Source organism: Xyrauchen texanus, chromosome 41, assembly GCF_025860055.1.
Source record: "Xyrauchen texanus isolate HMW12.3.18 chromosome 41, RBS_HiC_50CHRs, whole genome shotgun sequence".
NCBI classification, from domain to species: domain Eukaryota; kingdom Metazoa; phylum Chordata; class Actinopteri; order Cypriniformes; family Catostomidae; genus Xyrauchen; species Xyrauchen texanus.
In genome coordinates, this window is record NC_068316.1 from 11,246,400 (window position 1) to 11,316,437 (window position 70,038).

The following is a 70,038-nucleotide window of genomic DNA, read 5'->3' on the forward strand; positions in this document are numbered from 1 at the left end:
TTCATCCAAATCAATTCTTTAGCATTTGGTCTCAACATAATTTCATTGTGTACAATCCAACTATGTTTACTTAATCCAATTGTGTTGGACTATGTGAAAACGATTTGTTGCATCAAAGTATTTCTGAAATGGGACAGGAGATTTACATTTCCTAGCATGCTTTGCATAAGATCTGGATTGGGAGAGTACATTTTTAAATTAAGTGTTATTTTAATGTATTTCTACACGAAATGAAAGAAGTAAAAGACTTGTTAGTGTTTAATGTTCTGTTATGTTATGTTGGGATTTAGAGACGTGTCTGACATGGTGGCAATTTTCAACATTGTTCTTCTCTGAACAATGTATATATTGATGAAGCAAAGACTGAAGGATTATCAGCTAACAGATTGATTGGGAATCATTCATTCTTAATCTCATTCATCCTTATAAAACTGAACAAAATATATTTATTCTATGTGAATGTATATTGTTGCTAGTTGGTAGCACTCCAGTTGAGTGGAGTGATTTGTACAGATCTAATTTAAGTGAGGTTAACTAAATTAATTTAGGTTTATGCAACACAAAACATTAAACAAGTAGAGCCTACATTATAATTTCATATTAAGGAAACTCTCATTATGTGGAACCAATGTCCATAACTGAATTATGTAAAACCATTATTTATTTTTTTCAGTGAAAGAAGAAAATTCAAATGGCTGTCTGAAGGTATTATTACACAACATCTAAACAGAAAGTTAATTAAAAACGCTAAAAAATATATACTGAGGCGAACTGTGGGACATGAATAGTATGTCCATTCACAATATCTTTGTGAAAACAAAACTTTTTCCAAGGGAAATCAAGAATTTTGCCTTCAGGCCACATTGTAAATAATCTAAAACCCCTCATAAAGTTGGTAGTAGTAAAAGTTATAGTATATAAAGGGATACAAGCTGGAGAGTGTTTTCATTATTGCATAATTCCCCTACTTCTGTGAAATAAACCATGATTTATATTAAACTAAGGCCAAAGGATGAATAAGCAAGTCACTTGTAATTTATTTAAATGACTTGTAATTAATAAAAACACATTTAGGAATTTTCAGTGACTAGTTTATAATACGAAAAAAAATACATTTTATTTGAAATCTGCATTTCTTATTAATCGTCAATCAGGCTATTAACAAACTTTTTTAAAAAACCTGGGCTCTCAGAAACGTTTATACACCCTTCACCACGGTTTACATTTATAAGCTTCTCTCATGTTAGCCATAGATTGTTAAACAAACTTCCTACTCTTGTCATTGTTGCTATGGCTATGATTGGTTGGTTATTTCTTCAGGCAATCAGCAATTGGATAGTTAAGAAGTCGCTCAAATTGCCGCACCAATCATAACAAAGAGTTGAAAAGGGCGGGACTTGTCGGAATGCGGGTAACGCCCCCAGATCGCGAGACAGACTTCCTTCGTTCTAAATCACGCCGTCTAGCCGTGGCTCTCTAAACAGGCAGCCCGTCGGGTGACGTAGGTTGTTGGGTTGTGGATTGACGTTGAGAGTCTATCAGCATGAAGCTGCTCGGCTGTTGAGTGTGTGAGGGCTACGGGCGCACTGTCGGTCGGTGAACTCAGAGTCGAAATATATATATATACATATATATATATATATATACATATATATATATATATATATACATACTTATTAGAATATAAGTATTTTACGCGCTCTCCTTATCTTCTCGCCAAAGAATCGAGGAATTGACATTTTATTTTTAAAGGTAAGCTTGAATATGCTGGGGGTTTTCCACAGTTTAAAATTGTATACAACTGGAGGCCTTATATATTTGTTCATTTCATATTTGAAATGCTTATTCTTCTATGCTGTCAGTTTTTTATTGTCTTGTTATTATTTAATATCTTGTGCCATTACTCTACGTGCATCCTTTAGTTTATTATCGCATTGTTTTCGTCTCTTTTGACTGCTTCGGTGCTGTTTTACATATGACGTTTTCATAAATTGCTTTTAGAGACTGTCCACAAGCCAAATATGCCTTTTGAGAATCCACAGTAATCAGCAGGGATTGTAGGATAAAATAATAAATCTATATGTATTTCATGAATCATCTTGTTAGTCGTATTTCACCGGGGAGAACTCAAATATTTTGAATACCACAGAATTCAAGTTAAATCTTCTCGAGGTGTTGCCTTCACAGTTTGTTGTGAAATGTGAAAGTGTCATTGGTGTGGGAACATATGGGGGGTAGTCCCGCAGAGGTCTCTGGCAGAACTGAATGTCATTACCAAAGGGGCAGAGGCGGAGTTCTGACCGTGAGTAAAATCTGTGGGAGGGAGGAGGGGCGTGGCCTCTGGCAGTGAGTGATCGGACATGTGGGAGGGAGGTGGAAAGTCTATCACTTGCAGCAGCCACAACACATTATAAGATGATTCATTTCATTGTGACAAGATTGCGATATCGCTGACGAAACACCAACCTGGCCGGCCTCTTAAACAATGAGACTAATAACCTTCCTGGAAACAAATAGATTTTAATATTAAATTCATATTAAAACTATTAATTATTAAATGAAAATAATTGTGAAGAATTAGGATTTCCAAGTCTTTTAGATACCTTGCTAAAAAAAAAAAACTCAGCCAAAACCATCCTAAGATGGCTGATTAGCTGGTTTAAGTTGGTCTCCCTGCCTGATCAGCTAAAAAGTGTTCAAAAGCCCTCTAAAACCTGCCAACTGTCCAGCCTGACCATGTTGGGGACCAGCTAAGACAGCCAACCAGCCTGATGTTTTGATTTGTTTTTTGTTTTGTTTTTGAGCAGGGTTTTCTAATTTAGGGCTAGCACTAAGCACAACACTATGCCATAAGTCCTACATGCTGTCAATGGGCATGGCCTGGAAGTTTAGTATTTTCGTACAATCGTGCTAAATCTAGGCACATGTGGTTTTGGCGAAATTGTGCTAAGCGCTAATGGGCTGGGTCAAGAGCAATTTATTCCGAGGTTCATCTGCGTCCTATTAAATAGTCCAATCCCTGTCAAGCACTAGCGATATAAACAAAATGTTTATAATGTAATTGGACTGTATGCAATGAATTAGAACAGGGATCGGCAACCTATGGCACGTGTGCCAGCATTGGCACGCGGAGGGGTAATCACTGGCATGTTAGTCACCAAGAGAGGAGTCTATTATTTTATTTATATAAATTCCTCACCTGCATTCCAATCTACATCTTGATATAATCCTTCCTCGTGATTACGCAGCGTGTTTTCATCAGTTGGGAGTGGGAAGCTAAACACTATTAAAGTGTGATGAGACTCGCGCTGCGCGTGCAAGCCGTTTGCACATCACGAGCTGGCAGCGCTTCACTTTCTGTTAATCGCACGAGTATACGCGCCCACTTTGTTTCGGTCAGACTGCGCAGATAACAGCCTGCATTCCGTGTTTCATTGGTTTCTTTTTGCTTTCAGAAAAACACGTCATGTAATTAGGAAAACATCACTATTAATCCTTCAGATTTCCATTACCGAGCTCTGTGTGATTTTGAAAAATGTATGACATAATATAAGAAATATTTAAGATTCCACACTTTTTATGATCAGTAATCAAATAAGAACATTCGTGACATTAACTGTAACTCATGTTGTACAAAAGGACAGGTTTTCTTTCATTAAAGCACTAACAAAAATGCTTTGTGAATCATCGGGTTTAGCACACATTTTTCACTAAAACTGTTATGCTGATAACATAACAAGGAAAATATTGACCAGGAAAATAAAATAAAATAAAAAATGGCACTCCATGTCAAAAAGGTTGCTGATCCCTGAATTAGAAGAATAGAAATATGGACTTGTGTTCTTTTGTACATTTACTGCATCCTTGTTGAAAGTGACACGCTTATTTTATACATATGAAAAATCATGGCTAGAATTAACAGTGATTGTATCGAACGCACTTTTATTCTACCGGTCAATTCAATTTTGAAAAATTTTATTCATATATTGAAAATATAATCCAAATAATTAAGTGGATAAAAAAATCATACCAAGTCCAAACATTTGACTCTTTCCAAATTCTTCCCCCACCCCACATTGCAGTGACTTAAAAATCACTCTACACTGGCACAAAGCTATATGCTGGCACAAAAATTGCACTTAGAATTAAGTCTCTCACGAAAATTGGAAAAGACGTTGCACACAGTACTGCAGCGGGTTATACAATCATGAAAATAGAGTCCTTTATGTTAATGTCTTGGGAGTGAGAGCAAACATTTCAGGTATTTTATGTTGGGGAATAAATAGGATCTTCTATGTTGTTAAAATTACTGTGAGTGCTAATAATACAGTGTTCCCAATACAAACCAATTGTTTGACAATGGTGACTCGACAACACTTGGGCTTTTTATATTAAATCAAGCTATGACACTTGTTCTGACTTTTCACAGAGTCATCTGAGAAGTGTCTTTGACTCCTTCACCATGATCCACATTTAAGATCCCTGCATTCCTGAGACTTCCTCTGTGTATCTGAAGACCTCTTACCAATATCCATAAACAGCATTATGGCATCCACTGAGAATAACCACCAAGGCCTTCCCAAGGACCAGGCACTTCTTAAAGTCCCAATAAAGAGGTTGATGAGAGGCAATGGCATAGACGGTACACCCATAAAGAAACGTGTGATGGCTGCTTTAAATCTTTCCTGTAAAAAAATCCCAGAAACCTCTCTCGGCTCAAACAGTGCTTGTGAGTATCAGGTCTCCAAGGCAACGAACACGATGGATCCCGATCTGGATCTCAGCCCTGGTTTGAAACACACCCTAGCACAGTTCTCTCTGAGCAGCCAGTGTTCTCTTGGCGGTCCAGCTGCATTTTCTGGTCATCATGTTCAGCATAAGTTGGCACCCCCTCAGGCCCAGGGAGGTGGGGCAGGGGGGCCCCTTCTAGTCCCTCCTGACAGCTCCACAGATCTTGGCCTCTGCAGTCTGGAGGGTGAGTCCATCTCTTGCTTCTCTGTGGGAGGTGAACTGCGACTTTGTCTGCCCCAGTTGCTGAACACCATTCTCCGGGACTTCTCCTTGCAACAGATCAACTCAGTGTGTGACCAGCTGTATTTGTACTGTTCCCGTTGTGATAACACACAGTTGCATATCCTCAAAGTTCTGGGCATCCTTCCTCCAGGGACTCCATCCTGTGGCCTCATCACGTTGACTGATGCCCAGCGCCTTTGCAACACATTGCTCCATCCAGGTGAGGATCTCTTTCATGAGTCGCACAAAGGTTATGTTGCTGGGGAGGAGAAAGAGAAAGATTCAGAGGAATCTGGAGGATTTTGGGTGGAACACCAATGTCTGGGGAAGTGTCAAGGCCTGTTTGTTCCCCAGCTTTACTCCAGTCCAGATGCACCTTGTATCCATTGCTCCCAGTGCCGAAAGCTCTTCTGCCCAGAGCGGTTTGTCATGCACTCCCACCGACAGCCAGACAAACGCACATGCCACTGGGGCTTTGACTCAGCCAAATGGGCCTGCTATCTACAGCTAGCTCACAGACACCTGGGAACAGCAGATGAAGAGAAGCTGCAGCAGACTCTGGAGAATATGAAGGAAAAATACCAGCAGGAGAAGAGGGAGCCACCTCAGGTAAGCATCTCTAACTGTGTATATTTATTAGAAAGCAGTAGTTAACTTAGAATATGAATGCAGAAAGTATTATGTCATTGCCACAATCTTCTACATGTGTTAAGATTTAACACTATATTGAGCTGTTCATCTTGTAGACTAAAAACCCGGAAGGTTTTTCGCCATGGGTTTTTTATAATGGGGTTTTTAAACTCGAAAAATAAAGCCTGTGGTCAATATTACTTGATGATAAATTGACATTTTGTTCTACAACATCTATTATACACCGTGGATGGCATCAGCGAGGATTCTGTGACAGCTAGATGAAATAGATCCCTCGTCCCTCCCAGGTTTTAACAGTTCATGGACGGGCAAGGAGTAGGTGGGAACTGGCTGAAGAGTAAACATAAACAATGATTTAAATTAACTTAAAACAACATAAAACATTAGGACACAGACACACATGCAACGCGGCACATGTGTCTCGCTCTCTCGAACCGGCATCTCCAGCTGCTCTCTCTCTCTCTCTCTCTCTCTCTCTCTCTCTCTCTCTCTCTCTCTCTCTCTCTCTCTCTCATATATATATATATATATTAGGTCTGTCGATTTAACGCGTTAATAACGTGTGATTAATTTACAAAAAATAATGCGTAAAAAAAATGTACGCATTTAATCGCAATGCTTTCCTAAGAGATTCAAGCTTGTAGTACCACCTGTTTACTCCGGAGGGCAGTAAGTGAAATTTCAGCTGTGTGAGCAACACACAGTTTATTACAGTGAACAAAACATTAACAACACTTCAGCGGACACACAACATAAACGTGCGAACCAAGGGATCTCAAGATGTGTTTAAAAATTGAGTATTAAACTATATTTAACTTGACACAGTGACCTAAACATTTTACTTTTATGACGCAACACACCCGAGACGCGACACAAGCATGTCTGACGCAGGTCGTACGGTCTTTACCTCACAAATATTGAATTACCAACAAGGTTAAAGAGGTGTCCTTTAAACTGTTACACTGTTTTTACCCAGTCAATCTTTATTTAAGAAACATGCTCCCTGAAATAGATCCACTTTGCTCCTTCTGTAATGCTGTAGATGAATCTGCCACTCACATTTTTTGGGAATGTGTCCACGCTGTAGTATTTTGGAGAAAATTTGGTTTGTGTGTACGTACCTCTATTTGAACTAGTTTTTCTTTGCTTTATAAAGACGTTTTATTTGGTTTTCACAGTTTTGATAACTTAAGTTAATATTTTCTGATTAATCTGCTTATTTTTTAATAAAGTCTTCCTAAGGAATATGATAGGTGTGGGTGAGAAACAGATCAATATTTAAGTCCAGACTTTCCAATGTAATTTTCACTTTCACATTATGAAAGTGATTTTGAAAAAAAATAAAAAATGCATATATATATATATAAATATATGTGACATTTTTTCCTAACAATTTATCACATAATTACAGTAATGAGAACACATTTTCTTTGTATTACTGTAATGAAAATATTGTTACACTGCAAGTCTTAAAAGAATAGTTCACCCCAAAATCAAAATACTCTTATATGACTTCTTTTCTTCTGTAGAACACAAATACAAATATTTTCAAGGATATACTCTATATGCTCCAAAAAGGATTCTTAAAGGTAATCCATACGACTCAAGTGGTCTTCTGAAATATTACGATTGTATTCTCCATAAAATATACTCCAGGTTTTGGCAGGGGCGTGCTGTGCATAAAAGTCCAGGCCTTCAGTGTGATTCATGCCATTAAGAAAACACTGTTTCACAATGAATAAGAGACCCTATTCCATTGGGCATCATACATTATGTCGCAGCTAACTAATAATACCAATTTACATTTTAAAAACATTTCCACGCTTGAAAGCCAGAACTTGAAACGACACTTAATGCTCACACAAGCCTAATTTTAACTGCAGCATGACTGTTTTGTGAAATGAACATCTCTCGAACAGACATCCAAAAATCATAATTTGTTCATATGAATCTGCCGAGGAGGTCTATAATACCTGGAACAATCTAATAATATTTAAATGTTGCTTGCAATAAATTTAGTTTCGTCAGGGTACACGGTTATGCTGCGTTCCATTCAAGTTGGATGTGGGATATTCCTACTTGAAATTTCTTAACATAAATGCATTCCATTCCCCGATATTCTCATTTGAGATGTCTCCTAGCAACCCAACTGATAAACAATGCTGCAGCGCTAGCATTTGTGCTTCAGGTGTACGATTATCAAAAGAGATTATAATTTACCATGTTTTATACACCTGTTTCTGCAGGCGTTTGTTAAACAAGCTTTAATACCAACACAGGTGATGACAGCCGACTCCTCAGACAGCTTGATCTTAATCTTGATCTTGAATTACATACATCACTTAAAGTGTGATTGCGTCACTCAAGGCCAGCTAGAAGGCCTTGCCCATTCATTTGCACTGTTGAGGGATTCTGTGGAAATTCTGATGGCCTGAGGGGGTGGAGCTAAAACTCACGTGCTGCATCATCTAACGAGCTTGGCTTTGGGCATGTTATTTGTGAAACAGTTGTCAGGCTTTGCTTGTAAGCATCAAGGAATACATGTATAACTCAATATGTAACACATTTTTCTTGGTAAATCTTGACATCTGCAGTCTCCTTGGCGTGTTCATGAGAGAAGCTCGATTACACTTCAGGCATGTGCAAATATTTACATATACCTTTGAAAATATCTTTGTTTGTGTTCCAGAGAAGAAAGTCGTACAAGTTTAAGAATGATCATTTTTGGGGTGAAATATGGAAAGAAATATGAAAGATTCTCAGCAGATTTCATATTTTCACTATAAGCAAGTTGTCATAAGACAGAGAGAGCCAGAGCATTGCATAAGAGGCAACATTTGTCTCGGTACTCACGTCTTTGTAAAAGTTTTGAGTGGAAAGTAAACAGTAAATCTAATGTTGGGTCAGATGAATTCAGCTCTCATGCTGCACCAGATGTTTCCCTCCAAAGGAAATGGATGAACGTGGTTCAAACTGGGTCACAAGACTCTCAAACTCCTAGAGTCTGTACAAACAGCAGGATCCATGGCAACAGTGGAGAGAAACAGAGGGGAGTGTGAGCGGGAGGGATGAAAAAAGAGAGATGAGGAAAGAATGATCAAAAAGGAAAAAAAGAGTGAAAGAGAGTAGCTGGGACATTCTGTTACATGTGCATGCTGAGTATTGCTCCCCCCTTTGCAGGCCCAGCATTAACCCTGCAGGAACTCTGTTCCAACCAATCAGAATGCAGACCTCAGGCCCCAGCCTCCCTCTTAGCCAATGAATGTTCAGAGCAGTCAGTGAATTCCCATCTCATTGTATAATGCTTAGTGAATAACTCAACAACATCCCCAGCAACCGCTGTTCTCAGAAAACCCCTCTCTCTGGATGCTGATGAGATTTTCTGTTTGACAGAAACATTTCATATGCAATATACAAGATATGTCTGTGTGAACTTGACCAAAAATAGCTTTTGTGCAAATAAGTCTGTCTGTCTGTCTGTCTTTCCTAGCACTTCTGCTTGACTCACCTTTTAATTATTGATATCTATTTTTCTATAGAGATAATACATAGATTTATATTTGTCCTCTGTAAAGTCACAATTCTTGAATATGTATGCAGACAAATATACAGAAACACCATTATATGTGCTCTTCAGTAACAAGGTTAAAGGAATATTCCAGGTTCAACACAAGTTAAGCTTGTATAATTTCAACTCGTCCCTCCTTTACTTAAAAAAAAATTATTATTTATTTTTTTTTACAGTGAGACACTTACAATGGAAGTGAATGGGGCCAATTAGTAAATGTAATACTCACTGTTTCAAAACGGCGTAAACTCTAAACGACTATAAAAATGACTTGAACAACCTTATAGCTCAAATAATACAAGTAATACATTTAAAAAGAAGAACTAATGTAAGTGATTTTATAAAATTACAATTCACATTTCTGCCTTTAAACCCTCCAAAAATTGTCCCCATTCACTTCCATTGTTAGTGCTTCACTAAGCTCGATTTGTGCTTTTTTTTTTTTTTTTTTTAAGAAAAGGAACACAAGTAAACAGTATGCCACAAATGCTGTCAACTGAGTTGACTTCTATTGAACCCAAAATATTCCTTTATGGCAAGATCAAGTCTAAATGATCTAGTTCACAGGCTGATCTGGTGTATTAGAGCTATTCCACGAGGTCACCAATTCCTGATGTCATTATTGTAGTGCATTAGGAGTGTCTGTCCTGCTTATGTTGTAAATAGCTGTGTAGATTAGAGTCCTCGTGCACTGAGCCCCACGTGACGGCCCCCAGACAGCCCACTCCTCCCCCACCCCGAGTTTGGAGTTTACGCACATGACTTCACATGTAAATGTATGGAAGCTTTTGTGTGTGTGTGTGTGTGTGTGTGTGTGTGTGTGTGTGTGTGTGTGTGTGTGTGTGTGTGTGTGTGATTTAAATAAACCTGCAATGCATGTTTTGTTTCTAGGCGACATAAACAAAACCATTCTTAACTCCAGTATATAGTTACAATCATATGCTTAGAAAGGCTCTAATTCCTTAAAAGAACTTCACATGTATCAAGTAAAGCTCTTTTACGAAGAATTGTTTCAAGAACGTGCTCCGAAACCACAGTGGTGGGACTTTTGAGTATGTGTGAATTGTTACGCTATGACCATGAAGGAAATTTTTGTCTCTGCAACGTGTGGGTGTGTGGTTTGTTTTTATAGGTTCACACTGCTACTGGCGCAGCATGTGTGGCGTGCGAGCTGGCTGTTGAGGCTTTATGATGGGTCAGATGGCTGATTTACATTAAAGCAGCTTACCTTACTGACTGCTGATAGAAGACGCATCCTTATTTGCTGCATTCAAATGCAGGTTCTTGTCTGTATTAGGGAGTGAAACACAGTCTAGACATTCAGGCCTATTAAAACATGTCAGAATGAGAGTGTGTTAATCCAGGATCAGCATTCAATACATTCACAAGGATAGAAAAGTCTATTTGAGTTTAAGTCTAACTTATTGATTGAATGAATCATGAGAGCTAACTTTGTCTTTGCACACTCAGGAGGCTGTCTAGCATGTGAAGGGATTAGATTTATGTTCTCAAAGTGAGAAACCGATAAAGAGTAATCTGCATTAACACATAATGGGTTAATCAATCACGCTTTGTTTGAAAAACTGGGCTAACAAGTTCTTTTAATCTGTCTCTTGCAGGGAGAATCATCACCTGATTTTGTATTTGACTCCCATTTAATTGCCAGTCTGAAGGAGGACCCCAATCATGATGACTTGATGTGGCAAAGGTTCTTTTCTTTCACAATAATCTCTTAAAAAGTAACTTGTTTGAATCTCACAAAGAACACATTTGGTTCATATTTCACCCCACCAAAGAAATAAATAAATGTAATACAATAGTAATAAAATTATTATTATTATTGATAATACAGTTGAAGTCAGAAGTTTGCATATTTTCTTTCCTTTTATTTCTTTCATCACATTCCCAGTGGATCAGAATTTACATACACTTTGTTAGTATTTAGTAGCATTGCCTTTAAATTGTTGAACTTGAGTCAAATGGTTTGGGTAACCTTCCACAAGCATCTCACAATAAGTTGCTGTATTTGTGTCTCATTCTTCCCGACAGAACTGGAGTAACTGAGTCAGGTTTGTAGGCCTCTTTGCTCGCACAAGCCTTTTCAGTTCTGCCCATGAATTTTCTATGGGATTGAGGTCAGGGCTTTGTGATGGCCACTCCAATGCCTTGACTTTGTTGTCCTTAAGCCATTTTGCCACAACTTTCGAGGCATGCTTGGGGTCATTATCCATTTGGAAGACCCATTTGTGACTGATTCCTGGCTGATGTCTTGAGATGTTGCTTCAATATATCACATTGCATAGTCCTGGTTGTTCCAAACTTCTTCCATTTAAGAATTATGGAGGCCAATGTGCTCTTGGAAACCTACAATGCTGCCGAATCTTTAATAATTTTTAGCCTTCCCCAGATCTGTGCCTCGACACAATCCTGTCTCTGAGCTCTGCAGGCAGTTCCTTTGACCTCATGGCTTGGTTTTTGCTCTGATATGCATTTTCAGCTGTGAGACCTTATATAGACAGGTGTGTCCCTTTCCATATCATGTCCAGTAAATTGAATTTGCCACAGGTGTACTCCAGTCAAAGTGCAGAAACATCTCAAAGACGATCTAGTGAAATAAGATGCACCTGAGCTAAATTCCAAGTCATAGCAAAGGATCTGAATACTTATGTCAATGTGATATTTCAGTTTTGTATTTTTTTATAAATTTGCAAAGTTATCAAAAATCTGTTTTTTTGCTTTGTCATTATGGGGTATAGCGTGTAGATTGATGTGATTTAATTTTTTTTAAGCATTTTAGCATAAAGCTGCTCCAAAACAAAATGTGAAAAAAAAAATGAAGGGATCTGCATGCTCTCTGAATGCACTGCATTAAATATATACATATACAGATATAGTACTGTGCAAAAGTTTTAGGCACTTGGGAAAAATGTTGCATAGTGAGGATTACTTCAAAAATAATGCCATAAATAGTTTTAATTTATCAATTAACGTCATACAATGTCCAGTAAACAAAAAAACGTGAACGTGCCTTAGGCATGCTGCATGGAGGCATGAGGACTGCAGATGTGGCCAGGGCAATAAATTGCAATGGCTGTAGTGTGAGATGCCTAAAACAGTGCTACAGTGAGACAGGAAGGACAGCTGATCATCCTCACAGAGGCAGACCACCTGTAACAACGCCTGCACAGGATCAGTACATCTGAATATCACACCTGCTGGACAGGTACAGGATGGCAACAACTGCCTGAGTTACACCAGGAACACACAATCCCTCCATCAGTGCTCAGACTGTCCACAATAGGCTGAGAGAGGCTGGACTGAGGGCTTGTAGGCCTGTTGTAAGGCAGGTCCTTACCAGACATCACTGGCAACAATGTCACCTATGGGCACAATCCCACCTTCAGACAGGAGACAGGACTGGCAAAAAAGTGCTTGCGTTTATCGTCGAAGGAATGAGAGTTACACCAAGCCCTGTACTCTGGAGCGGGATCGATTTGGAGGTGGAGGGTCCATTGTGGTCTGGGGCGGTGTGTCACTACATCGTCAGACTGAGATTATTGTCATTGCAGGCAATCTCAATGATGTGCGTTACAGGGAAAACATCCTCCTCCCTCATGTGCTACCCTTCCTGCAGGCTCATCCTGACATGACCCTCAAGCATGACAATGCCACCAGCCATACTGCTCTTTCTGTGTGTGATTTCCTGCAACACAGGAATGTCAGAGCCCGGATCTCAATCCCATTGAGCACGTCTGGGACCTGTTGGATCAGAGTGTGAGGGCTAGGTCCATTACCCCCAGAAATGTCCGGGAACTTGCAAGTGCTTTGGTGGAAGAGTGGGGTAACATCTCACAGCAAGAACTGGCAAATCTGGTGCAGTCCATGAGGAGTACTTAATGCAGCAGGTGGCCACATCAGATACTGACCGTTACATTTGATTTTGACCCCCCCACTATTATTGTATTTGTTTTAGTATTTTTTTTACATTGCAGTGATGTAATTGAAATTTACATATAAAATGGTAAAAAAAAAAAATTACATATACAAATTGGTCCTAAAGTAAGCCTCCTGTCTTTATACCGATATCATTTATTTATTTCCTTTGGTTTTGGGGCGCAATTTGTCCCACAGGCTTAATTATTGCCCTTTTAAATATCTTGTGGCTTTATTGGAGTTACACATTCAGATCTATATGTTTATAATATTAATCCTATTTGCTATTAGTTTAAAATTTGTATGCAATTGTAAGAACATTTTAAACAAAACATAACAATTCTCAATTATGCACTTAAGTAATTCCTCCTCTAGTAGCAGTTGTAGTAAACAAAAGTAACTTCCATTATTTTCCTTTTCCCCAGTTGGTACCAGTGCATGCCTGACAAGCTGGCAGGTAACCGCTTGGCACAACACCCTGGGTGTGTGCCTGAAAAGGAAATGGGGTCTCCAAGAATAGAGACACTGGGCGGTCCAGACAAACATGGAGAATCTCAGGGTAACAAGAGACAGGATGTAGACAACTCTTACCCTAAGACGCCCATCTTTTCAGGTTTGTTGGTTTGCATCCACCATCAGTGACATTGCACAGATGAATGTACAGTACATGTTCCTTAATGAAAGATCCCTTTACTGAATAATACAGGGCAGAAAATGGCCTGTAACACAAATGGCCATTCAGATGATGTCAGTTCAGATTGTAATTGGTCTGTTGGTGTTAATGCAGAACACGATCAGGACGGCATGGTGATGGAACTCCTTCAGATGTACAGTACTCAACATGAGAAACTTCAGTCAACGCTATGCAGACAGAAACAGCTTGAAAAGGTTTTTACCCCAACAAGCCTGTGTTTAAAACCTAGTGAACTGCCTGCCTTAAAATGTAGCTGCCTACACTGGCAGTAGGCAGTAAGGCAGATCATAGGTTTTGGAACAAAGCTATAGTGTCTGTATTAACATCTCCTTTTCCATTTTCAGTATGTGCTTTTAAGAGAGTTTCTGATGTCTCTTTTTGCCTCTTTTCTCCGTTACTAAAAAAACAGGAGCTGCAGGCTCTGCATCAAGGAGAAGCCATAGACCAGAGAACGGAGATGGTGCAGACTGAGCATGCTCAGAGGCTGGGAGAGGTCCAGCAGGAACAGAGAAAGCTGAAGTCTCGACTCAACCAGCTGAGGCAGCAAGGCTGCAGATGCAAAGAGCTGGGTACTGAGCAACACCAAGAAACCATCTATGCCAAACAGGTATCAACCAATCATGCACACCAAAATCTGACATTTGAAGCTAGCATCCATCTGTCCTGATAAAATAAATATATTTCCAGTCCAAGTTCCATGGATTATCATCCTCTTTGTACTATTTAATATTTTATTTTTTTAAAAGAGATATTAGGATGGTCACCATCTGTTTTGGGTTAAGTTATTTAAGTGCTTCAGCTTCACTGTAGCTGACCAATTACCTCATGCACATTTGTAGTTATCAGAACTGCGTCAGAGACTGGACCGCGCTGAGGAAGACCGCGAGGAGCTGCAGGAGGAGCTACGCAGGGAGAGGGATGCCAGATATAGGCTGGAGCGTACTATCTCTGAGCTCAAACAACAGATGAGGGAGCCCGCCCCCCATGCTTCAGTGGACAGTCTCATGTCTTCAGCCTCTAGTGACACATTTATGTCCCTGACGCCTTAAGAGTGATCTACGGATCAGTCTCCAATGTGCAACCTGAATTCTGTGCTTATCTGAAATTTTCAGAATTCCTGAAGTCTGTGATCAAGAGTTTGTTGGAATGGTGTCGTTGTTATTGCAGTTCTATGGACAAATTAAGGGGCTGTTGTGAGTAACTGGTTTTATTCTGTGAATTAATTGAAAAAGAATAACTCTCGGGTGGAATTTCTGAGACACGTGAATATGGATTGTTGGAGTTTTGATACAAATGTAGTGGACATTATGCAAATGACTAATCCTGCTAGCGTACAATCAACACTATTTTGGTCTATCAGTGCAAAGACAACTGATGATTTTATGAAAATCTAACATTTTTATTTAATCACAAATGATATATTGTTTTTAAAGGTATTTGTTGTTTATGGATAAATGTTATGTGAATAATCTCATGTCAAATAACACATATTTAACATTCTTTTTGTCAAATACATTTATATTTTATGGAGACTATGCTCAGTAAGAATGTACAAAATATATGCATGTGTACTTAAAAATGTTTTACATATACAGTATATATATATATATATGTGTGTGTGTGTGTGTGTGTGTATGTATATGTTTACACTGTGGTATACCTTTAAATGTTCAAATACTGTATATAACAGAAAATGTTTTCTGAGACATTTCCAGTGAATTTTACCTCCTTTAATGACCACCAAAATTGTTTCTCTCATTTCTAAATTATCAAAACATTTAAACTTTAAAGGTAATTAATATCAAGAAATGGTCTTATCCCTGTACTTTACATTCTATAAAACATCTAGACAAACCAGGTCTACTTGTTTCACTTTTAATTGAATAAATCACCGTTCCTGTGGGTCAGAAGTTTACATAAGTGAACTGTGCCTTTAAGCAGCTTGGAAAATTCCAGAAAATGATGTTAAGCCTTTAGGCAATTAGCTTCTAATAGTTTGGAGGTGTACCTGTGGATGTATTTTAAGGCCTAACCTCAAACTACATGCCTCTTTGCTTGACATCATGGGGAAATCTAAAGAAATCGTGGACCTGCATAAGTCTGGTTCATCCTTGTGAGCAATTTCCAAACACCTGAAGGACCCATGTTCACCTGTACAAACATTAGTACACATGTATAAACACCATGGGACCACACAGCCATCATACCGCTCAGGAAGGATACGCATATGGAGGGACTGGTGCACTTTACAAAATAGATGACATCATGAGGGAGGAAAATGATGTGGGTATATTGAAGCAACATCTCAAGACATCAGCCAGGAAGATAAAGCTCTGTAGGAAATGGGTCTTCCAAATGGACAATGACTCCAAGCATACCTCCAAAGTTGTGGCAAAATGGCTTAAGGACAACAAAGTCAAGGTATTGGAGTGGCCATCACAAAGCCCTGACCTCAATCTGACAGTACATTTGTGAGCAGAACTGATAAAGTGTGTGCGAGCAAGGAGGACTACAAACCTGACTCAGTTACTCCAGTTCTGTCTGGAGGAATGGGCCAAAATTCCAGCAACTTATTGTGAGAAGCTTGTGGAAGGCTACTCAAATAATTTTGACACAAGTTCAACAATTTAAAGGCAATGCTACCAAATATTTACAAAGTGTATGTAAACTTCTGATCCACTGGGAATGTGATGAAAGAAATAAAAGCTGAAATAAATAATTCCCTCTTCTATTATTATGACATTCACATTATCATTAAAATTAATTAGTGATTCTAACTGACCCAAGACAGCAAAAGTTTTCTATGATTAAATGTCAGGAATTGTGAAAAACTAAGTATAATGTATTTTGCTAAGATGTATGTAAACTTCTGACTTCAACTGTAATATATATATATATATATATATATATATATATATATATATATATATATATATATATATATATATATATATATACACACATACACACACACACAAATGCATAATCCAAGTTGTGTATTTGCAGCTTGGTTATTGTGTAGAGGAATGGAGTAGTCAGTTGATATTGATAAATACCTCTGTGCTGCTTTGACGTTTCTTCTAATGCTTTTCTTTATTTCTTTATTTCTTTTTCAAGATGACTAAAAGATGCACGTGACATTTAGGAAATAAACATATAAATTATACATATATATGAAAATACAGATAGGCTTAGTATTATTCCCTAACCTTTAAGCCAAACATGTTTATTTCACAACAATATTCTCACATATTTCACATAGAGGGTTTAGGGATTCAAAAAGGGGGTGCTCACACTGTGGATTGTGTAGGTCCTAATGTACCAGTATAGTGATGGGAACACTATGAAAAGGCACTATCCTCCCGATGAGACGTTAAACCAATGTCCTGACTCTGTGTGGTCATTAAATATCCCAGGGCATTTCTCGAAAAGAGCAGGGATGTAACCCCAGTGTTCTGGCCAAATTCCCCCATTGGTCCTTATCAATCATGACTTCCTAATAATCCCCATCCATTAACTGGCTCTATAAATCTTCTCACTAGCTGGTGTGTTGAAAGCATACTGGCGCAATATGGCTGCCATCGCATCATCCACGTGGGTGCTACACACTGGTGGTAGTTGAGGAGAGTCCCCTGTTCACTGTGTAAAGCGCTATATAAATGTAACGTTCATTCATTCATATTTTTTTAATTATCATCTTTGCAAGTGCCATCTTAAGGGATAGAATGTAAAGTTTGTACAGTATAAAAACTATGGCTATAGAAAGTCCCCATAAAACATGGAAACCCAACATGTGTGTGTGTGTGTGTGTGTGTGTGTGTGTGTGTGTGTGTGTGTGTGTGTGTGAGCGTGTATTTATCACTTTGTGGGGACCAAATGTCCCCATAAGGATAGTAAAACCCGAAAGTTTTGACCTTGTGGGGACATTTTGTCGGTCCCCATGAGGAAAACAGCTTATAAATCATACTAAATTATGTTTTTTGAAAATGTAAAAATGCAGAAAGTTTTCTGTGAGGGTTAGGTTTAGGGGTAGGGTTAGGTTTAGGGGATAGCATATAAAGTTTGTACAGTATAAAAACCATTATGTCTATGGAAAGTCCCCATAAAACATGGAAACACAACATGTGTGTGTGTGTGTGTGTGTGTGTGTGTGTGTGTATAACATGACAGTTTTTGTCCTACCGCCACCTGTGATCGAGACACTTTGTATCACCCACCAACTTATAGTGCGGTAAAGTTAGTTTTATATTTGACATTTGTTTATAAACTCTCAATGCCTTTCATGACACAAGGCCGTTTGTGGAATTTACATTCTATATGTTTTCAAATAAATATAGTGTGTACATGTTTGTAATATTCTAATTCCATTAAACTCAGTGACCGTTTGACCTAGAGACATGAAACCAACTGTAAAACAGTCAGGATATTATTCTTTATATAGCACAAGACTTGTTTTTGGGAGTAAATATTCAGTACTTTTTATACAGATATTATAATTCTGTAGTCACTGAATTTAATAGATTTATAGGGATAATTGAATCTGTATAAAAAGTACATTTCAGTTTTGTTGTGATGTCATAATATCAAATGTTTCATTGTTTAATTGATTTATAGGGCTAATAAAATTTATATGAAGAAAAAAAAAAATATATATATATATATATATATATATATATATATATATATATATATATATATATATATATATATATATATATAAAATAAATAAATAAAAGCCCAAAATGTACTTTTTGCAAGAGATGTAAATAGGTTAAGTTAACCATCTTCAGGTCCACTTAACAGATTACTGGGTTTGGAGGATTTTTACAAAATAAATGAACAACTAAGATTTTCCTTTTAAAGCCAGCAAGTTCATGTGACAGCTCTTTGTTTACAGGGTTTATGCGAAAGCCAGTCTGCCAAAGTTCAGCCTGCCAACACTTCCGGGATCCGGGATGGGTGAATGTAAGAGGTTATTAGAGAAACGAATGCGGACTGAATCTACTTGAGCTGTAAGTTGTAAGAACCACTTCAAGGTAGGAACGACAACAGTTAAGGAAATAAACAACACATTTGCTTTCAAATAGATCGATCCGTTCCACCGATGAACAAGATATGGCAACGTAAAAAAAGAAAATAAATCGACATTTGACTGATCCGTACAAAGCATAACAGCATATCCCTTGAAATGATTCATGTACTTTCAGACACGCTCCGAGAACTCAGAAATCCAGTTGTCTTCTTTAAAAAAAAAGAGAAAGCAATGGATACAACAGGTACGTAATCCAGAAGGGTGAATCTCACGAATCCTGTCAAGAACATGCCGAGCTCATATTTCACCCCATAATCTAAATAAAAAATACAAATGTATTTTGCTTAAAGAAAATGAACCCTATTTTTGTATTATACTGGACCATTGTATCATACCATTACTGAAATACGAAATATACAATGTACAAAAATATTTAATATATTTAAATTCATTTATATTTTATAAACATATACAATATAAATGATTCATGGTTGCTGTTTATTTTACAGTATGTGTACTTTCAGTATACTTACAGTGTATTTACCTAAGAAAGTACAGAGTAATATGAGGTAACTACATGTTAAGGTTAGGTTTAGGGTTAGTACCTAATAACTACTGTAGCTGTTGTAATTATATAGTACGTAAATGTAGAACAGTACTGTAAAATAAAGTGCTCCTCATTTATACATCATAGAATAATTTTTTTTACAGCCTTTTTGCTGGTGTTAATAAAATTAATGGGATACAGAACGGTATAATGAATCTTATAAAGTCATGAGAATATAATGAGAATCTTTGAGAATATTTCAAACAAAATCAAAAGGACATATTTAAATATATAATGAAAATAATGTCACAAAGCACGAGTGTCAGAAAGTAATTTTTACCTCATAGGGCATTATTTGCCCCATTTATGTTATTTTCAGGGGCATTTTGTTTCTAACCATATAAAATAAACTTGTTTATTCAAATATGTAAATGTGATCAGTTCTTGAATACAAATCCTCAGATTGAGCATTTATTTACTTGTACCTTTTAAATCAAATCAACAACATCTTCGCAATAATACCCAAAAATGTAAATTCTCTCATAATTCTACTTCATTCCAGCCCAGATGTGTATGACTTTCTTTCTTCTGCTGAACACAAACAAAGATTTTTAGAAGAGTATCTCAGCTCTGTAGGTCCATACAATGCAAGTGAATGGTGGTCAGAACTTTGAAGCTACAAAAAGAATATAAAGACAGCATAAACATAATCCATAAGACTCCAGTGGTTAAATCCATATATTCAGAAGTGATATGATACTTGTGGGTGAGAAACAGATCAACTATCCCTTTAAGAACTATATCAGATGTTACATTTAAAAACCAAATAATTCGTTACAGAGGAATATTTTTGCCACTACATTTGTAATTACTCTGGCATTTTTGTCCCTTTTTGTGGCATTTTGCCTCGAGCCACTTTAATTTCTGACCCTGCAATGCACAAAATCTTAATGGTAACAATAGGAATATATACTGTCTTATTTTCTATTGATTTTGGGGTGACAAATGACCTCTACACATGTTTTTGTGATATTCACCCATGTATCATCATCACACTTCAGGGTCTGCCAAAGGGAAAGATAGTGTTCAGAAAAGATCTCCTCTGGATCTGATTATGAACCAGCTTAGAAGGAAAACCTCTTTCACCGAGAAAAAGAAACCAGCTGTGGGCCGCTTCTTCCGCCCATCCGAGAGCAGTGAAAAGAAAAATGCGGGTATACCTGAAATGAAAGAACCAGAGGCCGGTGAGGGCAAAGACAGCACTGAACCTGGGACAGGTGAGAAACAGACATAAGATGCATTTAGAAAGTGCATCATAATGCAAATATAGGTTTACATGTGCTTTTTGCCCTAAGACACCAATGACATGGATGATGAGACTGGCTCTGTCGTGGGCTGGGGTCGGGTGAAGCAGTTTGTGCAGAAGCTGGGGAAGACACCAAACAGTCAGAATTTGAGCCTTAGCCACTGTGACCTGACAGCCACAGATGTGGTGGAACTGGGTGGGTGTTTGTGACTTCCTTTAAAGTACAATAACAGGCACAAGACCGTACATGTGTATGGATCTAATTATTGTTTTGACATTCCCTAAGCCACCTTACTGCTTTTCCTGACTCAGCTGGAGATGATGGACCTCTCATGGAATGATCTAGTTGGAGGCTCCCTAAAGGCTCTCACTGCCCACTTGCAGCATATAGGGAAACTGAGAGTGCTAAAACTGTGTAGCTGCAGGTTAACAGCCCAAGACCTCACTGCTCTTGGTACAGGAAGTATTCATTTATCATTATGATTTAACACCCCAGCCTCGTAAAAAGTTACAAATTAACTCCCAAGCCCAATCACCATTAAGCACACTAACAAAAAAGTACCATGGTACAATCATATTTTTTGGACATGCTATTTACTTGGTACTTATGGAACATGTAATTGCAGTAACATGGTACATGAGTAGTGGCTTTTCAAAAGTATCATAAAAAGTCATTATATTTTTAATTGTCTCATTTTCTCCTGTAGTTACACATGAATAGGAAGGAAAATCTGTTCGTTTTAAACTTTGAAAACAACTGTTTCTATGAGTGTTAACTTTTCGGTACACTTAAAACCATAATAAGTTTACTACTTATTTGATTGAGTAAACTCATTCCCTCAATTGAATTGAGTAATGGCATCTGCAAAACTCATGTAATTAAGTTCAATTAACTTGGTGTTCATATAAAATTAACCTATCTATTTTGTTTAGGTTAACTGTATATATATATATTGTATATGTACACACTTCTGTTCAAATGTTTGGGGTCACATGCCTGACATGTGTCTCTTGATCTTAAAAACCTTTTGATCTAAAGGCAAATGCTTAAATGTTTTAAATTAGTTTTGTAGACAATATTATAACTGTGCCAACATATGAATTTATTTATTTACAAAAATAAATTTTATTTAAAAAACATATATTTTGAAATGGATGACTTGGACCGAATAATTAAGAAAAGCAGCCAATATGTGCCCAGCATATAGATGGGAACTCACTCAATAATGTTTAAAAAGCATCCTAGGGTGATACCTCAAGAAGTTGGTTGAGAAAATGCCAAGAGTACATTTCTGCAAATTCTAGGCAAAGTGTGGCTGCTTTGAAGATGCTAAAATATAACACAGTTTTGATTTATTTTGGATTTTTTTAGTCACAACATAATTCCCATATTTCCATTTCTATTATTCCATAGTTGTGATTACTTTACTATTATTCTATGACCCTAAACTTTTGAATAGTAGTGTGTGTATATATATATATATATATATATATATATATATATATATATATATATATATATATATAGTATACATACACCAATCAGCCACAACATTAAAACCACCTGCCTAATATTGTGTAGTTCCCCCTTGTGCCACCAAAACAGTTCCAATGATATCCTTCTCACCACAGTTGTACAAAGCGTTTATCTGAGTTTCCAAGGACTTTGTAGGTTTGAACCAGTCTGGCCATTCTCTGTTGATCTCTCTCATCAACAAGACATTTCCATCCACAGAACTGCCGCACGTTTTATTTGTTTTGTTTTTGGCACCATTTGGAGTAAATTCTAGAGACTGTGGTGTATGAAAATCCCAGAAGATCAGCAGTTACACAACAATCATGCCACACTCCAAATCACTGAGATCACATTTTTCCCCATTCTGATGGTTGATGTGAACATTAATGTTGATGAGCACTGCACTGCTGCCATACGATTGGCTGATTAGATAATCACATGGATGATTTTTGGTGCCAGGCGGGCTGGTTTGAGTATTTCACCCCCAACAGTCTCTAGAGTTTACTCAGAATGGTGCCAAAAACAAAAAACATCCAGTGAGGGGCAGTTCTGATGATGGAAATGCCTTGTTGATGAGAGAGGGCAACAGAGAATGGCCAGATGGTTCAAACTATATATATATATATAAAATAGGTATGTACAGTATTATATACATTGTTTTATTTTATTGTTTTGAATGATCTGTGAACCTCTCCTTAAATAATATTCCAGGTGAATCTCTTGACTGCATTCCTCTAATAGAGGTGTTAGATTTGTCCTGGAATGTTGGCATTGGTGTAGGAAATTTCAGACACTTCACAGAACACCTCCGCCCTGAGAGCACACTGAAAGAACTCCGTCTGGTGGACTGTCAGCTCTCTGAGGCAGATGTTACAGCTCTGAGTAAGATATCAATGAACCTTCATATAATAATAATAATAATAATAATAATAATAATAATAATAATAATAATAATAATAATAATGGACACTGGAAATGAACTTTGAAGTATTCCTATTATGATTCAGTGATGTATTAAAGGCTGAATTTTAAACACCAACTAATGTTTGTTTTATGGGTTCTTATAAACATTCACTCCTATAATGGATTCTTTAATCAATTTAAAGCCATAAAATTATATTTTGTCAATTTAATTTTGGAAGCACTGATATTTTTCCCCAGGTGAGGCTCTTCCCATGTTGACAAGTTTGGAGGAGTTAGATCTTTCCAATAATAAGCTCTTAGTCAAGGGAATGGAGAACCTTACCTCCTCTCTGGGCTCCACTCCAAAGCTGAAGACCCTAAAACTGAGCATGTGTGGACTCAATAATGACGGCCTCAGTATCCTGGGTATATATAAACAAAAAAACTTGGCTGGACTTAGAAGACAAATATAACAAATTAAATGTATAATATTATTAACACAACCACAAATCACAGTCAAAAATCTGTAAATGCATGCTCTGATGGATTTGTGTTTTTAGCCATTAGGAGAACTGGAAAGTAATTTGTATGAAATTGTTTTTGTGAAATGTTAAAAGGTCAGGCTCTCAGATTCATCCCTGCTTTGGAGCACTTAGATCTGTCCTGTAACAAGGAAAGCGGTGGAGGTCTTACAAAGTTGGCTATTAACTTGACTGTCCTCACAAACTTGAAAAGTCTGGACATGCATTTGTGCTGTTTAACAGAGGAGGATATACTGGCTCTAGGTAAGATAAAGAGCAGTTTACTGATATTTTTAAGCACAGTTAAGTTGTTTATATTCTAAATTGCTCTTTTTATTACAGTCCAGGTAGCTCCATCTTTCAAAGAACTCAGAGAGCTGGATTTGTCCTCCAATAAAAGTGTTGGAGATACACTCCAGAATCTTCTCCATACCCTTCCTCTCTCACAGATAACCAAACTTCCACTCAACAACTGTGCTTTGAGCACATCCGCATGTCAAGCTCTTGGTATGAAACCAATACAAATTCAGAGAAAAAAATTAAAATGAAAAGATTTTGAAAGAATTACATGTTTGTGTTTATGGGATTTCTCAAAGCTTCCACAGTGCCATTACTGAAACAGCTTGAAAGTCTAAACTTGTCATGGAACAAGTGTGTGGGGGAAAATCTAAGGCAATTTCTGGAGCCTTTACAATCTGACTGCAAGCTACAGGAACTGAGGCTCAGTAGTTGTAATTTAACAACCGAGGATGTGCTACACTTAGGTGAGATTTGTCATATTAATTGTATATGCATTGAGTTAATTACTGTATATAATATATCATAAGCATCAAGCCCATTCAAACTGAGGGGGCATATGCAGCCTCACATTTGTGAGCCAATTAGATTTTTAATGCAACTTTCCAAAAATTATTTGTATCTTTTTTTTATTTATTTTTATTAAATTTGTTTATTGATTCATATATATATATATATATATATATATATATATATATATATATATATATATTTTTTTTTTTTTAACAAAGAAAAACTCAACATATATATATTGAATGAACATTTAACCCCCACTATTACTCCTCCCCAATTACCAACCCCACCCTGGTCCACAACGAACACCCCTGTGGTCACATTTAAGAATATACACATAATAAACAAAAACAAAAAAATATATAATAATCATACATAATTCAAACTCAAATTCTCTCTCCACTGCCCTCCCCGAGAGTCCCACAAAAGGCTATATAATTGTCCCATTTCCTATCAAACAAATCTCAAAACCCCAGCCTTCTACTTGACACCTCCTCAAAAGCTGCCACTCTCCCCATCTCCACACACCACTGCGGAAATGAGGGCGCTCCATCCGACTTCCATCCCCTTCAAATGCTTAAAATACCTGCCTACCAATCATAATACTGGTCAGAACCAAATTTGCTCAATACGTCACACACAAAACACTGAACCTTCAACCAAAATTCTTGGATCTTAACACACCACCAAAAAACATGTGTTGTGTTTCCATCTTCTGACTGGCATCGCTAGCAAGTGGGTGTGTCTTTAGCCTATACAATCTAGAGGTGTTCCAATAGAATCAGTGTAAAATCTTGAATTGCATAGTGCACCCTTGCGTCTCTTTTTTTTTTATCCTAGCACACACTCCCTCCTCCAATACCAAGTTTACATCTTTCTCACATAGTCTCTTGATAGAAGTTAAAGATCCGTTCCTAGACTCTGAATTAACAGGGAGTAATACACTGATGCCTCATGACCTTTTCCAAAAGCAGTAATCACCTCTCCCAGAGTATCTGCCGCTTTAGGGGTGTGTGCTACTCCCAAAAACAGTACAGACAGAGCTGGTGGCATAGCTGTAAATACCTAAAGAACTGAAATCTGGGAATCCCAAAATGTTGAACCATATTTTCAAAGGATCTCAACACTCCACTCTCATGTAGGTCTCCGAGTGTATTAACCCCCTCACAATCCACTGCGACAAGCAGAAAGGGGACTTATTAATAAATAATTTGGGGTTCCACCATATGGTCGAGGCAACATTTATATAAATGGCAGAATTAAACACTCTGGACACTTTTGTCCATACCGAGTGCAAATGCGAGATAATGGGTTTTAACTTATCCAGTTAGTTTGATTTTACTATGGTGAAATAGGGGCAAGAAATTCCTGTTCAATACAAAACCAGGGAGAGGCTCTCTCAGGTGGAAGCGACCAATATGTCTGAGACCAAATGCATAATAATAAAACAAAATCTTGGGTAGGCCTAGCCCACATTTTTCAGTCGGCCAATGCAACTTACTAAAATGTAATCTTGGACACTTACCATTCCAAATGAAAGACTTCACTATGCCATCAAATTGCTTGAAATAAGAGAGGGGGACATCTATAGGGAGAGATTGTAGCAGATAGTTGAATTTTGGAATACGATTAATTTAAATAACATCAACCTTCCCAGTAATAGATAAATGTAATGAAGCCCACCTGCCCACATTGCTCGAAAACCTTTTTTATTAAGGGGTCAGAATTAACTCAATGCTTAGGATTTAGACCAATTGACTCTGTATCCTGAGAATTTAGAAAAGGAATGAACAATTCTGTGGAGGCAAGGCATAGATCTAGTGGGGTCAGAGATGAATAGTAAAATATCATCAGCATAAAGCAAAAGCTTATGTGCCACACCTCCCGCCACCACCCCTGGAAAATCATCTTCCATTTTTATTGCGGCTGCTAAATGATTTGTATCTTTGATAATTAAGTTGCTTGGTTATTTTACTTAATATCAGTAAATTTTCCTTTGTCAACTCTTATCTCGCTTTGCCACTGTTGCTCCCTTAGAAATATATAGGTATATGAGGCCCCCCTGATATCAGTCATCACTGTCTATAACTGTCATCTTTGAATCTTGCAGAATCTGCATGTCAACGTGGAGCTCTGTCTCAGCTAAAGCAGTTAGACCTGTCCTATAACAGTAGCGTTGGAGATGGAGGTTGGACATCTCTTTTTGGAAAGGCTGCTGGTCTAAAGGGACTTAAGGAGCTGGATGTTAGTCTTCGTCCCGCTGCATCCCTCTCTGTGTCCCCCTGGATACCTGCCTTGTTAGAGGCTCTTCCGCATCTCTCCTCCCTCACCCGGCTGTCTCTGCAGAATTGGTCTCTCACTTTAGCGGAGAGAGAGAAACTGGAAAAAACTCTTTGTAAAAAAAATATAATCCTGGAATGTGACAGACTGGCCACGATCACATCAAAGGCAGCAGGTTAAAGAGAAGCATTCAGCGGTTTTAACGGTTTATGACTTCCAACTTACTAAAGTTGCAAATCAAGATGTTACTTGAAACGAGGTCTTAAATGACCACCATGTCGTTAAATGAACCATGTATGTTTTTGTGATTACATTTTTATGTTCATTTTCTGTTGCACTTTGACCTGTTTTCATGTTAGATATAAAAACAATTCAAGTTTAAAGTTTTTAAAAATGCATTTTTATATTTTTATATCACAAATTATCATATAAATCAGCAATATTACACTATCCATTTGAAAATGTAAATCTAAACCACCACAGCATAGTGTGTGCATAGGATTTCTTGTTGGACAAGTATTTAGATTTAAAGTGTTCATTTCAAGTAATTATGTAATGTTCATTGAATTCTTTTGCACTTATAAATACTATAAAATGTCCTTTTAGATTGAACTTACAAAATGTAATGCCCAGCATAGTCAAGACTATGTGTGAGAGCAAATCATTTACATAAATGATGTGTTAATCACAATGCGTCATAGCAGTCTGTGACATTTCCAAAACACTAGACAAATTATGGACAAAAGAGTGCTGTAATTAAAAACACTAAACATGTGATTCATTTTAATAAAATCAAATGTGATGATGAGTACTGTGCAATGTTTTGCCTGCAAACTATATAAAAATAAAAAGACATTCATACAATTATTTAATGATCAGTTTTAATAAAACAAGTCATAAATCAAGTGCCTTAATGTGCCTTACTCTGTGTGTATATTATGAATGTAAGACTGGGTAGATCTGCAGAGCCAATGATTCTGATGTAATTAGGGCCAGTGCTGAATTACTTGAGTCTCTGTCTTTCCCATATCTGGATGTCCAATAATAATGCCTCCGTAAACCATGAGAAGCTTCTGCCAAGCAAACATGACTGTCCACCTCATAGGGAGAAACATCTGTGTGCTCCTCCAACAGTCGCCCGCTGCTTATCAGCTGGGAGAAATCCTGATTATACATTCAGAAAGAACATCAAGAACATTTTGTAGTTGTTTTTGAACATTATAATTAATAAGGTAGAGATATGAAGCATCGGATAAGGAATCTCACCACACACACTGGTTCTTCCAGTCTGTTCCCCCAGATGTAAACATGTGTGAGACAGGAATTCAGTCTCATTGCTTCACTGAGGGACATAAGGCCTGTCTTTCCGATGTTGTTACTGGTAACAGACAATCTGGGAGTCAAAAACAGTGGGCTCAATTGGTTGGGCCATTGGGACAACAGATACAGTTCTGAAACCATGTGCACATTTTGAGGTTTCAAATTTGGAGGATACTAACGCTTTAAGTTTGCTGTGCGGGTGCATGACAGCTTCACTTATATACACAGCACCGTCATCCTCGATGCGATTGAAGGACAGATCTAGAATCTCCAAGGTGCCATTTTGTTTCAAAACCTCTGACAAGGATTTGGCTCCATCCCGTGTAATTCTGTTACTGTCAAAAAGACAAGAACTTTAATTCCTGTACTGTCTATTTTTAGTTTGTCTCTGAACATATTTAACAAAAGGAGAGTTGACTCAAAAATGTAAACTCTGTCAGCATTTACTCACCCGTTCCAACCACATATGACTTTCTATCTTCTGTGGAACACCAAAGAATGTCACCCAAGAATTAGCAAAAAGTCTGCGCAACACTGAAAGTAATTGTAAAAAAAAAAACATTGCAAATGTTGCCAATTTGACTTGTGTGCTACATTCCAAGTCTTCAGAAGCCATATTATAGCTTAATAAGTATGAGGAACAGACTGAAACTTAAGTTGCTTGATAGCTGTGGTCACCATTCACTTTCATTGTATGAAAAAGGACAGCTTAAGGCGTTTTTACACTGTCAAGTAAACATTTGTCTCTGTGCCTGCTCAAAATTCTATGTAACGACGCAATGCTGCATAAAAGCCAGACTAAATTATGCCTGCTCTGACCCACCTTAGCATCTAGTATCAAAGGCACATCTGATGCTGCTTTGGTTCTGTGTAAATAAAATGCTGCATCAGAGCAGCTTTAAATGGTGTTGTTGTCACGATGGAGCACATATTTCATAATTTATAGTTCATATTTCTATATTCATAATTTTCTATTCAATAATTTATGCCATGTATTTGCTGTGTAAATGCATTTATCCCACCTCTGCTCGGTATTAAAAAGTCTGTATAAATACATTTTATTTTGGTATATATGCTAATTCAGATACAGTTTCTGTTCCACCTTTACAGTGTAAAGATGACTTTGGGCATTCTGCTTTAAATCACTCTTTTCGTGTTCCATGGAAGAAAGTCATGAGGGTGAGTAAATGATGACAGAATTTTCATTTTTGGGTGACATATCCCTTTAAGGTCATACAATTAATACCAGCAAAGATCCAGGTAGCGTAGAGAGAAATTGAACTTCAGTGCCTCACACAATCTCTCCACACCAGTATCAGTCATGCCATGCTTTCCCATGTGCAGCTCTCTCAACGTCTTATTCACCTTCAGCATCTGCGCCATATGCACTGTCGTTTCCTCCTGTTGTTTAAGTTAAATTACTTTTAACCAATAAGCTTTTAGCAAAAACATTAATCATGAAGTGGGCACACTGATCCACCATTTGCACCCATACCTGAAGGCTGAAAAGAAGAGGACGGCTAACATTAATGGCATGGATTCTCCTGTTGTTGTGCAGGACGATGGCAAATGCTATTACACTTTCTGTGGCCTAGTGAACGATCATAACACTTTGATTAATGCAAACTCAAACTCAGGGTACTCATAATGTGCGATCATGTTTGTGTTGATGAATTACCAGGTCACAGTCTGACACATCCACTTCCTCTAATGTAGCATTGATCTGCAACATGGTAGCCAGTTGCATGGCACCTTTGTTTCCAATCTTATTTCCAGTCATTCTGAGCTTCCTCAAGCTTTCATTTTTCTGTAAAATTAATCAAATTCACACTGAAAAGATTAGCATGAACATTTATTATAAATCCAAACAAAATGTTGGTCTATAGCCCCACTATAAATGAGCTTACTTACATGTAAACTTTTGGCAATCACATCTGCGCCATCTGCCTCAATGTTGTTACACATCAGATCAAGAGACTGAAGGGACTCACATGCCTGTTAAAATGATTACATTCTTTTACAGTTTTGTCTCATATGCCAGGGAGCTGATGGTTTATTAAGACATACAGTGTGAATTTAGGTCAACTGGGTCATTTTGCTGTTCATCTAAATAACGAAAACTGTCCCAATGTACCCTAATGTACCCTATGCACAAACCTGAGCTAATCCATGAGTCCGTATACAGTATTCACACTTAAATGAAAACACTTGTAACTTGACATACCTGAATGAGATCTGCAACATAAACAGCTCCTTTATCTGTGATACAGTTGTATGCGAGGTCTAAACCTGCAAAGCATTTTTACTTTTAGTGCATAATTTTAATAATAAAATGCTATTATAAAAATTAACAAACACCTAAAACGATTATTTTAAAGAATATATTTGATATGGGACAGCATACAACTCACCTTAAGTTATTATAAACATGTTGTTACAATGTTAATATTTAATAAAAGTTATAGTTCAACCAAAATGGAAAATCTCTCTTCATTTACTCACCCTCATTCCATCCCAGACATGCAGGACTTTCTTCTTCAGCAGAATACAAATGAAGATTTTTAGAAGGAAATCTCACATCTGTAGGTCCATACAATACAAGTGAAGGGTGACCAGAACTCAGATGCTCCAAAAAAGCACAAAAAGTCAGTTCATTATGACCCCAGTTATTAAACCCATATCTTCAGAAGCAATATGATAGGTGTGTGTGAGAAACAGATAAATATTTAAGTTTTTTTTTTTTAATTTATGATACATCTCCACATTTGACCAGTACCAACCAGTAGGTGGCTGAATGTGAAACTGTAGATTTACAATACAAAAGGACATAAATATTGATCTGTTTCTTACCCACAACTATCATAACGTTTCAGAAGATATGGAATTAACCACTGGAGTCTTATGGATTGCTTTAATGCTGCTTTTATGTGCTTTTTGGAGCTTCAAAGTTCTTGTGTATGGACCTACAGAGCTGAAATATTCTTCTTAAAATAGTTGTTTGTGTTCTGAAGAAGAAAGAAAGTCATACACATCTGGGATGGCATGAGCGTGTGTAATTGATGAGAGAATTTTTGTTTTTTGGTGAACTACATTTAAAGATTATAATATTTATATATCATAAATATATATATACAAATAATTTTAATTAAATTAAAATTAATTGAAGATTAAAAAATAATATGAATGTATTGCAAATGTGTAAGGGTTTAATGCTTAGTATTTTAATTACTTATTTTTAAGGTGTATGTGTATTTTTTAATTTTATGATCTTTGGTCGTGTCCAAAGCACTTTCGTATCCCAATTTCTGATCGGCCCTTCGGAGATCAAGTTGCAAAGTTATCAGAAAGTAACTCTGTGCGTAACCGGGTAATGATTTGCATGACAAGACTGAAACCTTTTATTGAATTAGTTAATATTTACCCTTTATTGCGGCATTTCCATTGAGCGTTTTTGTCAGTACAAGCATATCGTCATCTGCCAGTCTGTCTCCGTGTTTCAGTCGATCATTACCGGTTAGTTTGAGTGAACCGTCACTGATCAAAATAAAAACACAAATACACATGAAAGCCAATACGACTGGACTTCAACAGCTGTAGATTTTAGGCTACTACTTTAACCAACCTGCTCATATTCTCTGCCAATACTTCCACAATACATGCATTTGGAGCTTTAAGACTTTCAACACATAAAGATAAATATCGATTCTTCAAATCCTCCATGTTTAACGCTTTGAGTTTCAGTGTCAACAGTTTGAAGTTGCTATGCCAACATGAACATCTGCGCACTGATGACATCTTCAGGCGCGCGCTTGTTTACTACATTAGCCATCCCTTTAAACATCCCTATGGGATTGCATACAACCCCAGTTCTGAAAAAGTTGGGACATTATGAAAAATGCTAATAAAAGCAAAGAGTAGTGATTTTTAAATTATATTCACCCTTTGCTATATTGAAAACTCTACAACTACACATTAAAGGTTTTACCTTGTGATTTTCTTTTCTTTTTTTAATGTAATGAACTTTACATACACTAAGTTAACAGTGTCTTAAAACACACTGGGAACTGACTCTCAACCAACAGCCTGAATGTCAATACATTACATTACAATCTACTGTCTATTTTATATATACTATTTTTATCGTATACTCTATTCTATATTATATGCATTGTCTATTATTATTTGCATATTGCATTGTGTGTAATTATGTGTATTTAATATATGTAAATTGTGTTGTGTGAATCTGATGTTTATTGTAAATCTGTATATGTCTTAATACTGTCATGACTGCTATGTTGCTCAGAACTGCACCTAAGACTTTCACCCACTGTTGCACATGTGTATATGGTTGAGTGACAATAAAGGGATTTGATTTTGATTTAATTGAAGCAGCTTGGAAAAATTCCAGAAAATGATATCAAGCCTTTAGGCAATTAGCTTCTGTTGGCGTCAATTGGAGGTGTACCTGTGGATGTATTTTAAGGCCTTCCTTCAAACTCAGTGCCTCTTTGCTTGACATCATGGGAAAATCAAAAGAAATCAGCCAAGACCTCAGAAAAAAATATTATGGACCTCCAGAAGTCTGGTTCATCCTTGGGAGTAATTCCCAAACACCTGAAGGACCCATGTTCACCTGTACAAACAATAGTACTCAAGTATAAACACAATGGGACCACGCAGCCATCATACAGCTCAGGAAGGAGACGCATTCTGTCTCCAAGAGAGACATTAGCGTATGTTGGTGCGAAAAGTGCAAATCAATCTCAGAATTACAGCAATGGACCTTGTGTAGATGCTGGAAGAAACAGGTAGACAAGTATCTATATCCACAGTAAAATGAGTCCTATATTGACATAACCTGAAAGGCTGCTCAGCAAGGAAGAAGCCACTGCTCCTAAACCACCATAAAAAACAGACTACAGTTTGCAAGTGCACATGGGGACAAAGACAAAGATCTTACTCTTTGGAGAAATGTCCTCTGGTCTGATGAAACAAAAATATAACTGTTTGGCCATAATGACCATCATTGTTTGGAGGAAAAAGGGAGAAACTTGCAAGCCGAAGAACATAATCACATCCGTGAAGCATGGGGATGGCAGCCTCATGTTGTGAGGATGCTTTGCTGCAGAAGCGACTGGTGCACTTCACAAAATAGATGGCATCATGAGGAAGGAAAATTATGTAGATATCTTGAATCAACATTTCAAGACATCAGCCAGGAAGTTAATGCTCAGTCGCAAATGGGTCTTCCATATGAACAAAGCATACCCCCAAAGTTGTGGCAAAATGGCTTAAGGACTTGTTGTCAAGGTATTGGAGTGGCCATTACAAAGCCCTGACCTCAATCTGACAGTACATTTGTGGGCATAATTGAAAAAGCGTGTACGAGCAAGGAGGCCTTCCAATATGACTCAGTTTCACCAGTTCTGTCTGGAGGAATGGACCAATATTCCATTGTGAGAAGCTTGTGGAAGGCTACCCAAAACATTTGACTCAAGTTAGACAATTTAAAGGCAATGCTACCAAATACTAACAAAGTGCATGTAAACTTCTTTTTTAATTTATTTATTTATTTATTTTTATTGCAAATTAACAAAAGAGTAACACATACAAGGTAGTGAGACACATATACAATACAGAAGAGAGAAAAAGCACAAAAACAAAACAAAAACAACGAAATACAAAACAGCCCAACACAGTCATCGATAAAGTGGTGTATGTAGGCACATGAGATCCTTTCTGTGACGCAAGCATAGATAGGGGCAGTCCGGTAGTATCAGTATAGTTTTAGTGAGGGTATTAATCACCCCACCAATCACAACAACAACAGCAATATATTAATATTAGAGGTGATAGTATCAATGATAATATTTATAATGATAATTCATGACAATAATAGGAGCATTAGCTCTAGCAATCTATAATAATAAAATAACAATACATTTAGGTCAGTCAATAATGTCACCGTACCTGCTCTAGACTCTAGGTCAGGGGGCTGATCCACAACTGCCAGTGAGCACAACCCACAGACAACTCCACCCCCCTCCCCACACAGACACCGACACCTCTCCTCTATTCAATAATCCGATTCCCCCTCACCGCCGCCAGCGACACCCAACCCCCGTAGTTAAGCTTCTAGGCTCCATTGAGGTTTCCTCTAAAAAGTACGCCGGGGCACCATAACAGGCACCTCCAAACCAAGCTCCCTTAGTCTGTTTGTGACTTGACATAACCAAATGTTATGGGTGGTTGGGCCTCTTACCCCCCTTTTTCTTTTTATTCTTTTTTTTTTTTTCTTTTTCCTTTTTTTTTTTTTTTTTCCTTTCTCCTTCCCCCCCTTTTCTTTCTTTCTTCCCTTCCATGGCTTTGAGCAAGGTGTGCACTGGTTAGCTCCCCAGCCAGAGACAACACATCCAACCTAGGTATCAAATCGATATGATTCTTTAATGCTGAGGGAGGGATCTGGCCAGAGGCAGTGAAAGGGAAGGGCCAGTCAGTCCAATCACTGAGTCTGTAATGATTATGCCAACAGGATATGCCAGTTGCACCCATCAACAGCACCTAGAACAGACGCCCGACCCAGACCATTTATATTTTTAACAAAATGTTATACATATTTATACGTAATATTTTCTGAATTGTCATTTATATAGAAAGAGAGAGGAAGGGAAGACTAATCATTCTATAATAATAATAATAATAATAATATCAATATCATCATCCCTACTACCACCATCTTTAATAAAAAAAAAAAATAAAAAAAATAAAAAAAATGAAAAAAAAAAAAAAAATAGCAATAATATGCAGATTTTAAATAAAATAAAAGTACAGCTTATCGAACATTATACATATACATGTATACATACATACATATACACACACATACACATACATGCATGTATTCATACACACATACCTACATAAACATACGCATATATACATACACACGCATACATACATCTACACACATATACAAATATACATACACACACATACATACAAATAGATACATATACATATATATATATATATATATATATATATATATATATATATAAAGGACATCTATACTGAATAATTGTAGTACTGTACAGTAACACTCAGAGATTATTCATTATTTGTTTGTAAACGTGTGGTTGGGAGAATGCGTTGGTCCGGTTCCAGGTTATTGATTTATATGAAGATGAGTTAGGAATGGTTTCCAGATATCAAGAAATGTAGATATAATATTCTTGTTAGTGTATGTTATTTTTTCTAATGTGATGTACTCTATTAGAAGATTAGTCCAGTGATTGATATGTATACAGTTTTTGGACTTCCAGTTTTGCAAAATTACTTTCTTGGCGATAGTTAGAGAGATGAGGAGGGGGTTTTTGTATTTGATTGGGAGATTATCAACTTCCATGCAGTTATTAAGTAAACAGAGTGACGGAGATGGAGGGATTCCACAACCCATGATAAGGAAGAGTTTTGTGGTCACTGATATCCAAAATGAGTGAACTGATTGACAGGTCCATAGGGCATGAAAATAGTCATCTGTGCTCCCCAGTGTGCACTGTGAACAAATGTCTGTGTCCCTCAAGCCCATTATAAACATCTTTCTTTCGGTGATGTGAATCCTGTGAATAATCTTAAACTGTATGAGCTGGAGGTTAGTATTATTAGTCATCGAGAATGTATTGTTGCAGATTTCCTTCCAGAGGTCGGTGTTGGGGGTCTTTTTCCCATTTATTCATGGGTATTATAATTGTTGTATCATTATTTAATATAAGTTTATGTAGTTTGGATATTAGTTTGTTGGTATTAGTGATTTTCATTAAATCTTCCATTAACTGAGAGGGATGAAGTGGGTTATTAATTATGTTAATCTTGGATTTAACTATGGATTTAATTTGTTGATATTGTAGAAACTGTTCTCCCCCAAGACCGTACCTCTGGACTAATATTTTAAATGATACTGAATTGGTTGTTTTCAAATAAGTGATGGAGATGAGTGATTCCTTTTTGTTTCCAAGATGGAAAATTGATCGGTTTATTGCATAATTGAAAATCAGGGTTGAACCAAATGGGGGTGTATCTACATGATGTTAGTGGTGAATTATTAATTTTGTTTACTTTCCACCAGGCTGTCAGAGTTGATGCAATTGTAATATTATTAAAATAGAGCATTTTCTTAATTGATTTTGGTAGAAAGGCAAGGTCTGAAACTGAAGTATCTTTGCAATGGTTTTGTTCTAATTCCATCCATGAATTATTATGATTATTTTTATGAATCCATTTATATAAATATTGTAGTTGGTTTGCTAAAAAGTAATATTGAAAATTTGGAGATTCTAGGCCGCCATGTGATTTTGTCTTTTGTAATTTTTCCAGTGAAATTTTAGGTGTTTTATTGTTCCAATAGAAGTGAGAGGTTAATGAATCCAGTGATTTGAACCATTTATCGGTGGGTGTTGTTGGAAGCATTGAGAACAGATAGTTGACTTGTGGTAAAGTTTTCATTTTAACTGTAGCAATGCGACCGATAAGTGATAGTGGAAGGTTAGTCCAGCGTTTTAAATCATCTCCAATTTTTTTTAAAAGTGGGGTATAGTTGAGATTAAACAACTCTGACAGTCTGGAGGAAATGTTGATACCCAAGTATGTAATGTTGCCAGTGTGGAGTGGAAGAGAAGAATCATGAGCTGTGGAATCCCAGGCGCCCTCAGAAAGTAGTAATATTGTTGATTTATTCCAGTTTATTGTATAATCAGAAAGTTTTGAAAAAATATTGATAATTTTAAAGGTTTCTTTCAATGACTTATAAGGATTTTGTAAACATAACAATAAACCATTTGCATAAAGACAGATCTTATGTTGTGTGTTGACATTTTGTATTCCTTTGATATTATCATTTTGTCGTATTGCTGCTGCAAGTGGTTCTATAAATAAGGCAAATAAAGAGGGAGAAAGTGGGCATCCTTGTCTGGTCCCTCTGTGAAGTGTGAAATTTTGTGATGTAATCCCATTTGTTGTTATTGTGGCCCTAGGTGAAGTATATAATATTTTTATCCAGTGGATGAATGACTCTCCAAAGCCAAATCTATGTAGAGTATTAAAAAGAAATGTCCAGTTAACTTTGTCAAATGCTTTTTCGGCATCAAGTGATACAATTATAGTTTTGGTATGATTTTGTTGGGCAAGGTTAATTAGGTTGAATAATCTACGCATATTATCTGAAGCATTCCTGTGTTTAATAAAACCTGTTTGATCATGGTGAATTAACATCGGGATAACTGTTTCTATTCTAGAAGCATGTAAACTTCTGATCCGCTGGGAATGTGATGAAAGAAATTATATCTGAAATAAATAATTCTTTCTATTATTCTAACATTTCACAGTCTTAAAGTAGTAATCCTAACTGTCCTAAGACAGGGAAAGTTTATTTACGATTAAATGTCAGGCTTTGAGAAAAACAGTTTAAATGTTATTGGCCAAGGTGTATGTAAACTTCAGACTTCAACTGTGTGCGTGTGTGTATATATATGCCCATTACACAAGAACTCAAACAGGCATGGCCATTATCAATCTGATGTGGGATGATTTATTATAAAAGACTACCCAGTTTGTTAGAAGAACCAAATTTCACAATTTATAGGTAATTGTTCTGAGACAGGGTCATATAACATTATGGGTATTTACATTTCCAAATTCTAAAAGACAAACACAGCTCAAAATATCAGATCAATAATGCCAGTGATAACGTATGAACATGTCATCCTAACAAATTAAATAGAAAAGTACTTTTATTTTATTTTTTTTACAACTGAAGAACCAAAATGCATGATTCAAGCACAGCTCTTTATTTCACAGCTAATCCCAAGTTTGACCTTCCCTTCATTTTTAATATTTGATGCCTTTAATGATCCAGATTCTGCTCTGAATATGATCAGCTACGTAAAATGGGAAAAGCAAACACACTTACACTCATTACAACTGATTATCTTCCAGATTTTTTCATTCAAAAGCTTTGAAAAAAATAAAACTGATCTGAAGGGATGTTTATAACAAATAGCTGTCGCTTCCACATTGGAGTGTCTGATCCAACCAAAGCTCTATGATAGCCATCTAGGAGACAACTCATGAGATCTACACTTTCAAAGAGTTAATTCACCCACAAATGAAAATTCTGCTGACACATACATTCATGTCGTCCCAAATCTGTATATCCTTTCTTCTCTTTTCTCCTGTGGAACATGAAACATGTTGATGCTGCTCTTTTCCCCCCATACAATGAAAGACATTCTGTCAAAAACCTTTTCCACAGAAGAAAGAAAATCATACAGGTTTGGAACAACATGAGGGTGAGTAAATGAGAGAATTTAACTTTTTGGGTGAACTACCCCTTTAACATAAGGAGATCTTATAAGGAGAGAATACTTTTAAAAATGGAGGTAAAATCTGGTATTTTAATCTATAGTCTGAACAATGACTATCTGTGTGTGCTCCATCTCAGCAGTTCCAGGGATTTCGTACTGCTCCACAACATAGCTGACTTGCTCGCCGGATTCTCCATGCTGAATGAACACCGGTGCTTCTGATGAATCAGCGTGCTGGAAAATCATGGATGGTTCTGTGCCGTCTGCATGCTGTATGATCATTTGAGGCTCTGCAGACTGCTGGATAATGAGCGAGCCTTCTGGGGGCAAAAGTGGCAACTGGGTCTCCATCTGAATTTCGTGCTCTGGGGAATCAATAAGGGCAGAGCGCACACGCGCAATCAGGCCCTGGTGGTCAATGGGGATATTGAGAGGACAAGACGTCGAGTCGGTTTTAAAAGGAGTCTGCTGCTCTTGATCTGGAAGAACTGAAAATTATGTTTTAAGAAAGACATGGAGTGATGAATGAATGGAAAGATACAAAAAAATCTCTGATAAAAAAATAAAAAAAAAGGTTTTAAAATCTAAATTCGGTCACACATTATATTAGGTGTCTTTAACTATTACTGAAAGTACATACATTAAAATACATACAATACAGATTGTAGGTAGGTAGGTTTAGGTTAAAGATTGGGGGTTAGATTAAGAGTGACCAAGTTTACATACATCTAAGAAAGCGGTTTATTCCAGGGTTTTTGCAGAAAGCAGCGTTGTGAAACGTCATGTAAACGAGAACGCCAATTTCCTTATGCCGCTTAAGGGATTAAGAGAAAGTGGTTTAATAACACACCTAGGTTTCTCCTCGAGAACACATCTTAATGTGGTCATGTAAACATTAGTAGCATTTTGATGGGAGTTTGAGGAGTACACGTGTGTGAACAGACAGAATAATAAACGGCATAGTATGGAGCCCATAAACAAGTCAACACAGCGGAAAGAATTCAACATTTCTTGTAATATAGTGGGAAAAGCGCATACACTATAAACTATACCCATTTATAAACACTAGGGATGTCTCGATACCACTTTTTCCACTTCCGATCCAATTCCGATATCGGAAATCTCAGTATTGGCCGATGCCGATCCCGATCCGATACAGTGTTGTTTTTTTACATAATCAGTTTATAATATCTTTACAGTATTGTGTGGAAATAATAGGGTGTACTCTTTAATAGGCTATGTAAAGAGTTAATGTGTTAACTACACATTATTTCAATATAAATGTATAGCTTAAGAAACACTTTATTATTAACTAGCATACTGGATACTGGCACTCCCTGAGTTCTGATTACACGCACCTGCATATCATTAGTGGCTAATCAATGACTGCATAAATAAATACCCCGCTTTCGCACGTGCACACACACACACACACACTCTCACTCTCTCTCTCTCTCTCACACACACACACACACACACACACACACACACACACACACACACACACACACTTTCTCACTCTGTGCCTGTTCTCATCGATAGTATTTCTGAGACTCCAGAACTTTCTACTATGTCAATCATGTGTCTTCATTATTGCCTGCATGTATCATAAAATTGTTTTGAGTTATCTCTTTCATCATATCTATACACTGTCTGGATATTACTTACCTGCCGTTTGCCACTCTGCTTAACTGAATTTACTCACAATATTTACATCACTGTTTCAATCCTCTGCTCAATAAACCCTGCTACTGAGTTCATATCTCTGCCTCTCCGTGAGTCTCCCGTGACAGCTTTAACTTTTAAACCCTCACCCTTTTTATTCACAGTTTAATTCGCTTCTTAATTAAATTCTGGTTAAATGCACCTCCAGTGCCTTTCTAAGTCCATATTATAAGTGAACCGAACTGCTGAGCATCTACATCTGAGATGTTTGTTTGTAGCGCACAAATATTGTGCACGGGTGAAGGCTATAAATAGCCGTGCGCGTGTGTAAAAGCACCATTCACTATCACGCTGAAGCTGCGCTGCAAGAACATATATGTTTACTTATTAAACACAGCCTATTGCAATTCACAGAGCTATCACGTGGCTTCAAGTGGCTTTGAATAAAATGCACTAGTCATATGAACCGCTTTAATGGTGTTTTAACAGTTCTTTTATGTCATTTTTTAAGCTTGACAGTAACGAACATGACTAACACAGAGTATCGGATTTGGGTCGGGCTCGTCGGACCGATACCCGATCAGTCTAAAAACGTCAGTATCGATGCGATACCGATCTAGGTATCGGATCGGGACATCCCTAATAAACACCAATGTAAAATATTGACGCTCCTTGTTTGCGTATATGCGCTCATTCAATAAGGGAATTCCAAAGATTTACTTATGAAAGAAACCCCACTACTGACTTTATTCACGCTAGCGCCATCTTTGATTTTAAATGGGACTGACAATGAGGCTGTAAGGCATAGACTTAACATCTTTTCAATGGCACAAAGCTGTATTATGCTCCTTGATCACATCTGATTTTTCACAACTCGCGTTGTCTCAAGTATTTTTTTTTCAACTGAATGTTCTTGGAAAGATTTTTTTTTTTTATGTTTTGTCTGTGGAATGATCCAAAAACACTTTAAAAGTGCAGTACAGCCCATTGAAGAGACAGTACGTCTATCCCTCACAGCAACACATATGTACTTAATAAGTAAATTGTATCAAATGCTGAAGTACATAGTAGTTAAAGACACCTAATATAAAGTGAGTCCTTAAATTCAACATGAAATCAAAATTGGCAGCATTTACTTTCTTAATGCACATTTAAGGTCTTATTGTAAACAATTAATCCGTGTACATTATTCCAAACAAATGTTTTTTTTTTTTGTCTTTGTAATCTTAAATCTTAACTTGTTCTTTCTCTGAAATGACTTTCCTTGTCTGATTATGTACATTATTTTCCGTTTAATATTCTGTTTTACTCAAATGTCACATTACAGAAGTAAAATGGGTTTTAAATGGCAATTCACAATGACTTTAATTTTTGAAAATTCTTTTAACAATAAGTATTAAAAAAAAAAATCTTAAATGAAAAAGGAATCAAATTAACACATACCATTATGCTTCAAAATACTATGCTTCTTCAAGGAATAAATGTCTGAAAATGTGTTCCCACACAGGTTGCAATTCACTTTTCTTGAACCTAGAGGAAAAACGACATAAATAAATCCATATTAATCATTTTGCCATATTCATTCAAGGTTTCTATTTTGAAAATACATTATTTGTTTGAATTAATTAAACTCACCATTGTGGATGTCCATATGTTTTCTTAGTTCACCAGCACTTAAGCAAGGTTTACCACAATCTAAGCAGATATAGGGAGTCACACCTGAAAATGACAACATATTGTTAATTATAAAATGGATAGTTGCCATTTTAGTCCTTTTCTACCTTTATACTTACAGGCTTTGTTTGTAAAAATGTTAATAATAAATAATTAATAATATTGTTACATATTTCTTTTTTTTTTAAAGGAAAAAAGGTATATACACTCACCTAAAGGATTATTAGGAACACCATACTAATACTGTGTTTGACCCCCTTTCGCCTTCAGAACTGCCTTAATTCTACGTGGCATTGATTCAACAAGGTGCTGAAAGCATTCTTTAGAAATGTTGGCCCATATTGATAGGATAGCATCTTGCAGTTGATGGAGATTTGTGGGATGCACATCCAGGGCACGAAGCTCCCGTTCCACCACATCCCAAAGATGCTCTATTGGGTTGAGATCTGGTGACTGTGGGGGCGATTTTAGTACAGTGAACTCATTGTCATGTTCAAGAAACCAATTTGAAATGATTCGAGCTTTGTGACATGGTGCATTATCCTGCTGGAAGTAGCCATCAGAGGATGGGTACATGGTGGCCATAAAGGGATGGACATGGTCAGAAACAATGCTCAGGTAGGCCGTGGCATTTAAACGATGCCCAATTGGCACTAAGGGGCCTAAAGTGTGCCAAGAAAACATCCCCCACACCATTACACCACCACCACCAGCCTGCACAGTGGTAACAAGGTATGATGGATCCATGTTCTCATTCTGTTTACGTCAAATTCTGACTCTACCATCTGAATGTCTCAACAGAAATCGAGACTCATCAGACCAGGCAACATTTTTCCAGTCTTCAACTGTCCAATTTTGGTGAGCTCTTGCAAATTGTAGCCTCTTTTTCCTATTTGTAGTGGAGATGAGTGGTACCGGGGGTCTTCTGCTGTTGTAGCCCATCCGCCTCAAGGTTGTGCGTGTTGTGGCTTCACAAATGCTTTGCTGCATACCACGGTTGTAACGAGTGGTTATTTCAGGCAAAGTTGCTCTTCTATCAGCTTGAATCAGTCGGCCCATTCTCCTCTGACCTCTAGCATCAACAAGGCATTTTCAGCCCACAGGACTGCCGCATACTGGATGTTTTTCCCTTTTCACACCATTCTTTGTAAACCCTAGAAATGGTTGTGCGTGAAAATCCCAGTAACTGAGCAGATTGTAAAATACTCAGACCGGCCCGTCTGGCACCAACAACCATGCCACGCTAAAAATTGCTTAAATCACCTTTCTTTCCCATTCTGACATTCAGTTTGGAGTTCAGGAGATTGTCTTGACCAGGACCACACCCCTAAATGCATTGAAGCAACTGCCATGTGATTGGTTGATTAGATAATTGCATTAATGAGAAATTGAACAGGTATTCCTAATAATCCTTTAGGTGAGTGTATAGTGTCAAATTTCATCACTATCAAAATCTGTGATTAATCACAATTAACAAAAAAAAAAGCAGAAATTATTCGATTAATTTTTATTCAAATTTTTATTGACTGGCGGCACTACTCAAAATACTTCTTGCTAATTCTGCTAGAAACATTACTCATATAGCAAACCCTGCCTCTTATTTGATGATTTTTCTGTCAACAAACCCACCTGTGTGTTTCCTGTTGTGAGAGATGAGCGAGCTGGACACAGCGAAGGACATGCCGCAGGTGTCACAAATGTACGGTTTCTCCCCAGTGTGTCGCCGCTTGTGGTACATCAGAGTGCTGGCCTGTGTGAAGCGCTTCCCACACTCTCCACATTCATAGGGTTTCTCACCACTGTGTTTCCTGACAGCAGAGAAGATATACAGAAAGGTTGATGTTTGTTTTACATGTTTTTTATAAGTGGAAAATGTGTTCATGCATGAGCTCATTATACAGGCAATATAAGTTCTTCTGTTTAATATTTTATTGTTTTATAGTGTTGCATTAAAATACAGTTTAAATGTAGTCTACTACTTTTAAAGTTTTTTTTTTTTTTCAGATACCCTTAGAGGACAGGGAAGGAATTAATTTTCTGAAACAGTTTTGCATTCCCTTGCAATAAGTTTTAGCTTTATCCATCCCTTACAAAAATGAACCATGGTTGTACTACAGTAACCATAGTTAAACTATGGTATTTGTAGTAAAACTATAACAGTAAACGATTTTAACCATGATATTCACAGTAAAACCATAATAATAACAATACAGGAAAACCAAATCTATGGTAATAAAAAAATCATAAATCACAATACTGGTGCACTTAAGTAACACCATGGTTAACATGTGGTTTTAAAACCATGGTTTCCATCACATACAAAAAAAAAAAAACACAAAAAAAAACATACAAAACTGTCCATTTAACCATGGTGTTAATATGGTGAACTATCTATGTTTTTGAGGCAGAATGATTATGATGTTTATTACTAAAGTATTGTTTTTCCCATATTCCTATTATTGTTTTAATTATGAATTTCATGGTTAAAATATGGTTAGTGTAGTAAAACCATGTTAAATTAGTGCATGTATGGTTTTACTACAAATATCATAGATGAACTATAGGTGCTGTAGTAAAACCATGGTTCATTTTCATAAGATGTGGACAAAGCTACTGTGAGGGAACCCAAATTACACACATCTTTTGCAAGCAAACAAAACTATTTCAGAAAATAAATTCCCTCCCTGTCTTCTAAGAGGCTCCGTAGTCTTTGGCATGACAAATCAGATAGCAAAAGGACAGTTTTGGAAGATAGAGGAGGAATAGGATCAGGAAATGATGCAGACCAGACTTCAACCTATGATTCAACATGTCACAAGCATGTACATGCTGACCACACCACAGCTTGGATCTATCAATGATAATTATCTGGAGCTATGCAGATGAATTACAATAAATAAAACATACCTTATGTGAATTTTCAGATTGCTAGATGTGGCAAAAGCCGCCGTACAGAAATCACATTTGTGTGGCTTTTCTTCTCCGTGATGCATTCGACAATGATAGACCAGCTGACACTTCTGCGCAAAACGTGCCTCGCAAGCCGTACAACCGAAGGGCTTCTCTCCTAAAAATAGCACAGAACATCCATAATTCTACATAAACCTATAAACAAATTGATCTATAATAACACTATTAAAGGAGTTCCCATGAATGCTTTTCCTTCACTATCTGGTCAAGCTCATACATACATAAATTAGAAAAAAATAATAATTTTAGTTTTGTAAGATATCCATACATAGCCACAATTTACATGTCTAATTTCAAGCATTGAAGAATAAGCCAAAGGTCAAAAGATTTTAAGATCATGAGAAGTCCTTCTTCATGTAAGAGACATACCTGTGTGTATGCGCATATGGGTCTTTAACTGGTTTCCCTGTCTGAAGGAGCGGGTGCAGAGCTGGCACTGGTAGGGTTTGATGCCCTTGTGTATGCGCATGTGTCTGCGCAGGCTGCTCAACTCTGAGAAGAGGTTCCCGCATTCGTTACAAATGGGCCTGTGTTTATCCTGCAAGGGTTTTACCTCTTCTTCTTTAGCCCAGTCCACATTGTCATTGCCAAATTCATCATCATCATCTTCATCTTCTTCCTCATTACTCAATTGACTTTCTTTGAGCTTTCTGCTCAAGCTTCTCTTTCTGCAGCTGGTACGGACCTTATTGCCAAGACCTGAAACTGAATCGTCTACGCCTTCAGTACCTTCCAGAGAGGAACCTTCCTCAGTACAACCATCGGTGTGTCTCGCAGAGCTTTTGCCTTCATCAACGAATTCTCCGTCATCTCCTGGGTTTAAAGACTCAGTTGTCTCAAAAGAAAGGTGCTTGGACCGAGGTCTTCCTCTTTTACGTGGTGTCCCTTGGTTCTCTTTCTTCTTGGCAGGTTCTGAGCCTTCTTCAATGTTTGTAGCTTCTGACTCAGGGTTTGTAGATTGGTTCTCTGTGGATAACGGCTTAGTCCTTGGTCTCCCTCTTTTGACAACCACAACTTCTGGATTCTCCGTATCACTCTTAGCCTTACTACTATCTTCCTCACCACCATTTGTTTTATCGCCATCTTCCTCAAGAGTGTCTTTGAAAGTTTCTTGGCTGTCTCCTTGGTCTTCATCTCCATTTTCTCCTTCTGCTCCAGTGGTCTCAGGTGTTTCAGATGACAGGGGTCTGATTCGAGGACGCCCTCTTTTGCGGAGCGGTGTCACCCCTTCTTGATCCTTAGTTGTTGCTACCGAACTGTCTTCAGTGTTAGCAGAGTCAGCTCTGTCAGTGGACAACGGCCTCATCCGTGGGCGACCTCTCGGCCTTCCAGTTCCCCTTCCTAATACGCTGCTTGTACTTGAGGTTTGCGGACCTGGCGATTGGCCAGTTGAGTTCGAAGTCAATGGCCTCACTCTTGGGCGACCTCTTGGTCTACCAGTACCTCTTCCTCTACCTCTCTGAGCACTAATATGCTCCCTTTCAAGGTCATCCTCATAGAGTCTGGCTTTAGGTTTTCTCCCTCTTTTGCCGAGGGGTGTCTGTTCGCTAGATGACTGGGCTTCATCCATAGATGCAGAATCAACCTTAGACCCATCTTCTTTAGACATTTCTGCCCTTATGCGCTCACGTTCCTCCACCTCTGAGATTGGCTCTAAAGGTTCATAGTCATCTGGGCTCAGGGGGGATCGTGGATCTAAATACTCGGTTAGCCTTAAGGGTGAAGCACCACTTTTGGTATCATCTTGGCTAAAGGAACAGCAAGCAACAACCTTAGGCATTCCAAGGTAAGATGCAGCTTTCTGAATACTTTCTGTTTCTTCCCTGCAGGCAACAAAGCACAGGAACTTTCTGAAAACTTCAGTCTGTACAGTGACCAGACTTTCAATGGCACTGTATATGGTTGTTGACATGGAAGACTTTTGAGAAGTTGACATGTCCTGCAGTGTGACAAGCTATACTCCATCTAAAACAATTTTAAACAGCATTTTTCCAGATCTTTGATTATTATTGTGCATGCATTTTTTAAGTTAAGCAGTCTGATGTTTTTTTAAACCTCATATTAATTGAGACATAATGGAATATTATTACTTTCAAAATGTATTTGTCACACAGCAGGTACATTTAAAATAAACTAGTGATGGCAAAAATGTGAATAAAAGTTAAATACACACTTTCCCCTATACAATAATATAAATCTATATAAAATCTTGAATCATAGACATGTTATGCATCAACTTCCCATATAAAGGGTTCTCACACTTTTTGACTAATTAATTCTCATGACCTAACCTTATCCTATAAACTCATGATTACAGGATTTTTTTTAAATAATTTATATACATTTCCAATAACAGGCTAGTATAGTAATTTTTAGTAATTTTTGTATTACTAAAATTAAATGACTAATACTGGCTTTTTGGGTTTTACTCTACACATGTACTCACTCACAAACAACAATATTAGTCTTTTAAAATTTCACAAAAGATTAAAACTATCAATAAATTCAAATTTTATATATAAAAATACTAATTTCAATTATGTTTCCAGGCCTTGAAATTACAGTTATAGAATTTCCTGACATTACCATGTTTTCCATGACTGTGGGTAACCTAAATATTTACAGTAAATAAAGATAATTAAACATTCCTATGAACTCACCTGTCCATATTTAAGTCCCCTGTGTATATATAACTCAATAGTTTTTCAAACACAGCACCATTCACCAACTCTGGGTCCAAAGTTATGGTGGCATCCTCTTTTCCGTCAGGAATACACAGCGTAAAGAAATACTCGCTGAAAGCGGCTAGAACATTGTGGTGGGCTTGGAACCGAGCTTGTCCTATTGCCACTGTGCAGTCACACAGAATGCTTCTCTCTTGCTGCCTCTTCAGCTGCTCTAGAAGAAACTCACTATGTGTGATATGTGGCATGACGTGCCAAAGAAGCAATCTGGAATGAAAGGCCTCTTACAATATCAGTAATTACTGAACATTATGTTATTTTGCATGCAATGTTTTTTGTCAGCAATAAAATAATTATAAAATACTTACCCCAGTTAATTTATAATGATTTAAACCACATCCAGAAAAAAATAAAATGTAAATAATAATTATAAATTGTAAAGAAAAAATAAAATAAAAAGCATATTGAGGGTTAGTTTTGACAGCAATAAATTAAATGCATACTCACCTCAATTTATTTACAATGGGTAAACCACACCCAAAATCCTGTTTAAATGAAACAGACAATCATATAAAATAAAAAAAATAAAAAGCACATGTATATTTATAATAGGCCAAATATCTCTAAAAGTAGCTAAAGATCAGACTTGACTACCTCAGGTAAGGAAAATAAAAGTTCCCGCACGTAACTCAAAAGTTGGATGCAATAACGGGCTTGAAGGCAAACTAACGCCATTAACGGACTCTTTAAAATATTATTATACAATTAATATTTCCAGTTGTAAACATGCAATGAAAATAACAAATGCTCTGCCTTCAGGATGGATAAAGAGACGAATATTTGCAATTTTGACATGCAAAACAAAGGGCTCTTATTTCAAAAATGCTTGATCCGGTGCAGCGCGAGCCGTAAATTATTGGTTAGGTAAATGTATAACAAACACACAAATATGAGTCGTGCAATAAATATTTAATTTATATTACTGGTGAGTAGAAAGCATTCGAACATTTATAAAAACCATGTCTCACGTTTATTCGACAGTAGATTAGAATCCCTTTGCTTTGACGGCCATTTTCGAAGTCTTCAAGGGGACTTGGTGTATGACGTAATAACCGGTTTGAATTCTTTCCGGGGACTGATAAAAAAAAAAAAAAAAAGTTTCAGTTTTTATCTTTAGGTGGAGCCAGATAGGCACATCAGCACACAAATAAAATTCGCATAGGCCTACATTTGTGTATTTAGTGAATATTCTTTATTAAATTAAGGTACATTTTACATTAAAAAAAAGCAAAAACCGTTCATCTAATTTGATTTCATTTAAATTATTTTGTTTAAGAAGCTGATTTGTTTTATTTATATATTAAGTGCCTGCAAGCCACTACTCTACTAGGTGAAGGTATTGTCAAAGTTGTGGACAATGAACTGCTATCAGTCTTCTATTGCTCCAATCAAAATTATCGACATTCCCTACAGTGTTCCTTACAGTCTAGCTACAGACATCCCCTACAGTTTAAGCTACAGACCCAGTGATTATGTTTAGTCAACAAAGGGGACTGCCAGGATCAAGAATCAATCCCAACCAGCCAAACCAGAACTGAACTGATATGTTCTTTTGAAATACAGCACATGTTGAAAATACAGTTCAGAAATCTGAATCCTCATGAAACAATAATGCATTTTCCCCTTTTCTGGACAGAGAAATACCACTACTTCTCGATACTCCACACGGGCCCCCTTTTACACATTATAGTAGAGCTATTCATTGGGTTACTCTTGCAGAGATATTCTAAACTTCTTCTTTGTGGAATTTGCCCAAAATGCCTGTGAAGCTATGAACTGATATATAATATTTATTTAGTGAAATATAACTCCCAACCATGGTGACCTATAGTGGCTCCAAAAATTTGCCAAATTAAACCACACTTAAAAAAGTATAAATGGCATTGCATTAGACAACAAAATATCAAACAAGTAGCATTTATTTTAAAGATAACATACTAAATAAATAAATAAATAATAATCATGGATGAACTGGATTCAATCATGGACAGAAGTGTTTGAAATTAGTTTTCTTAACTTAAAAATACTATGTAATCTAAACACAAACACTTTGGGTAGAAAGTACCAAGTTGAATTGGGCAAACCCTACAAAATTAGATGTAAATCAAATAAATCTTTTAGGTTTTTTTCTATATACGAGTCAGTAAAAGGGAATGTTAGCATGCTAAATACATGCTGGTTGAAAGCACTACAGAGTGGAGATATGTAGTTATGGTTAGCACAGCATTTGCTCAACGAAGCTAACAAACAATTTTGTGAGATACATCTACTGGTCCTCATTGTTAGCTCAAGCTCCACTCTTCACCACACTGGTAACTCTTCTATATCTCAAAATAACAAAACATTAAACACTAACAAGTATCCCCCTTCATATTTATTTTGCACAAAAACACATAAAATAACACTTAATTTGAGCATTTACTCTCACTATTGTGTCCCATGCAAAGCATGCTATAGGAATCCCCTTCCCAGTTTCATCAATGCTACATTAACACCACAAAAAGTATCTTTATGTAGTCCCAACAAAACGGATTAGGTAAACTTCCATTTTACAAATTTAAATGGATAGCACGCAATGAAATCAAGTTCTGACCAAATTTTCTAGAATTGTGTTGCTTTAGTTCATTTTAATAAAGTAAATTGAACAAGCAGCAAAAATACTTTTTTGATTGCACACTTTTCTTATGTTCACTAAAAGTACCAGTTGGTTCAAATTAAAGGAATATTCTGGGTTCAATAAAAGTTACGCTCAATCAGCAGTATTTGTGGCATAATATTGATTATATATTTTCTTAAAAAAAATAAATAATTCACTTCCATTGTAAGTGCCTCACTGCAACTTTGATTTTTGCTCTTTTTAAAGAAAAGAACGGACCAAATATTAATTAAGTCAAACTAATCTTTTGGTAATCAACATTATGCCACAAATGCTGTCAATTGAGCTTAACTTGTCTTGAACCCAGAATATTCCTTTAACTTTAAAATGTCTATGGCTCAACGTTAATAATGGCTAGTTAATCATTTGTTTGCAGAATCCATTTGATTTTATAATTTGTTATCTAATGCAATGGCAGTGACACATGTATTAGCGTGGCTTATGTGCCAGATACTTTTGGCAGCCACTGTATATCTCTTAAAACACCAATAAACTACTCCTCTTGACGGTTATCACTACCATTGTCCTTTGTTATGTGCAACGGGACTCAGGAATGAAGTCATTGAGTGTCTGGCTAAATCTCATGCGAAAGTCTAATTGTCAGTTTTATGAATGAACGAGGGACTGAGAATCTGCCATGAAACAAAAATCATCTTCAAATGATTGATTTTGATCTTGGGACCAACATTGGTATATAACAAAAGATTTTAGTTAATATTTGTTACTGTTTTAATACACAATGTCTAGGCAAAAGACAAAAATCAAATAAAAAATCAAATATAAGTTTTACACAAGCTACAACAACAACAACACACACCTAGTCCCTGTAGTACTGATCCCAAGGCATCTATTTACCTAATAAGCTGTTTCTTGTTATAACACAATGATGATGTGATCTCATTCTGTAATGGGTGTCTCCTCCTCTAGACAGCAGATGTTGAGAGAACAGCACACACTTCACACCACAGGCTGTAAGAACAGGTTCATCTTAGAGAGGTATGAATTTATTTTGCATTGTTATTTATATATATTGTTATTAGTGCTTTGTGATATTACAGTTAACAGTTATTTAATTTTATAATCTAATTTGATGTGCATTTTACTGTGTATTGTCAAACTATAGGCTTTGATTTTAAATTTTCTTGGGAAAAAAGTTAAAGTTAAAAGCATTTTGCTTTTTATTTGTTACTACACAGTAGTGTAGTTTATCTACAAACTTTATATTACAGTCAATAACTTGCCTAAAATACTTTTGATTTTCTATTGTAAAGTTTTCCATGCCATTCATTTCATGAATAAGTAATGTTTTAAACATTTTCATAATACTGAGATTTCATAACACTGACATTTTTGTGTGGCACTTGTTCCCCACACATTTGTTGTATCACCCAGATCTGGTTCAACAGGTGTGACAGCTTTAAATCTGTTACTGAGACTGTCACGCCATTCATAACAAAAAAACATAAGCTCAACATAAACACGTGCTACCGTATTCCACTTTCACCGAATTGTTTACAGTCCTACAACATTCCAAACTCATTCCATATATCTCACGCATACACTTATCATGTTATCATGATCATATCTGTATCATAGATAATGCATCATAAAAATGCATTTAAACTTTGTGACATTAAATTAATTTTGTCATGTATTAAACATTGAATAATTTATCTTGTGCTCATGACTCATGAATAATAACTGTCTCATCACTTCTGCAGATACAGCAGCTCTTGGCAGGATGAAGGCCATCATTGTGTTGCTTGTACCACTTCTGTTTCCATTGGTCTCTGCTCAGACATTCCATTGGGGTGCCTGCCCAAAACCAATGGTCCAGCCAAACTTTGAAGTAAATAAGGTAAGACTGCATTAAATATTATCGCTTCGTATAGTCTTGAATGTTAATGGTGGAAAGGGAGCAAAGTGTTTATAATTTTTTTTTTGTTAATTCAAAGTACATTGGAAAGTGGTATGAGATTGAAAAGCTCCCAGCATCTTTTGAGAAAGGCAAGTGCATTGAGGCGAACTACGCGGTGAGACCTGACAAAACCATCCAAGTTCTCAATGTTCAGACATAGTGAGTCATTTATCAACTGAGCATCAAATAAAATTAAATGACTTGCAGTGTTTTCTCACTGCAATTTGATGTGTGTTTGTAAATAGCAGTTTTAAAATTCTTATCTCACAGCAAAGGAAAAGTTCAAACTGCAGAGGGTACAGCCACTGTCCAGGACATGAGGGAACCAGCAAAGCTTGGAGTCAGTTTCTCCTACTGTAAGTCCATGAATGTGGTGTGTGTGTGATTTAGGTTTCACATTGTTTGCTTTATTTATTTGTTTGCTTGTTGCTTTGGATAGTGTATTTTTGGTCTATACAGTGTGAATTCTGGACCGTTTGATAAATTTTAACATTATAGAACATTCTAGAATGTTTATCTTTTTTCAATCTTTTTGTGAAGGGTCCTTCTTTATTATTTAATTCACTTTCTGTCTCTTTTTTAACTGCAGTCACACCCTATGCCCCCTACTGGGTCCTGTCCACTGACTACAACAGTGTGGCCCTGGTTTATTCGTGCACTGATATTCTCAGGCTGTTCCATGTAGACTATGCCTGGATCCTGGCACGCACACGCACTCTGCCCGCAGAGACCATCAACCATGCAAAAGAGATCTTCTCACGAGACAATATCGATTTGAGCAAAATGGCACCCACAGATCAGCAAGGATGTGACGGTCCAATTTGAATAATGAAGACAGATTTGCACTCCTATATTGCACACTATTTACATGCAATATCTGTTAAACATATAATTACATATTTAGAACATTTATTAGTGAAAATTGTTGCAACTCACTGACATATTGCCTAAAGCAATCTCATCTGATACATACAGTAATATAATGCACATAATATTTTTATGTTGATTTATTGGGAATGTATACAGTATGTTGGTCATGTCTTATCAAATAAATAAAAGCAACATGTTTCTTTTATACGTTTTTCTCTGTTATGTTATTTATGAGTAATGAGTGTACTAAGCATGTGATTATTTTTGTGAATTATGTACTGAAGTCCTTGCTGTTTTGCACAAGTCTTGGCTCTAAAAATGCTATTGGATTTTCCGAATACTTGATACTGAGAAAATCTTTGTGTATAGGGATAGTTCACCCCAAAATACAAATGTTCATCATTTACTCACCCTCATGCCATCCCAGATGATTACGAATGTACCTCTTCTGCTGAACACACAAATATTTTTAGAAGAATATCTCAGCTCTGTAGGTCCACTTAATGCAAGTGAATGGTGGCCAGAACTTTGAAGGTCCAAAAAGCACAAAGGCAGCACAAACTCAATACTTAAATAATTTTTACTATAAATCTCCACTTTCACTTATCACACTTCTTCTATTTTTTTGGGCGATTCACATTCTTTGTGCATATCGCCACCTACTGGTCAGGAAGGAGAAATTACATAAAGGACTTAAATAAAAGCACAAAAAAGGTAGCATAAAAGTATTCATAAGACCTCAGTGGATAAATCTATGTCTTCTGAAGCTAAATTTACATTTACATTTACATTTATTCATTTGGCAGACGCTTTTATCCAAAGCGACTTACAAAAGAGGAAAACATAAGCGAATCATCTTAAGGAGACATTTGTATGAAAAGTGCCATACTACATAGTTTTACTAGCATCAGAAAAGCATTCAAAACAGATATAAGTGCAACAAATATTTACATTTTTTACAAAAAATGTTTTAGTGACTGGTTTAGTGCTCTTGGAAAAGATGTGTTTTTAGCTGTTTTTTGAAGACAGAGAGTGAGTCAGCTTTACGGATGGAGTTGGGAAGGTCATTCCACCAACGTGGTATGATGAAACTGAGAGTCCGGGAAAGTGTTTTGGTGCCTCTTTGTGTTGGTACAACAAGGCGACGTTCCTTAGCCGACCGCAGGCTTCTGGCAGGAGTGTAGATCTGCAGAAATGATTTTAGGTATGTTGGAGCAGACCCAGTGACTGTTTTGTATGCCAGCATCAGAGCCTTGAATTTAATGCGTGCATCAACTGGCAGCCAGTGGAGAGAGACAAAGAGTGGTGTAACATGCGCTCTCTTTGGTTCATTAAAGACCAGACATGCTGCTGCATTCTGGATCATTTGCAGGGGTCTAATTGCACATGCAGAAAGGCCTGCAATGAGAGAGTTACAGAAGTGACTGAACAAGCAGTTATGTGGCATGTTCAGAGAGAAAAGGTCTTATTTTCCTGATATTGTAGAGTGTAAATCTACATGATCTTGCAGTCTTTGAGATGTGGTCTGTGAAATGTAGTTTGTTATCGATGGTTACCCCTAGATTTCTGACCGTTTTGGAAGGCGATACTGTAATTGAACACAGCTGTATGGTGATGTAATACGGCAGGGTTGGCTGGAAAGACAAGGAATTCGGTCTTGGCTGGGTTGAGTTGCAGGTGGTGTTCCTTCATCCAGGCCGAGATGTCTGCCAAACAAGCAGAGATTCGACAGTGGTGTCATTGGGCTGAAAAGACAAGTAGAGTTGCGTGTCGTCAGCGTAGCAGTGGTAAGAGAAACCATGTGACTGAATGATGGGTCCCAGTGATGTTGTGTATATGGAGAAGAGAAAAGGCCAAAGCACTGATTCCTGAGGTACCCCAGTAAGTAACTGATGTGGCTTGGATACCTCACCTCTCCAGGCTACCTTAAAGGTCCTATCTGAGAGATAGGAGGTCAACCAGTCCAGCACAGTTCCTCTGATGCCCAGAGTAGAGAGGGTGGAGAGAAGGATCTGATGGTTGGTGTCAAAGGCTGCAGAAAGGTCCAGCAGAATCAGAACGGATGATTTGGATTCAGCTTTTGCCTGTCTCAGCGACTCCGTGACAGACAGCAGAGCAGTCTCGGTGGAGTGTCCACTTTTGAAGCCTGACTGATTGTCAACCAGTAGCTTGTTCTGTGAGAGATAGGCAGAGATCTGATTGAAAACTGCCCTTTCAAGTGTTTTTGTCATGAATGGGATGAAAGAGACTGGTCTGTAGTGTTCTATCTGTGTGGGGTTAAGTGCACGTTTTTTCAGCAGTGGGGTTACTCAAGCCTGCTTAAATGTAGTGGGAAAAGTGCCGGTAAGTAGAGATGTGTTATTTATGTGTGTAAGTGCAGGTAGTATGGATGGAGAGATGGCCTGGAGAAGGTGTGATGGAATGGGGTCAAGGGAACAGGTGGTGGGGTTGGAAAGGAGGAGTTTTGAGACCTCAGTGTCAGTCAGAGGAGAGAACATAGAGAAAGAATGGTTGTATACAGGAGCCAGGTGTTTGACAGGGTGTGGTGCAGTGAATATATTGCTGATGGTCGTAACCTTTTTTGTAAGAGGACAGAGAAGTGTGTTGAATGTTCTAAATAAGCTACGAGTTTCTGTGGTGCTGTTGATCTTGGTCTGGTAATAGGAGGTTTTTGCAGCTTTAACATTATCTGAAAAAGTTGCAAGCAGAAGTTGATATTTACCTAGATCTGCTGGATCTCTAGATTTATGCCATCTCCTCTCAGCTACTCTGGGATCAGTCCGATGTTCCCGAAGAACGTCAGACAGCCAGGGGCTGGGTGGTGTAGTACGAGCTGGTCTAGAGGAGAGAGGACAAATGTTGTCTAGAAAGGTTGTTAAAGTAGAGTTAAGTGTGTCTGTGGCAGTGTTTACATCAAGCATGGAAAATACATTTAATGTGGGAAGAGTGGAAAGGCAAGAGGGTGAGAGGGAACAGAGGTTACGGCGAAAGGAAATCAACGGTGGAGTCTGTTTTACTATAGATGGAAGAATCATAGTAGTGATCAGAGACATGTAAAGGTGTAACAAGAATATTTGAGGTGGTACAGTTATGTGTAAAAATTAGGTCCAGTTGGTTGCCCGATCTGTTGCTGAGTTGCTGTGGTGTGTAGTCTTTCCAAATCAAATGAGGCCAGAAGAGTATTCAGTTCAGTGGCCTGGGGCTTGTCTTGGTGTATGTTGAAATTGTCAAGAACCACAAGTGGCCTGCCATCCTCTGGCAAGGAGGACAGCAGGACATCCAACTCCTCAAGAAAGCTTGTCAGCTGACTTGGAGGGCGATAGATGACAACAACATGTATTTTTGTGGGTTGCATTGTAGTAACGGCATGGAATTCAAAAGATGTATTGTTACATAGCGAAGCCTGTGGAGAAAAAGTCCAGTTATTATGAATGAGCAAACCTGTTCCCCCACCGTCCCGGTATGACGAGGGGTGTGAAAGAAGGAGAAGCTGTTGATGTATCCGTCAGTGCCAGGATGATATGATAAGTGTGGGTGAGAAACAGGTCAGTATTTAAATCATTTTTTACAAAAAAATTTTCTCACTGCCCAGTAGGTTGTGATATGCACAAAGAATGTGAATCACCAAAAACAAAAGAAGAAGAATGTAAAAATGAAAGGTGGAGATTTAAAGTAAAAAAATAACTTAAATGCTGATCTTTTTCACACCAACACCTATTGCTTCTGAAGACACGGATATAACCACTGGAGACAAGTGGATTAATTTTATGCTGCCTTTATATGTTTTTGGAACCAGTTCACTTGCATTGTGAGGACCTACAAAGCTGAAATATTTTTCTCAAAATCTTTGTTTGTGTTCAGCAAAAGAAAGAAAGTTATACACATCTGGGATGGCATGAGGGTGAGTAAATGATTAAACAATTTTCATTTTTGGGTGAAATATCCCTTTATAATAGAATATTAAAGAATCGTTGTTTGATGGACTTTTGAGATGTTCTTGGAATTCACATAATTCATATGTCTGCTTCCCAGTTTATAAAAGCATGTTGCATGGGCCAACTTAATTTGAAATACATAACATGAACAAATTTGAGGTGGGTTTTGATGATGTAGATTTGGTTGGGGAGGGGACAAAAATGTCTTAAATCTAGAGTCCAGTCTCTGCAGGACCTGTGAGAAGCACTAAATCGTTTTAGCTCTCAGAAACGGACAGACCTCATCAGAGCTGCAAATCAGGTAATGCTGTTTATTTCCAAAACAATTATCGACCATTTTTTAAATATTCCTGGATACATTATGGCCCTCATGCTATAAGGGCAAGCATGAATATAATGTAATGAAGACATTTATTATTAAATGTTACAAAATTCAAAATGATAGAAGTCTTTGTATTTTCTCACTTCTTTATTTCCAGGGAAGGATGAGGTGGCATATGCTCTTTTGGGTTTTCTTTATATGCTTTCTTGCCAATAATCTCATTGGTAAGCAGTATAAAATGTATTATTCCTTTTATCACTATTATTATTACAACTATTATTATAGGGCATTGCTTTGAAAAGCTATAACAATAATAAAAAGAAAAATTTGAATATAAGAAATGCTATAATTCTAGTATATTTTGTAGCAATTGTTTTTAACAAAGTAGAATCATTTGATATATTTCCTATTTTACAATTAAACAAACTAGAAGAAATGCTAAAGAACAAATCATGAATCACAGCTGGTAAATACTGAAAACACTATGGACTTTGAACAGAATTTTGTGTTTAACAGTGTGTACATAGTTAAGAATAATATTTAGGGAGGAAATTCACACATTTTTTGAATCCTCAGGGGGATCCACAGTCCTCTATGTCTGAATCAGTTCTTTGTAAGGGAGAAATTCTCATTTCATTCACTCTTCCTCTACCTTCTCCTCTTACAGGTGCCAGATTCATTCCTGAAGGGGGTAAACAGACTACCAACTCATTTTGTTTACACTACACTAATAGTTGCACTAAAAATTCCCAAGTTATCCCTAAAGACACAACTTTTATTTAAACAAACAGTCTGATTCTATGAAGGTTAAAACTCTTGTTTGGTGCTGATTTTTTCCAACCACTGTTTTCATGTATGCATGTCTGTTAATGCACGATTAGAGACATATTTAGGCACATTTATTTTGGAATGCAGGAATGCTACTTGGTGTATTCCAAGGAATGCTTGGAATACACCAGCTCTCTGTTTCTCTCACACATAGCACCCTATGATGAGGCTCCAGCAGTGCCCTACTGGCCATATTCCACCTCAGATTTCTGGAACTACGTGGAATACTTCCGCAGCATTGGGGCCTACAGCCAGATTAATGAAATGGCCAGAACTTTCTTCGCCCATCAACACCTGGGTGACACGCTGGGCTATGAAGCGCCAGAGCAGCATGATCACTGAGTGTGGATGTGATTAGATCATGTACTAGTTAGTTTATGTCATTAGAAGTTAACGATAACATTTGTAGAAATAATACTAAATGCATTCATAGCTTTAGAATGTTGCATTTCCATTGTGTGCTATATCCTTAAAAGTACTACCAGTAACATAAAAGACTCTAGCAATTAGTTTTAATGTTGTGTATTATTAGATTCATTGTTTGGTATTTTACTAGCCTTCCTTTGTAAGTGCAAATGTACTGCAGCTACAAAAAGTGACGGAGACAGAAAAAAAGCAAATGTTATGTGTGTGAATCATACAGTATTATGTATATAAACAATAAAATGGCATCCTGGCGCATAAAAATGATTTTAATACCATCATTACAATAAATCTGAGCGAATCAGGGCCAGTTCTCCAACCGAGCCATTGGACCAGTTTTCTAGCCGGTTGCATTTTCATATCACACACACACACACAACCGGAAACCGGGAGACTCGTTTGAGGATTTGCTTTGGTGAATGTAAGACTGAGCTGTATTGCTGAATAAATACATAAGTTGGCAATTAATTCATCTTTGAATTTAAACACTCATGCCGAAGATATGAAGCCAGCAATCGATGAAATGTTTCCTGAGGGAGCCGGTCCGTATGTCGATCTCGATGAGGTTTGTCTTTGCACATGTTTGTATGCGATAGTCTGTCATAAAACATCTGAAAGCGTGTCTTTAAGTTTAAACACAGTCTACTTGTTCATATTTCGCTTATTTCTCTCCGTATAGACTACAACATGTCCGTTGTATGGCTTTTATATTGCAAAAGTACAATTCCCCACAAATACAGATATTATTAGTTAAATTATTTGTGTTTTATGAATAACAGCATTTGTGGCTCGTTATTTGTTCTAAAATGCATGAATTAATTGGGTTTACATAAACGAATTGGCAAGAGACATGTATTGATTGCCGAGTTGTTTTTCCTTGCCATTGTCGCAGGTGCGTACACACTGCCAGCGACTTTATCGCTGCAGGTCGCCAGTGGCTGGCGGTGAAGTCGCTAGTGGGTGTTCCCACTACTGGTTGCCTAGTAACGTTTATAAATGATATTCACGGATGTCATTCCATTGCTGTTGACAGCGAATCTCTTTTCTTGCCACTAAAAACAAACATTTTGGAGCGAAAAGACTAAATATAAATGGAATCAGTACATAAAATGCTTTATATCAAAGATGAATGTGAAACCAGGCGTGCTGTTTGCCAGAGCGGCTGTTTATCTGCGGCGAAAATGCAAATGCCGTTCTGTCTGGGTCCATAAAATCCCCGCGATCTCAGATACACTTTTCCACGCAGTATTTTTCTTAAAAATGTCCTTGTGCGTGGGAAGAGACATATCATAGAGCACTGGAAAATTTCTAACAGCAAGAATTAGCCTTTCATCCATCTTTCCGTTACTGCAGGACCTGAGAGAGAGAGAGAGAGAGAGAGAGAAGGATCACTTGAGCTCTCCCGTCGTCTCTCCTGTTGGCTGTCGCTTCCGTTAGTCGCTCCAAAGTTGAACTTTTCTCAACTTTGTCGCGTCGCTGGACACGCCCACATCTAGCGCCAACGGTCGCGACAGCTCGTGTCGCCGGAAGTCGCTGTGCTCGCATTTAGTGGTGGGAAGTTCGGATCATTTTACTGACTCGGATCTTTGAGTCTCGTTCAGCAAAATGAACGAATCTTTTTTCGAGTCATTTCGTTCATTTCAGCAGAATATAATTAAATGTCATGTTAAATAGCCCAAAACATCAAGTAGTCTACTTACGAAAATGTTGATTCAATTTGAAATAAATAAATAAAAATAAACTATAGGGTAATGCAGCCAAAGCCAATTTATAAGAAACCGAAATGTTAATTTATTAATTGGGTCTTAAGTTTAAGCTATTGCAGTTAGTTCACCCCACCTCCTTTTTCTCCGCCTCTTGTGTCATCGGGTTCGAACTTCAAAACGTTAAAAATACTTAGTTGTCGATGTCGACTCGTCAGTGTCTGTGTGTGGGCCGTGTGGTGTGACAGCAGCCAATGCACTCACTGACTGCATGCACATGCAGCATACCGGTCCGGATCCGGAAAGATAAATGATTAGTTCAAGTCTCGACTCTCGAGTCTTCGGGTTTGGGTTCGGCCGGGTCCGAGTCTTTCGTTCTTCCTGTCAGTCCCATAGAGACTATGCTGTCAGTACCGGAAAGAGAAATGATTAGTTCGTCTCTTCGGTTCGAGTCGTTCGTTCTTCAAGTCAGACTCACAAACCCATAGCACAGCACTATGCAGAGACAGAAATGATTAGTTCATCTTTCGAGTCTGAGTCCTTCGTTCTTTTGTCACGTGACAGCCCTATTAAATACTTAACCTAGTTCATAATTCACATCATTCTTACAAACATGTTGTAGTTAGTTTTTTATTTGATTTTTACTTTTACAGTTACATGTTACGTTTCTGGTCTCAAATTGTATCTTTTTTCATATGTATTTGTGAATTTCTGTCATGAAGATTCTTTTCTATAACATTGAATGTAGTAATGTAGAATGTAGTATTCATGCATTTTTCCATTCATTATGTTTTTTAGTCCATAAAAAATCACCTAAAAAGTCTACGAGTTGTTTTGTGAAAAGTCACAGTATATAACTTAAATATGCAGTTATTTAATAAACCTATTTTTTTTTATTATTTTTTGCCAACAATGCTTTAAAAAAAATTGGATAACTATCCAAAAAGGAATTAAATAAAAATAAATAAAAAATAAATAAGAATGAAAAGGACACTATAAAGCCACAGAGTGACCATATAACTTAAATCACAATATGCAAAATGCATAGTGCTATGGGTTTGTGAGTCTGACTTGAAGAACGAACGACTCGAAACCGAAGAGATGAACTAATCATTTCTCTTTCCGGTACTGACAGCATAGTCTCTATGGGACTGACAGGAAGAACGAAAGACTCGGACCCGGCCGAACCCGAAGACTCGCGAAAGATGAACTAATCATTTATGACTTCATGTACCTTATGCGATGTTGCGCGCATGCACGGTCAACACAAAATGAACGACTCACTCTCTGAGACAACTCGGTAGTCCCGAGTCATATTAAAGATTCGTTCAAAATGAACGAATCGTTCATGAACGACACATCACTACTCGCATTGAAAATGAATGATATTGAGTCGTTGTCGCGCGCGATTTCGCTGGCAGTGTGTACGCACCTTTAGGCTTGCTCACTGGATATATTAAAGATATAGTTCACCCCAAAATTAAAATCTCTCATCATTTACTCACCCTCATGCCATCCCAGATGATTGCGACTGTCTTATGTGGGACACAAACAAAGATTTATAGAAGAGTATATCAGCTTTGCAGGTCCATACAATACAACTGAATGGTGGCCAGAACTTTGAAGGTCCAGAAAGCATATAAAGACAACATGAAATCCATATATCTTCAGAAGTGATATTATAGGTGTGGGTGATAAATGGATACATATTTATGTCCTTTATGTATTTTCTACTTTCTGCCCAGTAGGTGGCGATATGCACAAATAATGTGAAAGGCCAAAAACAATAGAAGAAGCATGTGAAAGTGGAGATTTATAGTAAAAATTACTTAAGTATTGAGTTTGTGCTTTTTGGACCTTCAAAGTTCTGATCACCATTCACTTGCATTTTGAGGACCTACAGTGCTGAGATATTTGTCTAAAAATCTTTGAGTTCAGCAGAAGACCTAAAGTCATTCAAATCTGGGATGGCATGAGGGTGAGTAAATGATGAGAGTTTTCATTTGTGGGTGAACTATCTTTAAGGCATTATTCTGTGAAAAGCTGGAACATTTTAGCATGAAACAAACAATATCTAATGTGCAAATAAACTGACTTGACTGAATGTAGGTATGATGTGTGTTGACAGGCAGGGGGTAGCAGTGGACTGCTGATGGACTTGGCAGCCAATGAGAAGGCAGTGCATTCAGACTTTTTCAATGGTGATTCACAAAAACTCCATACATGACTGAAATCTCATTGACCTGATGTCCAATATGGGTTCAATGTGAAGAAATTCAATGATTGTCAAAAATGTAGTTTTAAAACATTGCATCTTATAATGGATATCTGAATTATTATTATTTTTTAAATAAGTTTACATTACCTGTTTAAGGTTATTACCTGAATTGTGCCTAAACTAAAAAAATATATATATTAAGTTGATGTTTTCTTTTGTTTGCTTGGCTACACAATATTACTGAGTGCTTTAGTTAGCAGACTCCACAATTTTATTTATGCTTTCCACCTCCCTTATACAGTGAAAATAAAGGTAGTTCCAGCTTGGCACAGGATGACCTAAAAACAGGCAGTTAAAGAGTAAAGGAGGTATGAAGCTGGGCTCATGTAAAGCACTTTTATTGGCCTTCATTGGCTCCAGCGCAGCAGGTCTTCCCTCTTTAGAGCCTCTGTATCCATCTGTAGTGTTTGATGTCGCTGAATACGTGTCACTCGGGGGCATTTTTATCAGGGGGTCTTTTTGAAAGATTTACAGAAAATAAGCCAGATCCCGGACAAGGGTTTATAGTCTTATTTTATTAAAAGTACAAAAAGAATGGAATATTATAGATTCATGTGTGCAAATGATTAAAAAAACAACTACTTATTAAGGCTGTTTTACATCAAGGTATTCTGAGGTGCACACATTTGATCACATTTTTGTTGCTGACTAAAAAGTACTGAATGGATATTCAAAGAGAAAAGATTCCTTGTGTTGTGCATAACTTTTTACACTTTTGTTCCCACAGATTTTGAGGATCTATTTGATGACGATGATATTCAGTGATGAAAAGGACAAATAGGATGGATTTCATGATTGTATAAAATTTGCATTGTTGTACATGGAATTTGTTTTATCTTGTGATGCTATATTGTGAACTTTTAAGTTTTGTTTGTCAATAAACTTTTGTGAAATAATAAGACTTCCTCGTGCCAGATGTTTCTACATTGAAAAAAAATCACAGACATTCCAAGTCAAAAGTTGGAATTATTGTAAATGTTTTTCTTCCCTAGGCTGAAATCTGTTTCTAGTCTTGATTGTTGGTTTTTGCACATTCCCGAACACCTGTAAAGTGGCATAATTACATGTGCGATCCACTGTTAACATAAAGACAGATGTTTTAGACTCATCTCTGACATTGAAATTTTTTTTATATATATATATATATATATATATATATATATATATCTGAACTGACAACATAATCACTTTTTCTGGTACAATCACAATTAAACAAGCCATACATTGATCCCTGACACTGCCATATCAAACAGTGTTTTAATAGTGAATTATTACTTCTAAAGTAATTCTATACTGTTAATTGTGCGATGATGTATTGAGCTGGTGCTTGGCGTATTAAAATTCACCCTTGAGGCTTTCACACTTTTTGCTACACTCGAGTGCATTTCATTTGCGATACAATAAGCTGGTCATAGATATTCGAATGTTCAATCTCTTGTGGTTATATGCAACGTGTTACTTACATGGACTAAAATGTAAATCTTCAAACTTATTGGCCAATTTTAACTAAAAGAACTAAAACAAAAAATATTTGGGCTTGTATGAATACTCAGAAAAACAAACAAAAAAAATGTTTAAATTCTCAAGTTACGCAAGTTTTTTTTATTTGCCACCAGTAGACCTGAAATCAACTATAGAAATCCACAAAAATATTCAGAGCAATTGCAGGTGAAATTAGATTTGTGTTGTCTTAAAATAAGTGTATTTATAGAAATGACAGAAAGTTCATTAAAACATTTTCATACATGCTCACGTCCTGATTTTTTTCCCCTTCAGCATTTTTCCTTCTTTCCCCTCAAAACATTAAACAAGAGATATTATCTTCTATGCTGTCTCTCACTCTGTCTATAATTACAACACCTTATTGGTCGACTAGCTGGCCTAGAGAAGGCCAATCGCAGTGTTCGAAGCAGCATGCACTCGTCCCCATGGGATGCACCTTTTTTGTTCTTAATTATCAAGGTTGGGTTTAAATTGTGACCAGGTTTTCAGTGGTAGCACAGTCTATGTACAGGGGTGTGTTGATACAGTAGTACATAAGGGATTTGGCTCACCATCCTCTTGCAGCCAGTCAGCTGTAGTTGAACATCAAGGCCCAGTCAGCTCTGTGGCAGACTGCCTCTGCCCAACGGTTCACATCCTAACACAGGTAAGACACTTAAACCCTTGCTTCAACTCATTTTGTCAGATTAAAAATGAATAACTCCTTACTTAATATAACAATTGATTATTCTAGATTTAATTACACATCATATAAGTATTTAATTATAAAAGGTGCCCCAGTTACAGAGAGCAAAAAACTGCTTAAAAGGTGTACAAGATGGGAACTGACATGGACAGTGATATTATGGGATAATATTTAGCTTCAAATTATATAAGTGATTTTATAAATTAAATTGCAAATGTACAGCTGAGAGATACACAGAACTCAGGTGTGAATTGAACAAAAATTTTTTTAACATTAAAGGTATTGTTCCAGATTCAGTTCAAGTTAAGGTCAATCGACAGCAAATGTTGATTACCACAAAAATGAACATCCCTCCTTTTCTTTAAAAACAGCAAACATCAAGGTTACAGTGAGGCATTCACAATGGAAATGAATGGAGCCAATTTGTAAGCGTTACAATACGTTTCAGCAGTATAGCCACATGACGTTAACAGTATGCATGTTAATACGATTTTAGTGTGATAAAATTACTTCTGTGTAATGTTACATTTTACACTCTAATCACACTTTTATAAATGCATAAGCTTAAATATACTGTCTTTAAACCCTTCAAAAATGGCCCCCATTCACATCCATTGTGAGTGCCTCAATGCAACCTCGATTTGTGTGTATTTTAAAGAGAAGGAGGGATGAGTCGAAATAATGTTTTTGTGGTATTAACATTTAACCACAAATGTTTTCGATTGAGCTTAACTTGTATTGGACCTGGAGTATTCCTTTAACCAATACATATGAAACTTAAAATACTTAAAATTGAAAAATCTATAATATCAAGAAGTGGAGCAATGTGTGTTTTCCAAGTAGCAAGCTCTCTCTCTCTCTCTCTCTCTCTCTCCTCTCTCTCTCTATCTCTCACACTCATAATAGCTCATGTTAATATAAACTCTCATAACTGTTATTATATTCTTTAATATAAAAGTGCATCATATCAAGTTAGATCTAGTCTAGATAACACATTTATATCATGTTTTTAAGAATTTTGCTTAGCATGTCTGAGAAAATATGATGATTACATTAGAAATATAGAATTCAAATGCTATAATTAATATTAAAAAGGAAACAATTAAAATGTTATAATTAATTTAATTCATCCACAGGAATCAGGAAGGTTAAGGATGACACGTTTGAGGGGATTTTCCCTCTTCCATGTGTTCACTGGAGTGCTGCTAGCAACACTGTTATTACCTGGTAATATGATTCAAACTGCTCTACAGTTTTCCTGACAGTTTTTGTATTTACAGAATAATGTTTAACAGTGTATATATATATATACACACAATTCTGACAGATCTGGAATTTCATAATTGAACTGCTAAAGAGTAATTTAATATATTCATAACTCATTAACAGTTCTAAGATAAAATTCCAGATCTGTTAGAAGCCCCTTTGTATCATCTGACTGAAATCCCCCCAAAAGCCCTGTTGCAAATGAGGAGCTATCAGGTGTCTGGGTGCCAGGCCTTTGCTTTTACTTTGTAACTGGTAAAATAATTAAAGGTGGTCAGCAAAACTCAAATACCCCAGTTTCCAGATGTGCCAGCACTTTTACAATCTCATAAAAATAAATATGCTGATAAAGAGCAACATTCACTTTATGTCCCTAACACAATGTTCAAGACACTGAGATCTTCTGTTCAGTATCCTCACATTAAATACAACATATCCAAAACCCACTTTTTAGCAGAGACAAACATCACCTTCAGAAACATATGGTGGAAAATTTGCTGGTTCATCCATTTTCCCTGCAATGCTAGGATAATAAGGTTCACCTGTAGGTATGCTTTTCCCTTAGTAGATTTTATTAGTTTTGCTTTTAGAGGGGCCTAGTTATCGCAGCCCCCCTGCTGCCAGGCATCAAAGTGCTGATGTGCACTGTTTGAAGATTAATTTCCTACAATACCCAGTATATTACCACCGTCCCTTCCCACCCAAACCTGTAAAACTGCATCCTGCTTCCCTCAGCCCATTGGGTCATTATTGTCTGTAAGCATTTTGTGCTCTGTCTTTGACAAATGCAACATCTGGTTGAGACCTGGACCCCCTAATTTTTCCCCTCTCTCTACCCTTTTTTGTATAACAGGGTTTCTGCTGGCTGGCCCTGTAGCCCAGCGTTTAAAAGGAGATGGTAAGTATGGCTTATGCTTCTGTTCCAACAGTGTCTTTCTAAAGTCTAAATCCAGGAATCCAAAAAAGCTCCAAACCACAACATAATAATTTGCGTGTTTTACAACTTTTAAAGCACATTGTTATAGTGTGAATATAAGGTTTTCACAAAAAAATAACTATTTTTCATAGATGGAACCAATGATGAGGCAAGCCCAACAAGACTAATTCGCAACAGGAGAAACATCAGTTGGTACAAGCAGCACTCTGACTTCTGGGGTTGGTACAAATACTTCACAGACACTGGAAATCAAGAAGGAGTGAGTACAGCAGTTATGACCCACACAGCAAACACAATGCCCCTGCAGGTCCTACAACAAGCTTAACCCTCTGTCGTTGAGATATTTCAGATGTTACATTTCTGTGTTTATGTTTGGAATCCCAGAGACTCCAATAATATATATATATGTAAAAATCGCTTCTTATTTTCCTTCAAATTTGTAATATGTTCCTCTGATCTAATTGAAACACAGTAGGCAGATATTATTAAAGCTTTAGACCTCAGTTGTATCACTAAGTGAGCACACACTTTTCAGAAATGTGACTGGCATTCATTCTTGTAATGTTGTTTCTACTTGGGGACAATCTGAAACCAGCAAAAAAATTTAATAAAAGAAATCCAGTTTACTTACACAGTGTACACATGTGAAAATGCATTGCATTTACTTAGGTTTAATAACTAGAGTTTCAGAGACACCAAACAGAAGTAATGTTAAAAGTTTTCATGAAGGACCTTTGAAAAATGTTATTAATTAGAAATTTTGTTTAAAATCAGCTCAAATATGACAAGTTCATTAACTTTTTTTTAGTTAATAAAATGCCATCATGGTCTTTGAGACCCCAAACTGGATCATGAGACTTAATCTTATAAGGATGAGATGTATGCCTCGATTAAAGTTCACCAAAAAAATTAAATTCATGCCATTCAAACTTGTGTGACTTTCTTCTGAGAAACACAAAAGAAGATCTTTTAAAAGAATGACTGATTTGTTTTTGTCCATGCAATGCAAGTCAGTGGGGTCCAAACCTTTTAAAATCCAAAAAGGACAAAGGCAGCATAAGAAGAATCCATATAACATGATTGGTTTAATCCATACCTTCTGAATCGATATGATAGCTTTGTGTGAATGACAAAAAGCTAAACGCAGTCTTCCACCCAGCTCTCCAATTAGAGAAGCTAATTTACACAACCTCACACTTGATGCTGAGAACTTCCGGTTGTATCGTGCACATGTCAGTTCTCGCAGAAACTTGCAAACGTGCATGTGTCAAGCACGAGAACATGTGAATGCATTTCTCACATAAACATGCATTGGAGAATTGGGTGGAAGGAAAGCATTTTGGTCAATAAGGACAGAATTTTTGCTTTGTTTATCACCCAAAGCTATCATATTGTTTCAGAAGATATGGATTAAACCACTTGAGCCAAATGGATTATACTTATGCTGCCTTTATGTCCATTTTGGAGAATGAAGCTACATTTTGGAACCCATTGACTTAAATTATTTGGACAAAAACAAACCATTCATCCTTCAAAAAAGATGGCATGAGGGTGAGTAAATTATAAGAATTAAAATTGTTCCTTTAAGGGTACTTGTGTTTTGTGGTGCTTGCTTAATCAATGTACAGAATCAAGACAATTCGTTGTTCTCTCAGGTTGCACAGTTGGATCGCGTCTATCTGGCCTACTTGCAGAACAAGAATCGTGCTGAGGCACGGCGCTCCTACAAAGTGTACCTGCAACACCTCGGTGACATCTACAAATCTTGTGTTGAGTCTGATGACCCAAACTGTGTGGCCTCCTATACAAGTAGGCCCAAACCCAAAGCTGAGCCACCAGTGCCTGCTCCAGTTAAGTCCTGTGACCCTTACAGAGATCCACACTGCTTGTATTCAATGGGATATTCGTATTATCCATACCTGGCCCCGGCCCCGGCGCCTGTCAAAGCTGCAGCTCCTGCTCCTGCCCCTGCTCCAGTGAAAGCCGCAGCCTACCTCCACACCCCTGTGGTGAAGGATCCACATTCTGGCTACTACCATTATTCCCAATTGGTGCAGCCCTTCCTGTCAGCTCAGCAAAGGGCTGAGCTGTTGCGCATCTGTGAAGCTGAAGACGTTGAGTGTCTGCAGTACCACCTGCGTGCTGCTTACGGATACAAGCCTGCTGCTGCCCATGGATACAAGCCTGCTGCTGCCCTGGGCCCATCCTATGCCCATCTTGGCTGTGACCCTAAGACTGAACCTCACTGTCTCCCCCACCTGGTCCAGAAGGCATCATCTGGTCTGTACCAGAGTTATCCACATTGTGACCCCCGTGTTGACCCATACTGTGCTCATGCTGCTGCTCTGGCCTCTGCCCAGAACATGGAAGCCCCATCTTCTCCACCCACCTTGGACAGACCTTGCAACCCTCTCTATGATGACAACTGCAACCCTCTGACAGCCACAAGGTTTGCCAGCTTGGCCCCTCAAAATGCAAAGGATGAGCCTGCATCAGAAGACATGGCCATGCGTGCACCACCCAGCCCTCGTCACGACCCTTACACCATGTTCCGTGATGCTTCTGCTGGGGCTGATATGCGTAGACGCCTGCCCAGCCAACTCCAGCCCCCAAGGCACCAACCGGAGGATTCCCAACATCCTCTGGGACCCAGAGGCAAGACCAAAGAGGGGTATGACTGCTTCATTGGCTATGATGAAGAGTGTTATCCATTAGGTTCCCAAAATGAGCCCCGCTCTGGTGTGCACAGAAAGCCATCCTTCCCTACCGAAGCCTATGAGCCCCACTTAAATGCCGACGGAACCAGAAATGGGGTAATTGAGCCTGACCCTCACTGCGACCCAGAGTATGACAGAAATTGCCGTTTACGCCGCTATGAGCCTGAGGCGGCCGAACTTGCCAGTCCTTCAGCTCAAGAGGAGCATCAGCCAACCCAGGAGCACCGTGATGAGCAAGCCCACCATGAGGAGGTCCCCCAACATCGAGAGGAATCGTACTCTGAGACCCCAGGCTACGACCAGCAGCAATATGACGCCTACATGAGTGGGCAGGAGGATCCATATGCTGGATATGGCCCCCAGGACCTAGGAGCAGCTAGTTTTCACGATATTCTGAGAGGTTACGGTGACCGGTATCCTGGTCAGGATGACCACCGTGCCTACACAGGAGACTACAGAAAGAAATAAGGAATCCATGACAACGTATGCCAA

General features: G+C 37.4%; 8 protein-coding genes across 10 annotated transcripts in view; 6 read left to right on the forward strand and 2 right to left on the reverse strand.

The window, feature by feature from the left end:
• The first annotated feature begins 1,635 nt into the window (after positions 1-1,635).
• Positions 1,636-16,774, forward strand: LOC127634534 (ski-like protein). Its single transcript, XM_052114138.1, has 7 exons — positions 1,636-1,752; positions 4,430-5,622; positions 10,852-10,940; positions 13,591-13,778; positions 13,953-14,053; positions 14,269-14,466; positions 14,699-16,774. Exons 2-7 carry the CDS (start codon positions 4,546-4,548, stop codon positions 14,906-14,908), a joined length of 1,863 nt encoding a protein of 620 aa, XP_051970098.1. The 5' UTR covers positions 1,636-1,752; positions 4,430-4,545; the 3' UTR covers positions 14,909-16,774.
• Positions 16,775-18,779: 2,005 nt separating this feature from the next.
• On the forward strand, positions 18,780-27,679 carry lrrc31 (leucine rich repeat containing 31). Of its 3 annotated transcripts, none has more exons than XM_052114326.1 (11): positions 18,780-18,895; positions 19,067-19,135; positions 20,500-20,715; positions 20,794-20,940; positions 21,031-21,198; positions 22,972-23,142; positions 23,422-23,589; positions 23,781-23,948; positions 24,027-24,191; positions 24,281-24,448; positions 26,605-27,679. In XM_052114326.1, exons 2-11 carry the CDS (start codon positions 19,123-19,125, stop codon positions 26,952-26,954), a joined length of 1,734 nt encoding a protein of 577 aa, XP_051970286.1. In that variant the 5' UTR covers positions 18,780-18,895; positions 19,067-19,122; the 3' UTR covers positions 26,955-27,679. The 3 variants fall into 3 exon arrangements, with proteins under 3 accessions (XP_051970286.1, XP_051970285.1, XP_051970287.1); XM_052114327.1 differs by having other exon boundaries at positions 18,803-18,871; XM_052114325.1 differs by having other exon boundaries at positions 18,795-19,135.
• lrrc34 (leucine rich repeat containing 34) lies at positions 27,677-31,820 on the reverse strand. Its single transcript, XM_052114328.1, has 10 exons — positions 31,717-31,820; positions 31,516-31,628; positions 30,319-30,383; positions 30,006-30,089; positions 29,773-29,901; positions 29,590-29,685; positions 29,341-29,495; positions 28,274-28,429; positions 28,041-28,167; positions 27,677-27,938 (listed from the first exon to the last, which is right to left on the reverse strand). The coding sequence occupies exons 1-10, from the start codon at positions 31,812-31,814 to the stop codon at positions 27,711-27,713; spliced, it is 1,251 nt and encodes a 416-aa protein (XP_051970288.1). The 5' UTR covers positions 31,815-31,820; the 3' UTR covers positions 27,677-27,710.
• Positions 31,821-37,656: 5,836 nt separating this feature from the next.
• On the reverse strand, positions 37,657-48,535 carry mynn (myoneurin). Its single transcript, XM_052114299.1, has 9 exons — positions 48,474-48,535; positions 47,953-47,990; positions 47,422-47,712; positions 45,131-46,584; positions 44,699-44,858; positions 43,421-43,599; positions 41,753-41,836; positions 41,561-41,647; positions 37,657-38,940 (listed from the first exon to the last, which is right to left on the reverse strand). Exons 3-9 carry the CDS (start codon positions 47,691-47,693, stop codon positions 38,543-38,545), a joined length of 2,634 nt encoding a protein of 877 aa, XP_051970259.1. The 5' UTR covers positions 47,694-47,712; positions 47,953-47,990; positions 48,474-48,535; the 3' UTR covers positions 37,657-38,542.
• A 2,544-nt stretch (positions 48,536-51,079) lies between these two features.
• LOC127634555 (apolipoprotein D-like) lies at positions 51,080-53,137 on the forward strand. The gene is made up of 5 exons (XM_052114163.1): positions 51,080-51,157; positions 51,883-52,019; positions 52,117-52,238; positions 52,350-52,435; positions 52,669-53,137. The coding sequence occupies exons 2-5, from the start codon at positions 51,903-51,905 to the stop codon at positions 52,902-52,904; spliced, it is 561 nt and encodes a 186-aa protein (XP_051970123.1). The 5' UTR covers positions 51,080-51,157; positions 51,883-51,902; the 3' UTR covers positions 52,905-53,137.
• Positions 53,138-57,112: 3,975 nt separating this feature from the next.
• otos (otospiralin) lies at positions 57,113-58,715 on the forward strand. Its single transcript, XM_052114095.1, has 4 exons — positions 57,113-57,185; positions 57,364-57,430; positions 57,874-57,897; positions 58,189-58,715. The coding sequence occupies exons 2-4, from the start codon at positions 57,370-57,372 to the stop codon at positions 58,374-58,376; spliced, it is 273 nt and encodes a 90-aa protein (XP_051970055.1). The 5' UTR covers positions 57,113-57,185; positions 57,364-57,369; the 3' UTR covers positions 58,377-58,715.
• Positions 58,716-58,828: 113 nt separating this feature from the next.
• cops9 (COP9 signalosome subunit 9) lies at positions 58,829-63,337 on the forward strand. The gene is made up of 3 exons (XM_052114096.1): positions 58,829-59,022; positions 62,289-62,361; positions 63,166-63,337. Exons 1-3 carry the CDS (start codon positions 58,960-58,962, stop codon positions 63,201-63,203), a joined length of 174 nt encoding a protein of 57 aa, XP_051970056.1. The 5' UTR covers positions 58,829-58,959; the 3' UTR covers positions 63,204-63,337.
• Positions 63,338-64,447: 1,110 nt separating this feature from the next.
• The window catches only part of and1 (actinodin1), a 6,080-nt gene continuing 489 nt past the window's right edge, over positions 64,448-70,038 (forward strand). The window contains exons 1-5 of the mRNA XM_052114307.1: positions 64,448-64,587; positions 65,763-65,853; positions 66,746-66,790; positions 66,961-67,088; positions 68,485-70,038. The exon at positions 68,485-70,038 is cut by the window's right edge and continues 489 nt beyond it. Of these exons, the coding sequence (XP_051970267.1) occupies positions 65,781-65,853; positions 66,746-66,790; positions 66,961-67,088; positions 68,485-70,014 (1,776 nt within the window). The 5' untranslated portion in view covers positions 64,448-64,587; positions 65,763-65,780 and the 3' untranslated portion in view covers positions 70,015-70,038. The remainder of the gene's footprint in view (positions 64,588-65,762; positions 65,854-66,745; positions 66,791-66,960; positions 67,089-68,484) is intronic.

Bases quoted from the DNA above. Each gene is read 5' to 3' on its own strand.
- LOC127634534 (XM_052114138.1), top strand. From the start codon at position 4,546: ATGGCATCCACTGAGAATAACCACCAAGGCCTTCCCAAGGACCAGGCA. The intron at 10,941-13,590 runs GTTCTTTTCTTT...CCTTTTCCCCAG, and splicing joins GATGACTTGATGTGGCAAAG to TTGGTACCAGTGCATGCCTG. The intron at 14,054-14,268 runs GTTTTTACCCCA...CTAAAAAAACAG, and splicing joins GACAGAAACAGCTTGAAAAG to GAGCTGCAGGCTCTGCATCA.
- lrrc31 (XM_052114325.1), top strand. From the start codon at position 19,048: ATGATTCATGTACTTTCAGACACGCTCCGAGAACTCAGAAATCCAGTT. The intron at 21,199-22,971 runs GTACAGGAAGTA...ATAATATTCCAG, and splicing joins CCAAGACCTCACTGCTCTTG to GTGAATCTCTTGACTGCATT. The intron at 23,949-24,026 runs GTAAGATAAAGA...TTTTTATTACAG, and splicing joins GGAGGATATACTGGCTCTAG to TCCAGGTAGCTCCATCTTTC.
- lrrc34 (XM_052114328.1), bottom strand. From the start codon at position 31,814: ATGGAGGATTTGAAGAATCGATATTTATCTTTATGTGTTGAAAGTCTT. The intron at 29,686-29,772 runs GTAATTCATCAA...ATCGTTCACTAG, and splicing joins ATGTGTCAGACTGTGACCTG to GCCACAGAAAGTGTAATAGC. The intron at 27,939-28,040 runs GTGAGATTCCTT...ATGTATAATCAG, and splicing joins TGGAAGAACCAGTGTGTGTG to GATTTCTCCCAGCTGATAAG.
- mynn (XM_052114299.1), bottom strand. From the start codon at position 47,693: ATGCCACATATCACACATAGTGAGTTTCTTCTAGAGCAGCTGAAGAGG. The intron at 41,837-43,420 runs GTGGGTTTGTTG...TGTCATTTTCAG, and splicing joins TCACAACAGGAAACACACAG to GTGTGACTCCCTATATCTGC. The intron at 38,941-41,560 runs GTATGTGTTAAT...CATAATTTTCAG, and splicing joins TAGTATTTTGAAGCATAATG to TTCTTCCAGATCAAGAGCAG.
- LOC127634555 (XM_052114163.1), top strand. From the start codon at position 51,903: ATGAAGGCCATCATTGTGTTGCTTGTACCACTTCTGTTTCCATTGGTC. The intron at 52,020-52,116 runs GTAAGACTGCAT...GTTAATTCAAAG, and splicing joins CAAACTTTGAAGTAAATAAG to TACATTGGAAAGTGGTATGA. The intron at 52,239-52,349 runs GTGAGTCATTTA...CTTATCTCACAG, and splicing joins GTTCTCAATGTTCAGACATA to CAAAGGAAAAGTTCAAACTG.
- otos (XM_052114095.1), top strand. From the start codon at position 57,370: ATGAGGTGGCATATGCTCTTTTGGGTTTTCTTTATATGCTTTCTTGCC. The intron at 57,431-57,873 runs GTAAGCAGTATA...CTCCTCTTACAG, and splicing joins TCTTGCCAATAATCTCATTG to GTGCCAGATTCATTCCTGAA. The intron at 57,898-58,188 runs GTAAACAGACTA...TCTCACACATAG, and splicing joins CAGATTCATTCCTGAAGGGG to CACCCTATGATGAGGCTCCA.
- cops9 (XM_052114096.1), top strand. From the start codon at position 58,960: ATGAAGCCAGCAATCGATGAAATGTTTCCTGAGGGAGCCGGTCCGTAT. The intron at 59,023-62,288 runs GTTTGTCTTTGC...GTGTGTTGACAG, and splicing joins CGTATGTCGATCTCGATGAG to GCAGGGGGTAGCAGTGGACT. The intron at 62,362-63,165 runs GTGATTCACAAA...TTGTTCCCACAG, and splicing joins GCATTCAGACTTTTTCAATG to ATTTTGAGGATCTATTTGAT.